This window comes from Hemiscyllium ocellatum, chromosome 12 (genome assembly GCF_020745735.1).
Source record: "Hemiscyllium ocellatum isolate sHemOce1 chromosome 12, sHemOce1.pat.X.cur, whole genome shotgun sequence".
Lineage (NCBI taxonomy): Eukaryota > Metazoa > Chordata > Chondrichthyes > Orectolobiformes > Hemiscylliidae > Hemiscyllium > Hemiscyllium ocellatum.
This window is the reverse complement of record NC_083412.1, coordinates 51,580,818-51,639,216: the sequence shown is the minus strand read 5'-3', so window position 1 is coordinate 51,639,216 and position 58,399 is coordinate 51,580,818. Positions and strand designations below refer to the sequence as shown.

The window sequence follows — 58,399 nt, the reverse complement described above, 5'->3', positions numbered from 1 at the left end:
GAAGCATGCCTGCTCAATACACTTTGAGTTTTGTGTCAGGTCTGATGTACGATTTCAAAAACTCAAGTATGTAATTTACCACAAGCTGAGCTGGAACATTCAATTCAGTAGTGTGCCTCATCAGCAATGCCAACTTTTGGAGATAGATTGCTGCAAGGTGTGATAAGTGAAGGAACATTTCCAATGCTCTAGCATTAATCTCAATTAATCAATATAGCTTTGATATATCTGGTGTAGACTGGTAGTGGATTTTGGTTTGTTTTGTGTTCAGGGCACATCCCATGCTCTCATAGATGTCAATGAACATATCAATGGCCTGATTTTGTTCTACTTCAGTGTAAGCACTAGCTTATACAAAGTTAAAGAAGTGCTTGTTAACTTGATTTTAGCCATTGACTAGTTGAGGTTTAAGAGCTTACTAACAGTACGATAAGTTATAATCACATCTGGAGGGAAGCTGTCAGTAATAAATTGCAGTGTTGTTCCAAGAAACAATAAGAATACTTTTGGTGCAATGATACATAGTGATTGTACACCTATGTTTTAAAGGGAATGGGTCTCTGTTGGAGCCATTGTGTAATACCTTTATTTACATGTTGTCATTTAAGAGATGGATGACATTTGTGAACTTAGCTGGCCATCCATATCGCTGTAGAACCTTCAAAGGGCACCTCATTTTACCAAGTCAAAGGCTTTTTAATGATTGAAGAAAGCCATCTACATAGGGATATTCTGCTTCTCCTAAATTTCTGCACCTTCGCATGGTGTGAAGGTGTTGGTTAACTCTCTGGCAGTAGGGCTTATGCTCGAAACGTCGAATTCTCTATTCCTGAGATGCTGCCTGGCCTGCTGTGCTTTGACCAGCAACACATTTTCAGCTAACTCTCTGGCAGACCAGAGGCTAAACTGGACTCCACAAATTGACAAAAAATGTTTAAGAAGTTACATAACTAAGACTTTACCAAAAGTGAAGAACAATTTTATGTCCCAATAGTTGTTACAATTAGATTTAATCCCCTTCTTGAAGATTATCACATAGCATTTTAAATTTCTTCAGTCCACCATAGCTTAACAAAAACAGCAATGTCAATGCAATCAGTATATCCATTTCAAACATCAAGACTTCCACAATGATAGTGTCAAGACTAGAAACTTTATTGTTTTTTATCTTGTTGGCAGCAGTTAGTACATCATCAAGCAGTGGATCATTGAGTAGCAAATGTCTAAGAAATGTGTAGCAACTGAAAAGTACTTACCAAGAGCCCGTGACAGTTCATCTCAGATGAGGCTCCCTAGCAGACAAGACTTCAGTCATTGCCTGAACCTGAAAAATGCTCCAACTAGGTTACCATTTCCAATTTTGTTGAGCATTGTTAACATCTAGCTCACTTATAATTGTATATTGTGGGAGATTCTTGAGTGTTGCTTGTCTATCATTGAGTCCTAACTGATGGTTCTGTGGGGAGGTTTTCCAGCAGGCATCATTACTGTCCATTTCTTGCCATCTTTGGATCTTACTGATGCTGTCCCATGATTTTAGGACTCTTTGTTTGCATTGAAAAAGTTACATGTGCCATCCATGTTGGACTATTTTCTATGCTCTCGATTTGTTTTTCAAATCATGTGTTTTTCTTTGAACTTCAAATTTGGTTTTCTGGTAGTGACATTTTTTGTGGCAATTGGATCATTTGGTCAAGTTTAGAACACCTTCTGTTTATAGGATCTTGGAGGTTTACAGAAAGGAAACACAACCTTTGGCCCAACTGTCCATGCTGCCCAGTTTTTACGATTAAATCTTGCCCTATTTGCCTGCATATGATCCATGTCCCTCCATACCTATCCCATGCATGTACTTGTCCAAATATTTCTTAGGTGACAAAATTGTACTCGCCTCCACCACTGCTTCCAGTAGCCCGTTCCAGACACACACCACTGACTATGTAAAAAATGTGCTCCTCTGGACCCTTTTGTATTTCTCCCTTCTCAGCTTAAACATATGCCCTCTAGTTTTAGATTCCCCTATCATGGGGAAAAGTTGTTAGCTGTCTATCATGCCTACACCTCTCATGATTTTGTAGACGTCTATAAGGTATCCTTCAGTCTCCTCCCCTCCAAGGAAAAAAAAGTCCTACCCTATAATTTATGAGTGTTTGCATTTCTGTATTGGTTTGTCAAGCCACTGGTATTTATTAGTAGTGTGCTGAGGACATGTACTGGTGATGTGATAATCAGGAGTGAAAATTGCATATGTTACAGGGACAGACAGAATTATTTGATGGCATTAGTATTTGAAACCTGCCAAAAAAAAAATACACCAACACTGCAACAAGTATGTAATCCTATTTTAGGAGCTCTTGTGGTGCAGTGGTGCTACTATAATCTCTGGATTAAGAGGTTTAGGTTCTAGTCCCACCTGCTCCAGCAATGTATAATGCTAATATCTGAACAGGTATAAGCCCTTCTTCATTTCCTGAAGAAGGGCTTATGCCCAAAACGTTGAATCTCCTGTTCCTTGGATGCTGCCTGACCTGCTGCGCTTTTCCAGCAACACATTTTCAGCTCTAATATCTGAACAGGTTGTTCAGAAAATATCTATAAGCCTCTTTTAGGATATTATTCAATGCATGACTTTTTTTTCATATTTCTGAAGCAGCAGATGTTTACTAACTACAAGTCTTCACATGTGCACATCATGTTGAAAACCAACTAGCCAATAAAACTAAATAAAAAATAAAATATCATCTGTACCTTTAAGATAGTTTAATTTAGAAATTGTATTTAGCAAGAAGCCTGAACAAAAATTTCATGCATTTCAATTATTTGTTAGTTCACTGGTTCTGAAGGTGTTATTAATCCATTTAAAATAAATGGGTTTACATTTGGATACAAACGCATTAAACATTTATTTGCAAAAATCATCAACAACGATGATCTAACATGTAAAACAAATTGCTAACAGAAAAGTTCCCTTAGTTAACAGTGGGTACATTACACCAGGCTTCACCGTTATCTGTTTAGAAACCAAAAAAAATGTTATTCAGTATCCCTGCTTCCTAAAACTGCTCAATGCCTTTCCTGGAACAGAACACGATTGTGAATGGCAGTTGAGAACAGATTCCAGTTTGCCCCTTATTGGTAAATTAAAATTACTGACTTGAGTTGATGCGCAGAACTGCATCCCAAGGAAAATCACCATCTGTAGGAATAAAATGGAATAAGTGAAACAATATGAAAAAATTACTCTAAAAAGAAATGATTTTGTTTCTGTTTCTTGGATTGTTACTTTACTTTTTTCCTTAAGTATTTAGTAAAATATATAACACAAAGTTTTGAAGAAGCATACATTTATGCCTGGTTTATCCATGTTGGTCTCTAACACTGTCTTCCTCCTTAAGGAGGTCTTTCAGAGAGAGTGGTCTCATTAATGCTATATCTAGTCAGAATACAAGTTTGAATTGTTTATCTTCACTAATGATAGGATTAGATAAAGAGGACTTAGGATAAGGTTTGTTTATAGTATGAAGGCTGACATAGACCAAAAGTGCCAGTTTCTGTGTAGATGGAAATTTGGAAGTCAGACAAGTACTTCATTTGCAGATCTAAAGGCAAGATCTATTCCTCTGAACCTAAATAAACTATTTTCTTTCCACATTCAACTCTGTGATAGGTAACAAATCTATTGAGAATCTTCCAATGCAGTGAAATTAAGGAAAGGTAAAGTCACCATATCACTACCAGATCATAGGGCTTCTCTGTCATTAGCGAGAGAGGGAAAGATATGACTAGTGGTGGTATTAACCTGAGATTTACTACGCCAAGGGTGAGGGGAGTGATTGAGGAGAAAAGTCATTCATTGTAGTTTAGGAAATGAACCGATGCTGTTGGCATCATTCTGCATCACAAACTGACCATCCAGCCAACTAAACTAACCAACCCCAAGTGAGCTTGCTGAAGACTGAGTGTTAAATTGAAATTTCAGTGCTGAGAGATTTATTCTAGGATCCTTTGGAAAGCTAGGGAGCTTTTGGCTTTGATCTTTCTGTTGCCATTGTCTACAGGAATAATGCCAGGTAGCAAATGCTGTCCCCTTTAATCAGCTTTGTATTGTTTTTGTCTCCAAGTTAGGAGACTTTTACTTGCTGTTACTAGCAGCACTGCATGTAAATTAATAACTAATTGACCAATTAAAGAAATATGGTTAGCCAGATATAATTGTATACCATGGCTGCGACATGTAGGAATCCGTGGAATGTAGAAACTATTTTGAACTATCGTTCAGACATGCAAAGTTGATTACCTCACACTTCTAGTGAATTTGATCTACCACAGTTTTGTATGCAATTAATCTATCCGGAATCCTTTTGCAATTTTCTGTTCTCATTTAGTTTTTTAAAGCATCAAACTATTCTGAGATCTTAGTATACACCTCCATAGCAGGTAGGATTTTAGCTGGGGTTTTTACTAGCTCAGAAATAGGAACATAACCACTGTGCCACAAGAGCCCTTCCAGTCCTGCATAGCCATATCTGCAGTAGTTGGCTTCAGATTGAGCAATTTTGGTTCAGATTTGTAAAAATAGATAAATCCCCTGGGCCAGATAGGATTTATCCTACAATCATCTGGGAAGGTAGGGAGGAGATTGCAGAGCCTTTGACTTTGATCTTGAATTCATCATTGTCTTCAGGAATAGTGCCAGAAGACTGGAGGATAGCAAATGTTGTCCCCTTGTTCAAGATGGGGAGTAGAGACAACCCTGGCAATAATCGACTAGTGAGTCTTGCTTTTGTTGTGGGCAAAGTTTTGGAAAGAGATAGGATTTATAATCATCTAGAAAGGAATAATTTGATTAGGGAAAGTCAACACAGTTATGTGAAGGGTAGGTCATGCCTCACAAACTTTATTGAGTTCTTTGAGAAGGTGACCAAACAGGTGGATGCGGGTAAAGCAGTTGATGTGTGGTGTAAATGGATTTCAATAAAGTGTTTGGTAAGGTTCCCCATGGTAGGCTATTGCAGAAAATAAGGAGGCATGGGATTGAGGATGGTTTAGCGGTTTGGATCACAAATTGGCTAGCTGTACGAAGATGTTGATGGGAAGTGTCATTTTTGGAGTTCAGTTACTAGTGGTATACTACAAGGATCTGTTTTGGGGCCATTGCTGTTTGTCATTTTTATAAATGACCTGGATGAGTGTGTAGAAGAGTGTTAGTTAATTTGCGGATGGCACTAAATTCAGGGGAGTTGTGGACAGTGCAGAAGGATGTTGAAGGTTACAGACGGACATAGATAAGCTGCAGAGCTGGGCTGAGAGGTGGAAATACAAGTTTAATGAGCAAAAGTGTGAGGTGATTCACTTTGGAAGGAGTAACAGGAATAGAGAGTACTGTGCTTATGGTAAGGTTCTTGGTAGTGTGGATGAGTAGAGAGATCTCAGTGTCCATGTGCATAGATCCCTGAAAGTTGCCACCCAAGTTGACAGGGTTTTTAAGAAGGCCTACAGTGTGTTAGCTTTTATTGGTAGAAAGATTGAGTTTTGGAGCCATGAGATCATATTGCATCTGTACAAAACTCTGGCGCGGCCCACTTGGGGTATTGCATACAGTTCTGGTCATTATATGAAGGATGTGGAAACATTGGAAAGGGTGCAGAGGAGATTTACCAGGATGTTGACTGGTACAGAGAGAAGGTCTTATGAGGAAAGGCTGAGGGACTTGAGGCTGTTTTCAGTAGAGAGAAGAAGGTTAAGAGGTGACTTAATAGAGGTGTATAAGATGATCAGAGGATTAGATAGGGTGGATAGTGAGAGACATTTTCCTCAGGTGATGATGGTTAGCACGAGCTTTCAATTGAGGGGTGATAGATACAAGACAGATGTCAGGTGTAGGTTCTTTACTCAGAGAGTAGTGAGGACATGGAATGCCTGCCTGCAACAGTAATGGACTTGCCAACATTAAGAGCCTTTACATGGTCATTGGATACACATATGGATAATAATGGAATAGTGTAGGTTAGATGGGCTTTAGTTTAGTTTCACAGGTCAGCGCAACATCGAGGTTCAAAGGGCCTGTAATGTTTTATGTTCTACATTCTAGATTTGCTGAGTTACAGACATTGTGGAACATCGGAGAGAGTTATATGCACACTTTGTTCCAGGAGAAGTCACATCCTTCATAAGACAGAACTTTAGAATTGGTCAAAAGTCAAAAGCAAGAGCTTGAGACTTATGAGTCAGGCAGGTATTGGAGTTCTTGATGTGCTAAAGAGACATAGCAGATTCAAAACATCAACACTGTGTTTCCCTCCAGAGATGCTGCCAGATCTGCTGTGTCTCTCGAGCAATATCTGTTTTTGTGACATAAGTAGAACTCGGAATGATGTTCAGCTGAGAGAATTTGAGGAGTTAGGGTTTAAATTAAAGTGCAGAACATCAAAGGTAATCATATCTGGATTGTTACCTGAAAAATGGACAATTAAATACATGGCTGAAAAAGTGGTGAGAGGGGTATGATTCATTGGGATGGACTCTGCTTAAAACTGGCTGTAAACAATGTCTTGGTGAGTTGTGCAACCAGGGCTGTGAACAGGGCTTTAAGTGAACAGTAATGGAGAGAGTTTCGGGCACAGGGAAGTTTACAAATCCAAAGAAAAAGGTTTTGGCAACAGAACAGTGTCATGTCAGGTAAAGAAAAAAGAGTTGGACAGAAGAGTGACCTAACATCAATGAGTAAGGTCAATGCAGGGAAAAATAGTAATTTAATGAAATTAAAGATTATTTATCTGAATATGTGAAGCATCCGCAATTGGATTCATGAACAGTGACTGTTTAGATCTAATCTTCATTACAGAAACTTGCTTACATGGCGAAGAAAGTTGGAAAATAAATTCTGCAATGTACACAATACTTTTAAAAGACAGAATGTCACAGGTAAAGAGTCCTTTGATAGTAAAGTATTTCATAAGGACATAAGTGAGGAAGGTTTTTGGCTCAAAGTGTAGAGGTAGCATTGGTGTAAATTGAGATTAGAAATATCATGAATCAGAAAATACTGGTGGGAATAGTTTATGGGTTTTGAACAGGCCATTAAACAAGAGATTATTGGAGCATGCAACAAAAGAAATATGACAATTATGAGAAACTGGAGAGATTCAGAGAAACTGAACCAATAAAATTGGCAAGAGTGAAGGAGATAAATTGGTGGAATGTTTTCGTAACAGTTTCTATACCATTTCATTGTGTAATGAATTGGGGCGTAAACCAGTATTTTATAATGAGATACTCCTAATTAATAATACTATAATGAACTGTTTGTTGGGAACATAATACAACTGAATTCTGTGTTAAGTTTAACAGTGACATAGTTCAATCATAAACAAGAATCTTAAACAAAGACAATGGCAAATGTGTGAGGGGAGCACTGGCTAAGATTGATAGGGAAAATAGATTAAGAAGTATGGCAGTCAATAAATAATAAGAATTAATTTAAAGAAACAATTAAAATTGTTAACAAAAACACATTCCATTGAAAAACAAAAGCCAAGGAAGAGAAATGCATCCGTGGCAAAATCAGTAAATTAAAGGCAGTACTAGATTAAAAAACAAGGTTTATAAATTTGCAAAGATTAGGAACAAGTCTGAGGATTGAAAATAAAAAAAATGCTGGAAATCACAGCAATCAGGTAGCATCTGTGGAGAGGATGCAAGCTAACTTTTTGAATCTTTGTGACTCTTCATCAGGGCCCAAGTTTTTTAGTCCCCAATAAAGGACCACCAAAAATTGATAAAAAGAGGGAAAAAAATGCATGTGCAATTACATCAACAGGAATGTAAAATCAGATTGGACCAGTTTTTCCAAATATATAAAAACAAAGACAAATTAAGATAAACAATGGATACTTAGAAGCAGAGATAGGATAAATTCTTTTACGAATAATCTAAATGATAGAAGCATTCAACAAATGCCATGTGTCTGTCTTAATAATAACAAACATAGGTTGCAAACACAAATATAGAAGGCAACTTAGATAAAGAAAGGAAATTAAGATATTTGTATCAGGAAAATGAAAGTACTCAGAATATAAGGTACTAACATCCAACAAATCTCTTGGACCCGTTAATGGATGTACTTACCATAAACGTAGTGCTGCTATTCAAGTAAGGACAGAGAAAAGAACAAAACAGCAGGATAGTCACCCTGACATCAGCTATCAGGTAAGTACTTGAATCTATATTTAAGTAAATCTTAATGAATTTAGAAGATCACAATATCATCTAACAAAGTTAACCTGGATACATAAAAGGGAATTTGTGTTTGACAAATTTATCCAGGTCTTTGAGGATGCAATTAGTGAGGTAGATAAAGGGAAACAAATTGATGGAGTGTACTTGGATTTCTAAAAGCTTTTTTGATGAGGTGTTGCACAGAAATAGAGGCTCGTGGATTGTGGATATGTGGTTACGTACTTGAAGTAAACAAAAGTAAGGTGGTGAGGACAAGCCAGGCAACTATAGACCAGTGAACCTGATGTCGGTGGTCCAAGGTGTTGGAGGGAATCCTGAGGGATAGGATTTACATGTATTTGGAAAGGCGAGGACTGACTAGGGATAGTCAGCATGGCTTTGTGTTTGGGAAATCATGTCTCACGAACTTGATTGAGTTTTTTTGAAGAAATAACAAAGACAATTGATGAGGGCAGAGCGGTAGATTTGATCTATCAGTAAGGCGTTTGACAAAGTTCCCCATGGGAGATTGCTTAGCAAGGTTAGATATCACGGAATACAGGGAGAAATAGCTATCTGGATACAGAACTGGCTCAAAGGTAGAAGACAGATAATGGTGGTGGAGTGTTGCTTTTCAGACTGGAGGCCTGTGACTGGTGGATCGGAGCTGGGTCCACTATTTTTCATCATTTATATAAATGATTTAGATGTGAACATAAGAGGTATAGTTAGTAAGTTTGGAGATGACACCAAAATTGAAGGTGTAGTGGACAGCGAAGAGGGTTACCTCAGATTACAATGGAATCTTGATCAGATGGGCCAATGGGCTGAGGAGTGACAGTTGGAATTTAATTAAGATAAATGTGAGGTACTGTATTTTGGAAAGGCAAAACAGACTTATACACTTATGGGAAGGTTCTAGGGAGTTGCTGGACAAAGAGACCTTGGAGTGCAGGTTCATAGGTCCTTGAAAGTAGAGCCGCAGCTAGATAGGATAGTGAAGAAGGTGTTTGGTATGCTTTCCTTTATTGGTTAGGGTATTGAGTATAGAAGTTGGGAGGTCATGTTGCAGCTGTACAGGACATTGATTAGGCCACTTTTGGAATATTGCGTATAATTCTGGACTCCTTCCTATCGGAAGGATGTTGTAAAACTTGCAAGGGTTGAGAAAAGATTTACAAGGATGTTGCCAGGGCTGGAGGAATTGAGCTATAGGGAGAGGCTGAATAGTCTGGGACTGTTTTTCCTGGAGCATTAGAGGCTGAGGGGTGACCTTATAAAGATTTATAAAATCATGAGGGACATGGTTAGGGTAAATAGACAAAAGTCTTTTCCTTGGGATGGGGTAGTCCAGATGTAGAGGGTATAGATTTAGGGTGAGAGGGAAAAGATAAAAAGGGACCTTAAGGACAACTTTTTCACACAGAGAGTGGTGCATGTATGGAATGAACTGTCAGAGGAAGTGATGGAGGCCAGTATAATTACAATATTTAAAAGGCATTTGGATGGGTATATGAATAGGAAATGTTTAGAGGAATATGGGCCAAGTTCTGGCAAATGGGACAAGATTAGGTTAGGTTATCTGGTCGACATGGAAGAGTTGGACCGAAGGGTCTGTTTCCGTGCTGCACAGCTCTATGACTCTAATAGGTATAAAGCAAGCATTTTCAGTTTATCAAGCTGTTACTAGTGAAGATCTGTGAGGATTGTTGTGGACACCATAAGAGACAGAGAGTAGTTTATCTAAGTGCATAAACAATAAAAAGCTAGTGGAAATGCAACCTGTGCAGAGAACATAGAGATTTCAAAAAATAAAAACAAGCTAGTGATTGAGCAAGGAAATAGAGTATAGTGTAGTGAAATGCACGGTTATTCACTTTGTTTGCAAAATATAAAAGCAGAATTATCAATTGATCGTCAATCTTGATGATCAATTGACTATCAATTGATTTTCAGACTTGCTGCTATTTGCATTTATATATTAATACAAGAACACAAAGTTAGTATGCAGGTTCAATAAGCAATTGTGAAGGTAAGTAGCTTTAGGTCTTTTTGCATGGGGTTTGAGAGTAAGAGTAAAGAAGTCTTGCAACAATTATACAGAACTTTGAGAATCACAACTGGAATACTGTGCACTGTTTTGGTCTCCATTTTTACAGAGAGAAAATACATCCACTGGAAGCAGTACAGCACAGGATAGCTAGACTGGTCCCTGGGATTAGAAGCCTCTCCCATGATGAAAAGCTGAATTGAGTCTTTGCTTTCTGGTTGGGTTAGGAGAATGAGAATCTCAATGTTCACCCCATCAAGGTCCACTCAGAATTGTTTATGCTGGCAGGGTAAGTTAAAACACAGAGGCACAGCTTCAGGATAACAGAATGATCATTTTGGACTGGGAGCAAAGAAAATCATTCACTTCAAGATTTGTGAATCTTTGGAATTCTCTATCACAGAGAGATGTGGATGTTCCAACATTGGCTAGATTTAAAGTTGGGACTGACAAATTGTTGGTTTCTCCAGAAACAAGGGTAATTAGGAAAAGGTGGGAAAGTGAAGTTGAAACTTAAGAACAGCCATGATCAAATTGAATAATGGAAAAATCTTGATGGGTTATTTGGTCTAGTCCTGCTTCTGTTTCTTGTGTCCTTGTGACTCTTGGATGTAACATGGCTAACAGATAGATGAGAGGCTATTTGCTAAAGGTTTTAAAGCACTATTATTGAAAACTCAGACAGCCTTGTTCCTTTTTTCATGATTTTAGCTTGTCTTCTATTGTTGGAAGCAACACACCAAAATTATGATCTTGACAGCAAATTCAATTTAAGTTTAGAAATTATTTTCTGTTAAAGCAAACTCATAATAGATAGTAGAGAAGTTACAAAAGGGCACTAATAAACTAAGTATGTGGGCAAAACCAGGAAAGATGGTATTTAATGTGTGAAAATGTAAGATTGGGATGTAAGATGGACCAAAGAATTGTTTAAAAATGTACAGAAATTAGGAATGTGGATAAATAGAAAGATGTCGGGGTCCAAGTACAGAAATCATCAATAATTACAAATCGCTCATTTCAAGGGTAATTGGTGATGGACAACAAATGCTGGTCTTGCCAGCAACGCTCGCATTCTATAAACTAATAAACACAATTTAAATGGTTTGTAAATTGTTAGTTTAAGATTTCTGGAAAGCAGTAGAAGTAATATCATAGTTATACAAAGCTCTGCCTTGATCCCAATTAAAGTACAAAGTTAATTTTGAACACCACGCCTCAAGGAGGATATTTTGGCATTTCAGAGATGCAGTTCAGATTAATCAGAATTAAGCAGGAGTTAAGAGCATTAATTTATAAGGACAGGCTGCATAGATAAGTTTTAGAAAGAGAGGATCTAACTTCTCTGGTGGCAGAGTGCAGATGAAGACGACATAACTGTTGATCAGGAATGATGTTAACAAACATTCCTTTAGACAGACAGCAATGCTCTACTACTGTTTCTATGAAGGGAAACTCTCAGGCATTGGTATGATGCATGTTGATGATTTTCTATGGTACATTGAGCAATTTGTTTACAAGATTGAAAAGGAATTTAAGATTGCTTTGGGGGCTATATATATTTATAAATATGTAGATTTCTAAATTAACCAGTTCAGATGCGCTACAATAAACTTGTGAAGGAGGTGGGACTTGACTCGAGGCTTCGTGGCTTAAATGCATGGATACTCCCACCTTGAATCAATCATCTTTAGTGTTACTTATATTCCGATAAATCATGTTAGATCTTCCAAAAAGCTAATGTTTAAATAATAAACAGCAGTTAAGAAGCTTGCTTTGACAGTTGGATGCACTGTGCACACTTATAAGATCAGATGCCAGTGATCACATGGATAATGCCACCACTGTCATTGTAGCCTTTCTGTTTCCACAGAGATAATGCAGAAAGAGACAGTGATTAGGACATTGTCAGCAAGAACACCACCACCCATCAGCAACTTCACAACTTCCAGAGAAGGAAACAGCAGGTCAAGATCCCTCAAAGAGGTGCATGAGAATGATGAGAACTTGGATCTACAGATCTCACTGTCATTCCCTTCAATTATCTGAAAGGCAGCACAGGACTGATTAAGGCTGTGCTAGGCCATCGTAACCAGACTGTGTTATCTGCGAGGGCAGGACTTGCTCTCAAAAAGACTGACTGCAATCCCATCCAAGCTATCAATGTCACAGCTGATCTGAACTTTATGTCAGATGCTTATTTCAAGGGGCACCTGGGATGCAGTGTGGCATCCCTTATGCTCAACTCATAAATAAATCTGGGATGTTTCTGATACCTTTCTGTCCAGAATGCAGCACTTCACATCCTTCCCTTGTGGCAATGAGTGTCAAGCAGACTGCACTGTGGGATTCTCCTCCATTGCTGGCACTCCTTTCTGGTTGTACCCTTATTGCTTTGAGAGTGCCCCATCAGTAACTGGCAGACTTTACCAACTGAAAAAGCCTTTTCTCCACAAATGTTCAAAGCATATATGAGCATTAGTGCCAAATTCATGTCACCTTTATGAGACAAAATGAAGATACCACTAAGGCCATAATAATGAAACAGACCATTTCTCGCCTGAGATTGAGGTTTTGATGCCTGGACCACTCCGTCAGGGCATGCGCCAGAAAAAGTGTGCTGCATCAATCTGACATGCTGTGCTCTTCACAATCAGAACCAGCACAGAGGCAATGTCCAGTATGCAGAGGGAATGGGGAATCAACAATGAGAATGAAGATGTTGTTGCTAAATAGAGCATTCACCAGAAAGTTAGTCTAAGGTAGTGTGTCAGAGCAATATATCACGAAGCCTAAGAGACCAGAAACAACATAATAGTTACTCACTTCCAGGATGAATGATCTGGATTTGATTTTGTTTAGATATTTGCAATTCTGTTACTAGTCTAACAAAAAGCGTCTGCTAAAAACAAAGGACATGGGGAAATTATTTATGTGGATGACTTAATTCTGCAGTCCTTCTTCTTTTGTGTTGCCAAATACAATGCACCTACGACAGAAGGTGCAAAACTTGACCTACGCTTGGGAAATAAGGCCAAAGTGATCAAGATGTCAGTGGAGGAGAGCTTTGGGGCCAGGACCATAATTATATTAATTTTTAAATAGTGATGGAAAAGGATAGACTGGATCTAAAAATTAAAACTCTAAATTGGAGGAAGGACAATTTTGACGGTATTAGGTGAGAACTTTCAAAATTGATTGGGGGTCGATGTTCGCAGGTAAAGAGATTGCTGGAAAATGTGAAGCCTTCAGAAGTGAGATAACGAAAGTCCACGGACATAATTTTCCTGTTAGGGTGAAAGCAAGGCTGGGTAGGTGTAGGGAATGCTGGATGACTAGAGAAATTGAGGTTTTTTTAGATTAGACTTACAGTGTGGAAACAGGCCCTTCGGCCCAACAAGTCCACACCGACCCGCCGAAGCGCAACCCACCCATACCCCTACATTTACCCCTTACCTAACACTATGGGCAATTTTAGCATGGCCAATTCACCTGACCCGCACATCTTTGTGACTGTGGGAGGAAACCGGAGCACCCGGAGGAAACCCACGCAGACACGGGGAGAACGTGCAAACTCCACACAGTCAGTCGCCTGAGTCGGGAATTGAACCCAGGTCTGACAGGCGCTGTGAGGCAGCAGTGCTAACCACTGTGCCACCGTGCCGCCCAAGGTTTTGGTTAAGAAAAAGGGAACATATGTCAGGTACAGACAGCGGAGATCACGTGAATCCTGAGAACAGTATAAAGGCAGTCGGAATATACAGTACTTAAGAGATAAATCAGGAGTGCAAAAAGGGAGATAGCTTTGACAAATAGCATAAAGGAGAATCTAAAGGGAGCTTATAAATACATTAAGGCCAAAAGGGTAACTAGGGAGAGAATAGGACCCCTCAAAGATCAGCAACACAGCCAATATGTGGAACTGCAGGAGATAGGGGAAATAGAAAACAAGTATTTTGCATCAGTGAGAAGGACAAGGAAGATATAGAATGTGGGGAAATAGTTGGTGATATCTTGAAAAATGTCCTTATTAAAGAAGAGGAGGTGCTGGATGTCTTAAAATGTACAAAAGTTGATAAATCCCCAGAATCTGATTAGGTGTACCCTAAGACTCTGTGGGAAGCTAGAGAAGTGATAGCTGGGCACCTTGCTGAGACACTTGCATCAGCAATAGTCACAGGTGAGGTGCCAGAAGACTGGACCAACAGCATGCCAGAATCATTAACTTGATTGAGTTTTTTGAAGAAGTGACAAAGAGGATTGATGAAGGCAGAGCAGTGGACGTGATCTATATGGACCTCAATAAGGCATGCGACAAGGTTCCCCATGGGACACTCATTAGCAAGCTTAGAATTTAGGAGAACTAGCCATGTGGATGCAGAACTGACTCGAAGGTAAAAGTTAGAGAGTGCCGGTGGAGGGTCGCTTTTCAGATTGGAGGCCTATGACCAGTGGTGTGCCACAAGGATCGGTGCTGGGTCCACTGCTTTTCATCATTTATGTAAATGATTTGGATGTGATCATAGGAGTTATAGTTAGTAGGTTTGCAGAAGACACCAAAATTGGAGATGTAGTGAACAGCAAAGAAAGTTACCTCAGAGTACAATGGGATATTGACCAGATGGGCCAATGGGGTTGGCAGATGGAGTATAATTTAGATAAATGTGAGGTGCTGCATTTTGGCAAGGCAAATTAGGGCAGGATTTATACACTTAATGGGAAGGTCCTGGGGAGTGTTGCTGAAGCAGGTTCATAATTTCCTAAAAGTGTAGTCGCAGGTAGATAGGAATAGTAAAGACGTTTGGTATGCTTTCTTTTATTGGTCAGAGCATTGAGTATAGGAGTTGGGAGGTCATATTGCAGCTATACAGGATATTGGTTAGGCCACTGTTGGAATATTATATGCAATTCTGGTGACCCTCGTATAGGAAGGACGTTGTGAAACTTGAAAGGATTCAGTAAAGATTTACAAAGATATTGCCGGGGTTGGAGGATTTGAGATATAGGGAGAGGCTGAATAGGCTAGGCTGTTTTCCCTGGAGTGTTGGAGGCTGAGTGGCGACCTTATAGAGGTTTATAAAATCATGAGGGGCATGAATAGTATAAATAGACAAAGTCCTTTCCCTGAAGTGGGGGAATCCAGAATTCAAGACCATAGGTTTAGGATGAGAGGGGAAAGATTTAAATGGAACCTAAGGGCAACGTTGCATGCAGAGAGTGGTACGTGTATGGAATGAGCTGCCAGAGGAAGAGGTTGAAGCCGGTAAAATTATAACATTTAAAGGCATCTGGATGGGTATATTAATAGGAAAGATTTAGAGGGATATGGGCCAACTGCTCCACCACCCTCAATCTGGCCCTCACCCACCCGGATAAAAAGGACACCTATGTCAGATTACTGTTCATTGATTTCAGTTCTGTATTTAACACTATCATTCCCCAGCATCTGATTGGAAAGCTGAGTCTGCTGGGCTTGAATACCTCCTCCTGTAACTGGATCCTAGACATTTTGACTGGGAGATCTCAGTCAGTCTGGACTGAGAACAGCATCTCCAACACCATCTCACCGAACACGCGCCCCCCAAACCCCCAAGGGCTGTGTGTTCAGCCCATTGCTGTTCACCCTGCTAACACACGACTGTGCAGCGATATACAGCTCAAATAATATTATTAAGTTCTCTAATGACACATAGTAGTAGGTTTCATTAGCAGGAACAATGAGTCAGCGTATAGAGAGGAGGTGCAGCAACTAACGTACTGGTGCAGGGCAAACAACCTGTCTCTGAACATGGACAAAATGAAAGAGATGGTTGTTGACTTCAGGAGGCCACGGAGCGATAATTTTCGCTGGACGTTGGCTCCCCAGTGGAGATCATGAATAGCACTAAATTACTTGGCATTCACCTGGTGGAGAATCCTCTCCTGGTCCCTCAACACCATTTCCATAACCAAGAAAGCCCAGTAGAATCTCTACGTTCTGCGTCGGTTGAGGAAAGTCCACTCCCCCGCCCCCCCCCCATCCTCACCACATTCTGCAGAGGGCTCATTGAGAGTACCCTGAGCAGTTGCATCACTGCTTCGCTCAGAAATTGCACTGTCTCAGATTGTAAGACCCTACAACGGATAGTGAGGACAGCTGAGAAGATCATCAGGGTCTCTCTTCCCTCCATTACAGACATTTACTCCACAACGCTAATAGCATTGTGGATGACCCCATACATCCTTCATGTGAATTCTTCTTGCTCCTGCCATCTAGCAGAAGATACCGGAGCATTAAGTCTTTTATGGCCAGACTGTGCAATAGAATCGCACTCTATTCCATTCGCAATTTTCGGATGACTTTTTGAATTGCTGCTAAAACAATGTTTTATTAATGGTCATTCATTGTTACATTGTAATTTGTCCACCACCGTGCCTATTGTCTTGTCTTGTCAGGAATTTCTCTTCTGCCTTGCATGGTTTGCACTTTTCTATGCACTTCATGCTGCCCTGTGTGTGACTGTACTCTTGTGTAGTCTCTGTGTTCATATAGCACCTAGGTCCTGGAGGAACGCTGCCTTGTTTTTATTGTACCAGCTGTATATGGTAGACATGACAAACAAAGCTACCCTACTCTAAGTGCTGGCAAATGGGACTAGATTAATTTAGGATATCTGGTCAGCATGGACAAGTTGGACCGAAGGGTCTGTTTCTGTGCTATATATCTCTATGACTCTAAATGTTTCATTACCTACATGATTGCACCCATGATGATATCTTCAAGTAACTCTAATTTAAAATACCCACACATAAAAGCTGGGTCTACGGAAAAGCAGTAGTAAGACTGTGTCAGCACTGCAAGGTGCTAATGTTAAACAGCTTTTAAGGCATCAATCAGGAAATGTCATCCATGTGTTGTGTAGAGAAATGTCCCATAATAGCAACCAAGTTGAGAAGAATTCTGAGGAAACTACCTTTGACTCTTCCATTTTTGGTAACCTTCAATACTTCACTAGATTACCCTGAAATGCTTGAGCATTCTCTAGCAAAGCTTAAAACCCAGGAGAAGAAGTACATGGTGTAGCTTTTCACCCTATGGGGAGAGTAGCTACCTGAACTACCCATTTTATATCATCCATCTTTAAATGGCAGTATGCTCCATTGAAAAGCTGATAAATAGAATAAACCTTTGCCTCCATAGATGTGTGAAGTTATCACTGATTCCAGACACTCTCTCATAAGGTGGGCCTAAGTGTGGAAATATTTGCCTCAGTGTTGTCCATATGAAGAAATAATGCAGATCATGCTCCTGCATCTAGATAATCTTTGAGTTGGCAGAGGGTATTAGTAAAAGCATTGCTTATTCATCCTGTGAGGATTCAGTAGCTTCCTCCTCAAAGGTGGATGTGGAGCTAAGGGGCTCTGGTCTTGTCTCTTTGCAGAGTTTTGCTTGGTGCTGCTAATGTCTGTGTAAGCGAAGACAGAGAGTTTGTTGTAGCAAATGTATGAAACCTTATGCATATTAAGAATGAGTTAGCACTGATCGTAATGGAAAAGCAGCATGGCACAGCACAATGAAGCTACTGGGTTGATTACCCACAGGGTATCTCGCTGTCTCTACGAGTGGTCCTATTCTCCTCTGGCTAAATGCAGAAATTTCTCCTTGGAGGGATTAAACACCCTGATGTCCATTACCACCCCCACCCACCCACCAGTTCTGAAACTCTCAACCTGGTTAATGAACTGTCTTTACTTGTGGTGAGACAAAGAGAGGGATTGACTGTGATGGAAATGACTGGAATAGCAGTTAGTGGTCATGAGCAGGAGAGGTGGTGAAGTGCCCCAGTCAGCAAGTAGGGCAGGAATTGTTAGTAGTTTGGAAGGATGAAGGAAGTGAAAGCCATTGAGTGGAAATGATGTATGCAATAATGAATATTATAGACTATGATCTTTGATGAGGTATGTGTACAGTGGCAGAGTTGGTGTGAGGTCTGGCCCTGTGAGTGTGAGCTTGCAGAGAGAAGATGATTGTAGTTACCCTTACTTAGCACAGTAGATCATTCAGCTTCTTCCTGCACTTTTGATCATCCCTTCCGATTTTAAACACAGCAGTGGCCTGTGCAGCTCTTTGTGTCAAAATAGTCTGGACTAGTTGGTGTTGTCTCCTTTGGAACAAAAAGTGTAGAAAAAGGACTAGCCTCTTCTCAACCAGCCCATCCACCAGCACCTCCAGCTTTCTCAACTGGAACCAGGGAGCGGGCATGGTTTTCCTCTGTGACAACTTTAAACATTAGGATTGAGCACAGTACTTTGTGAGAAGTTCCTGGCTTTGCAGCAGCTGAACTGAGTGCAGTTGGGCTTTAAATATGGTGTCACAGGTATGTAATCCAGAAAGTCTCACCAGCGGCAAGTACTTCTGCCATGTAATCTTCTGAGAATTGCACCTAACAGCTCAGTGCACAATTAATGAGGTGAAAACCATGAGAAAATTCGCCCTAGGCTGCGGTGAACGAGTCACTGCTAACTCAATTACAACTGGTAAAATTCAGCCCAATTATAATGTATCCATCAACATAAAACTTGTAAACAAAGTACAAACTGAGAATCATTATTAAGCACGATGAATTGGCAGCATGGGATAATGCAGTGTACACAATTTCCCATTTCAGTGACTGGAACACAGCAATGTCATATGTGCAATACTTGAAAAGTGGAATACCTACATTCATTATTTTTTCCCATTTAATTGCACATTTCAAACAGAGCTAGAAAGGGAATTATGGAGTTGAATGCTGACATTTTATTTTGGTCAGCTTGCGAAAAATGACCTGCAGCATTTTGTTTGGGAATGGGAATTTGCAAACTTACTCAGCATAGAAACATAGAGATGTACAGCACGGAAACAGACCCTTTGGTCCAACTTGTCCATGTAGACCAGAAATCCCAATCCAACCTAGTCCCACCTGACAGTGCCCGGCCCATACCCCTCCAAACCCTTCCTATTCATGTACCTATCCAGATGCCTTTTAAACGTTGCAATTGTACTAGCCTCCACCACTTTCTCTGGCAGCTCATTCTATACGCATACCACCCCCTGCGTGAAAATGTTGTATGAAAAAGTATCTTTCCCCTCTCACCCTAAACCCGTGCCTTCTAGTTTTAGACTCACCCACTTCAGGGAAAAGACTTTGTCTATTTATCCTATCCATGCCCCTCATGATTTTATAAACCTCTATAAGGTCACCCCTCAACATCCAACGCTCCAGAGAAAACAGCCCTAGCCTATTTGACCTCTCCCTATAGCTAAAATCTTCCAACCCTGGCAACATCCTTGTAAATCTTTTCTGAATCCTTTCAAGTTTCACAACATCTTTCCGATAGGAAGGAGACCAGAACTGCACACAATATTCCAACAAGGGCCTAACCAATGTCCTGTACAGGTGCAACATGACCTCCCAACTCCTATACTCAATACTCTGACCAATAAAGGAAAGCATACTAAACGTTTTCTTCACTATCCTATCTACCTACAGTTCCACTTTCAAGGAGCTATGAATCTGCACTCCAAGGTCTCTTTGTTCAACAACACTCCCTAGGTCCTTACCATTAAGTCCTGTTAAGATTTGCTTTCCCAAAATGCAGCACATCGCATTTATCTAAATTAAACTCCATCTGCCACTTCTCAGCCCATTGGCCCATCCGATTAAGATGGTCAAGCAGTCAAGTGGATAAAAGGCATTTCTATGATTGTAAGTTGCTTGTAGAAATACAGGAAATATGTCAATCTCTGGTAAATTTGGACGTAATGAAAAACATTTCATGGAATATTTTAAAGTTTGTTCAAAATAGTATTTGTTGCCCTCTTGTGGTTTCAGATAGAAATCATCATTGTATTACATTTTCACAATCTGCTTTTATATGTACTTTTACTCACACAACTTGAATAACTCAAAGGTGCTATAAGATGCCATTCAATAAATGTAATCTAGTCCACAGGATCCAATACTTCTTTTGCTTCCCAAGATGTTTTGTTCTTCAATCCTTTTCTCCAGTTTATTTCACTCCACAGGAGGTGAAGTGTGATTGGTACCCAAACTGATATTCGCTTAATTATTTGTTAAAGGCAACAGCTTCCAGCAAGTGGTGGGAGAAAATTAGCAGCTTTCTTCAGGTTTCAGGTACTTTGACAACATACAGAGACTGAGAACCTCACCTTCAGCAGTTTGAGAGCTTCTGTAAATCCTCAAGCTGTTTAACTGCCCAGGAGTCAGCCAGAGAGCTGTTGTCAGGCTGATAACTTCCAGCATTCACAACTGGGCACATTTGCAGAAACCAATCAGCTACCCATTGCTAGACGAATCTTTCTCTGCACATTTACTGCGGTGCCTTACTTTCTGATCTCAGCTCCCCCACTGCTTGTAAAGCAACAGTGTAAAAAGTTTAGTAATATGTTTTCAAAAGTGCACTAATTCTTTCCCTAGTCCTTGGTTTTAAAAATAGCCCTTTTCTATTTAATTCATTTTCTTCATTTTTTGTTTGTGAAAGGATGCAGTTTTTACATTATGTTACCTCACACAGCATAAGAAATAGATGTGGGTGATGTAGCACTGAAAGAAATAAGAGCAATTTATTCTAGCATGTGGTATTTAGATCAAAGCTCCCTGTCTCATTCCTAATGAAGGGCTTTTGCCCGAAATGTCAATTTTTCCTGCTTCTCAGATGCTGCCTGACCTGCTGTGCTTTTCCAGCACCACTTTAATCTAGACTTTCATTGAATGATACTTACCCTCCAAACATAAGGCATGCTTGGGATGGTAATTCCTTCCCCATTATTTGCATGAAAATGCATCCATAAAGTGCAAAAATCTTGTTTTGTTGCATGTCACTCATCATTACTTTGGTAGTATGCCCTATACAGTGGACTCAACAGTTTTGAGTGAGGACAGTGAGCTGATGGTGATCTGATATTGTCAAACCATTTCAAGAACTGCAGTCTGTTGTCAGAAATTATCATTTCTAGTTCATTGAATGAAATGAAAACAGTACAATGAATGCTAAGGTGTTGAATAATAGGAAGTTTGGAGAAGTGATCCATCAGCAGGATGTAATCATCCTCATGCACTGTGAACATTGTCTGTCGCTCTTTTGTCTCAGGAGTGTGAGGCGCATTGTGTAGAAATAGAGATTCCCTCTGCTGCTAGTTTGTTCACTTTTGTCATGATTCATATGCCTTCAGGTTCTATACCTTGATTCATCCCTGGCCAGTACACAGATTCGCATTCACAGTGAAAAAAATCACTGTCCCAAGCCTGTTACCTCTGTAGCACCGATTATTGAGTGTTGACATTGCTCCCCCTTGTGCCAGGTCCCATGTTCAGTACCTATGTGTCCCTAGTGTAATCTGGTCATGATATCTTAGTTTTAGGTCTTTCTTGCCCATGAAAATTAGTTTCCTTGGTATATGAAGTTCATCTATGTATGGCCAAAATTGATGAATATTCTCTGGAACGTATTTAATATTGTCAGGCCATCCCTGGATAATGGTCTTTCACAACACTTGTAGTTGCTCATCTTCAGCTGTTGGCAATTACACTGTTCACATTGGCTCTAGTCAAAGTGTAATCCATCATTTCAAGAATGTAATCAACCTCAGCTTATCCAATTGAGTAACATGTTGTCTGTTCCATCACAGTTGGAGTAATTTGAATCTCGTGAACTATGAAGGTACTGAAATCTGTACACACGGGTAGTTGGGCCATGGTTTGATTGATGGTTTCTATTAGGTGGAAGATTTCAGTAAACTAAAATGAGCATGCAGTATGATTCTACCAACTCAGAGAATTGGGGATCTGTTATAAACTGTCACTTGTAGGCTGTCCCAGGCAGTATCACATGCAGAGGTAGATATCTTTCAGGATGTATGTTGGTAATATGTTGATAATAGGTCCTGTGTTGATTTTAGTTTTTAAAGTCAATCTGCCTTTTCAGGACTGTGATGTGAATGGTCTTAAGAATTTATGTTTGCCATATAGCATCAACATGATATGTAAGATTCAAAACCTATAAAATGTAAAAGATACGGCAAGCTTGATCATCTTTCGAAATGTATCTTTCTTTCGGTTCATTATGTTTGCATTTGTGCACGTTTTTAATAGGTCCCTTGCTCCCAGTGTTGTGGTGACTTACTGTCTTTTCAGTCATAGAATCATTCCTGATGAAGGGCTTTTGTCCGAAACATCGATTTCCTGCTCCTCGGATGCTGCCTAACCTGCTGTGCTTTTCCAGCACCACTCTAATCTTGAATGGAATCACAGAATCCCTATAGTGTAAAGTCAGTCCATTCAGCCCATCGAGTCTGCACCAACCCTGTGAAGAGTATCCCACTCAGGACCATCCCCATAATCTTATTCCCGTAATCCTGCATTTCGCATGACTGATATACCTATACATCCGTGGGCACTAGGGGCAATTTGGCACAGCTAATCCACCTAACCTTGCACATCTTTGGAAGAGGTTGGAAACTGAAGTACCTGAAGGAAACCCAAGCAGACATGGGGAAAATGTACAAACTCCACACAGATAGTTGCACAAGAGGGGAATCAAATCCAGATCCCTGGCATTGTGAGGTAATAGTGCTAACCACTGAGCCACCATGACGCACTGTCCAATTACCTGTGTTCTGTTCTGGGGTCTGGCTTGTCCTCTGGAAGCACATTCTGTGCACAACTCAAAAGGAGTAAATATTACCAATGATCTATGCTGGTCCATCCACCTTGATGTTATAAAAGGCTACAGACATTTTGCATGTCCACAATGACTCTTACTGATTTTATAGCCACACCACAGAAAGCATACTATTCAGATCACAGCTTGGTATGGCAACTGGTCTGCCCAAGATGGCAAGAAATTACAGTGTTTGTGAATGCAGCCCAGTCCATCATAAAGACTAGCTTTCCCTCTATTGCCTCAGGAAAGCAGCCAATATAATCAATGACACTCCACACCCAAGTTATATTCTCTTCCACCCTCTTCCATTGGGCAGAAGATACAAGATTTTGAAAACATGTACCAACAGATTTAAGAACAGCCTCTTCCCCACTGTTATCAGACTTATGAATGGACCTCTCATACATTAGAGTTGACCTTTCTCTTCACCTTTTCTACAGCTGTAACACTGTACACTGCATTTTGTTCTATTACTTTTGTAAGGTATGATTTCTGGTAAGCATACAATATAATACTTTTCACGGTATCTTGGTATATGTGACAATAATAAATCAAATCAAAATCAATGTTCTTCAGTGCCACATGATTAGCAGATGTGCAGCAAACCTGGACTGCTACTGAATGGTGTGATAAACTACATTGGTTACAAATCTTGTTGGTAAATGAACTTCACTAACAGTAGTAATAGTGTTGGTTGTGCTAAAGCATTTAATTGTTGGCCTGTCACTATGGCTTCACACTTCTCTCCGTCCTCAAGCAATGTAACAATGGCGTAGTACTTTTCATCATCCAGAAAATCTTTCATGAAGACTTTAATCAGTGTAGCGACAACCAACAATTTAGTGAGTCTCTTTGAGAGTCTTTCTTTGGAGAAATCACATTCATGACCTTTGTCACAGGATGCTGCAGCAAAGTCACCATCAAAGCCTAGGGTAGAACTTTTAGGAGCCTGAGAAACATGACTATGGTGTAGTCTATGATAGAATCACGCAAGAAGTCCAGCAAGGCCTAGCTTGACATCTGAAGCAATTCATTGCAAATTTTGGGCTTTGCAAGTATTTTGCTGAGCAGCAACGAGTCACCAATCAAGGGGATTATAGCTTGTTAGAGGCCATATTGATGCTGCGTATTGTCTCATTTAGTATTCAGCTGCCTATCTTATCGAACAAGACAAATAAGATTTACGTCGGAAATTATTGACCTGGAAATCAGAGCAGGTAACTTTCAGCTTACTACAGACACAATGGTCCAAGGCAATTGGCATTCAGCACTTCCTAATCCTTTGCAATCATTTTGCACTCGTTTTATGCTTCTGAATACTTATATTGATGGATTTCCAATTGGGAAATCAACTGATGTGACAAATGGTCCCAAGGGTAAAAATCAGAACAACTAATGTTTACACTTATGGAAACATAACTCCTGGAAAAAAAAAGACAGAAAATAATAGCGAATTGAGTGAAATATGCCTATCTCAACATTACTATGTCTGCTGACTTACCATCTTTTATAGTCACCATTATCCAGCAATCCCAGATATTTGGTTTACATGAACAAATACTGGAAATTTGTTTTTAAAAATCTTCAGCTTATAAATAATAAAGAAGTTACAATATGACACACAGTTTTAATTGGCAGAATGACCTACTCCACCTCCTTTATTTCATGTCGCTGCTCCCTGTCTTATATTTTGCTTAAAAACACTAACCCAGGGCAACTTTTGAGATCAACATAACCACGTTTGTGTTTTAAGAGGTCATTTTCCATTCTAGAGAGCAAATTCCTAGTTGGCTGGGGATTGTGAGGAGCTCTGGGCTCCCAGTACACTCTGGAAATTATTTTAAGGAATCAGAGATGATTACAGTACATTATCTGCCTGAAATAGACATGATATCAAGTACACAGAGATTCAGTGGTATGTTTCTGCCCAGTTGAATAAAAAGAGATCACAAATTTAAATGTATTTGCTTATGTAGGCGAAACCCATGCTAGTCTATTATTATAGCCTATGCTGCAATCTTACAGACCTACCTATGATATAAAGATAGCTTCAGTTTTGTTTGTATACCATGATTAAATATAAGACCAGTATTTTCAGAAAATGCTGGTTAAAAGGTATTGGTTCTCATTGAAACTAAGGAGAAGATCCTGACATTTAGAAAATAAATTAAGATAGATGATTTGTAATGTTGTAGAACAGAGGGTTCAGGTACATAATTCTTTGACGTTTGCATCACATATAGGTGGGGTGGTTAAAAAGGCACTTGGCATACTTGTCTTCATTGCTCAATCCTTTGAGTATAGGAGTTGGGAAGTCATGTTAAGATTGTACAGGACATTAGTGAGACTCCTTCTGGAATACTGTGTCCAGTTTTGGTCGCCCAGTTATAGGAAAGATATTAAGCCAGAGGAGATTCAAAAGAGATTTACCAAGGTGTCGCTGGGTATGAAAGGCCTGAATTATAAAGAAAGGCTGGGACTTTTTTCACTGGAGCATAGGAGGTTGAGGAGCGATCTTAAGAAGTTTATAAAATAATGAGGGATGTAGATAAAGTTAATGGTAGTTGTCTTTTCCTTAGGATGGGGGATTTCAAGACTAGGGGATACATTTTTAAAGTGAGAGGAGAGAGTTAAAAAAGACATGAGAGGCAAATGTACACTGAGGGTGGTTCGAATGTGGAATGATCTTCCTGAGGAAGTGGTGGATGTGTTTAAAATTGCAATGTTTAAAAGGCATTTAGAAAAGTACATGAATAGGAAAGATTAGGAGGGATATGGGCCAGGATCAGGGATGTGGGACTAGTTTAGTTTGGGATTATGTTCAGCATGGACTGGTTGGACTGAAGCTCTATGACTCTTCAACACATTATAATCATGCAGTCAATTGTCATTTGGCACCCTTTAAGAAATGACATAATGTTACATTTTTAAATACAGTAATCAATTTTAGAATCACCAGTCCAGAATACACAGTACGATAGTGTATGATTTGATTTGAACTAATGGATGTTAACAGGAGACTTAAATCTGTTAGAAAGATGAATATAAGCAAGCTATGCCACATCTACCCATGTATACAAGAATAAATGACAAACAGTTTATAGTATAGAACTGGCCTGAAACCATGAATTGATAGGCTGTGAGACAAATTTGATTCACCTGGGAACACTTGGAGTTTGTGGTAGATAATGTTTTGCAAAACATAAATCTTTTCATTTCCATTTCAGTTGACTCTCTAATTTGAAGACCAGTTTAGTTTGGATCTGCAGAAAAAAAGTGGTACATTTTTACCCTGGAAATGCGCACCAGTCCAGTTCATTTCTTCGAAATGTGATAAACAGTCAATTAATGATGGAAAACATCAAAATGCAAAGTGTAAATATTAAGTTCTCCAACAGTATAGGTGTGGCTTTAAAGGAATGAGTCAATTTGCATTTCCTTTTTACACTTGCTTTTTTATAGAATCATTGTATCCCTACAGTGTGGCAGTAGGCCATTTGGCCCATCGAGTCCACACTGACCCTTCAAAGAGCAACCCACCCAGACCCATGCCTGTACCCCATAACCCTGCATTTCCCGTGGCTAATCCATCAAGCCTGCACATCTTTGGACTGTGGGAGGAAACCAAAGTACCTGGAAGAAAGTAGACTCGCTGACGTTAAGGGCATTTAAATGGGTATTGGACATACACATGGATAATGATGGAATAGTGTAGGTTAGATGGGCATCAGATTATTTTCAGAGGTCGGCACAACATCGAGAATCGAAGGGCCTGTACTGCGTTGTAACATTCTATGTTCTATGTCTTTTCTCTAGGTTAGGAGAGTCTAGCACTAGACAGCATAGGTTTAGGGTGAGAAGGGGGAAAACTTAAAAGGGACCTGAGGGGCAACTTTTTCACCCAAAGGGTCGTGCATGTATGGAATGAGCTGCCAGAGGAAGTGGTGGAGGCTGGTGCAATTAAAACATTTAAAAGGCACCTGGATGGGTACATGAATAAGAATGATTTAAATGGATATGGGATTTAAAGTGCTGGCAAATGAGACCAGATTAATTTAGGTTTTCTGGCCAGCATGGACAAGTTGGACCGAAGGTTCTGCTTCTGTGCTGTGTATCTCTACGACTCTATGACAATTGCCAGGCACTCACTATTTCTAGAGAGAATCTAATCATCATCCTTTAACATTCAATAAAATTACCATCACTGAAACCTCACTGTCACCATCCTGTTATTACCGTTGACAAGAAACTGAGCTAGACAAGCCACATAAATACAATAACTACAAGAACAGGCCAGAGGCTAGGTATCCTGTAGCCAGTAACTCGCCTCTAGACTTCCCAATGCTTGTCCTCCACCGACGAGATATAAATCAGGAGTCTGACGAAATACTCCACACTTGCTTGGATAAGTGCAGTTCCAACCACACTTAAGAAGTATCAAGGATAAAGCAGTCCACTGGATTGGTGCTTCGTCCACAAACACCCATTCCCCCCACCACCGATGGCTCAGAGGCAGCAGTGTGACTGCCTACACAACATCCTGCAGAAATTTATCAAAAATCCTTAAGACAGTACCCTCCAAGTCCTCAACCACTACATCTCAAAGGACAACAGCAGGAGATACTTAGCTACTGCACAACTTGTAAGCTTCCCTTCAAGCCACTCGCTATCCTGATTTGGAAATATATCTCTGTTCCTTCACTGTCCTTTGGTCTAAATCTTGGAATTCCTATTGTGGGTCTACCCTACCGCACATGTCCTGCAAAGGTTCAAGAAGGCAGCTCACCACCACTTTCCCGAGGGCAACAGATTGATAAATGCTGGCAAATGGGGCAGCACGGTAGCTCGGTGGTTAGCACTGCTCTCTCACAGTGCCAGGGATCCAGGTTCAATTGCAGCCTCGGCCGACTATCTGTCTGAAGTTTGCACATTCTTCACATGTCTGTGTCGGTTTCCTCCCATAGTCCAGAGACGTGCAGGTTAGGTGAATTGGCAATGTTAAATTGCCATAGTGTTCAGGGATGTGTTAGTTGGGGTGATAGAGTAGGGGAATGGATTTGGGTGGGATACCCCTTGGAGGGTCAGTGTGGACTTGTTGGACCGAAGGGCCTGCTTCGACACTGTCGGAATTCTATGAAAGCAAATGGTGTACACATCCTGTGAACAAATGAAAAACATATCGTGCCTGAGATTTGCTGCTTTGTTTCAGAATCATTTTTCACTTCTAGGTTTCTGCAGTTGAAAAGTGTGGCACTGGAAAATCACAGCAGGAGTTGACATTTCGGGCATAAGCCCATCATCAGGAATGTGGGTGCAGGGAAGGGGGCTGAGAGATAAATAGGAGGCAGGGGTGGAGCTGGAGGAAAGGTGGCTTGGAAGGCAATAGGTAGACGCAGGTGGGGGTAATGGTGATAGGTCAGAGAAGAGGGTGGATCGAATAGGTGGGAAGGAAGATGGAGAGTGTGTTGGTGGGGGTCATGAGCCTAAAAAAGGAGTCACGGAGGGAATGGTCTCTGTGGAATGCAGATAGGCGTGGGGAGAGAAATATATCTCTATTGGTGGGGTCTGGCTGTAGGTGGTGGAAATGGCAGAAGGTGAGGACTTGGGGGGGAAGTGGGAGCGATTTCCAATCTTGTTGTGGTTGGAGGGGTGGGGTTCAAGGGCAGAGGTGCAGGAAGTGGAGGAGATGCACTGGAGGGTATTGTTGACCAAATTGAAGGGGAAATTGCGGTCCTTGAAATAGGAGGGCATCTGTGATGTTCCTTTGGGTGCAGAGAGTGTGTTCCTCCACCATATCTGATCTGGTCCACTAGAACAGATACGGTGGAGGCAGAGGAACACACTCTCTGCTCCCAGTACGTTCCCTTGCTGCCACAAAAGGTGTAAAAACCTGTGCCCACACCTCCCTCCCCCTCACCTCAATCCAAGGCCCCAAAGGATCTTTTTACATCGGCAGAGATTTTCCTGCACATCCCAGCACCTCAGATATTGCTCTCGATGTGGTCTCCTCTACATTGGGAAGACAGGACGCCAACTTGCAGAACGCTTCAGGGATCATCCCTTGGACACAGACACCAACCAACCGGACTGCCCTGTGGCTGACCACTTCGACTCCTCCTCCCACACCACCATGGACATGCAGGTCCGAGGCCTCAGCCACCGCCAAACCCTAGCCACCCGACAACTGGAGGAAGAATGGCTCAGCTTCTGCCTTGGGACCCTCCAACTGCATGGGATCAATGTGGATTTCACCAGTTTCCCCATCTCCCCCCACTTTATCTCACATCCAACCCTCCAACTCGGTACCGCTGTCCATCTTCCTTCGCACCTATCCGCTCCACCCTCCACTCCGACCTGTCACCATCATCCCCACACACTCATCTGTATATCCATACCCAGACAACTTCCCAACCCATTTATCTCTCAACATCCCCCCCCCACTGGCCCACAAGCCTCATTCCTGATGAAGGGTTTTTGCTGGCAACGTCGATTCTCCTGCTCCTCGGATGCTGCCTGTGCTTTTCTAGCACCGCACTCTCAGTTCTGAACTCCACCATCCACAGGCCTCACTTTCTCAAATTTCCTGTCGTCGATTTTTAAATTTTGAGCTGCCACTCCCTGCGACCGCCAGGGGGCGGGAGTGAGCGGTCCGCTCAGTCTCCGGGGGCGCTGTGAGCAGTCCTCCCAACCTCCAGGGGGCGCAGTCAGCGGTCCTCCCATTCTCCAGGGAACGGGAGTGAGAGATCCTCCCAGTCTCCAGTGGACAAGAGCGAGAGATCCTCCCGGGCTCCAGGGGGCGCAGTGATCGGTCATCCCGGGCTCCATGGGCGGGAGTGAGAGATCCTCCCGGGCTCCAGGGGGCGGGAGTGAGAGAGCCTCCCGGGCTCCAGGGGGCGCAGTGAGCGGCCAATCCGGGCTCCAGGGGGCGGGAGTGAGAGATCCTCCCGGGCTCCAGGGGGCGCAGTGAGCGGTCCTCCCGGGCACCAGGGGGCGGGAGTGAGCGGTCCGCTCAGTCTCCGGGGGCGCTGTGAGCAGTCCTCCCAACCTCCAGGGGGCGCAGTCAGCGGTCCTCCCATTCTCCAGGGAACGGGAGTGAGAGATCCTCCCAGTCTCCAGTGGACAAGAGCGAGAGATCCTCCCGGGCTCCAGGGGGCGCAGTGATCGGTCATCCCGGGCTCCATGGGCGGGAGTGAGAGATCCTCCCGGGCTCCAGGGGGCGGGAGTGAGAGAGCCTCCCGGGCTCCAGGGGGCGCAGTGAGCGGCCAATCCGGGCTCCAGGGGGCGGGAGTGAGAGATCCTCCCGGGCTCCAGGGGGCGCAGTGAGCGGTCCTCCCGGGCACCAGGGGGCGGGAGTGAGAGATCCTCCCGGGCTCCAGGGGGCGCAGTGAGCGGTCCTCCAGATAGGCCTTACGTCACCAATCTATGTTGCAGGCCGACGTCAGGTGGCGGTGACAGGGAGAGGCAGCGGCTCCGGGGGCACATAGTGATCCTGAGGATGGAGGAGTATCCGGCCGGGGAGGAGGTGAGCTGCAATCGCGTTGATGGCCGGCTCGGTGATGTCTCAGTGAAGCCGGAGTAGCTGAGAGTCACTTGAAGCCGAGGTCGACGTCGCTTAGGGCGGTGGCTGTCATCACCATTCTCATTATCACCACGAAAATGTCGGCGCCTGACAATCTCTTGTCTCACCTCCTCACGTACAAACCCCCCCCCCAACACTCCCCCACCCCCACACTAACATCCCCACCCCCCCAACACTCCCCCACCCCCACACTAACACACCCCCACCCCCCCAACACTCCCCCACCCCCACACTAACACACCCCCACACTAACACACCCCCACGCCCCCAACACTCCCCCACTCCCCCACCCCCACACTAACACTCCCCCACCCCCACACTAACACACCCCCACCCCCCCAACACTCCCCCACCCCCACACTAACACACCCCCACCCCCCCAACACTCCCCCACCCCCACACTAACACTCCCCCACCCCCACACTAACACTCCCCCACCCCCACACTAACACTCCCCCACCCTTACACTAACACTACCCCATCCCCACACTAACACTCCCCCACCCCCACACTTGCACTCCCCCACACTAACACTCCCCCACCCCCACACTAACACACCCCCACCCCCCCAACACTCCCCCATCCCCACACTAACACTCCCCCACCCCCACACTAACACTCCCCCACCCCCACACTAACACTCCCCCACACTAACACTCCCCCACCCCCACACTAACACTCCCCCACACTAACACTCCCCCACCCCCACACTTGCACTCCCCCACACTAACACTCCCCCACCCCCACACTAGCACTCCCCCACCCCCACACTTGCACTCCCCCACACTAACACTCCCCCACCCCCACACTAACACTCCCCCACACTAACACTCCCCCACCCCCACACTTGCACTCCCCCACACTAACACTCCCCCACCCCCACCCCACACTAACAGTCCCCCATCCCACTCCCACACCCCCCCAACACTCCCCCACCCCAACACCCTCTTTCCACACCACACGAACACCCCCCCCACCGACGCTCTCCCACCCTCACCCTGATGCTCCCCCACCCCCCACCTCGACGCTCCTCCGCCCCCACCCCCACCTCGATGCTCCCCCACCCCAACACCAACACTCCCCAACCAACACCCACATCCCACACCACACTGACACTCCCCCACCCCACACCAACATTCCCCCATCCCCGTCCCACACCAACACCTTCCCGTCCCACACCAACACCTTCCCATCCCACACCAATACTTCCCCCACCCCTCCACCAACACACCCCATCCTGCACCAACACTCCCTCACCCTGCACCAACACCCCCATCCCCCGCCAACACCCCCTGATCCCCCGCCAACACCCCCATTCCCCGTCAACACCCCCAGATCCCCCGCCAACACCCCCCGATCCCCCGCCAACACCCCCCCGATCCCCCGCCAACACCCCCCCGATCCCCCGCCAACACCCCCCCGATCCCCCGCCAACACCCCCCGATCCCCCGCCAACACCCGCCCGATCCCCCGCCAACACCCGCCCGATCCCCCGCCAACACCCGCCCGATCCCCCGCCAACACCCGCCCGATCCCCCGCCAACACCCCCCCCGATCCCCCGCCAACACCCCCCGATCCCCCGCCAACACCCCCCCGATCCCCCGCCAACACCCCCCCGATCCCCCGCCAACACCCCCCCCGATCCCCCGCCAACACCCCCCCCGATCCCCCGCCAACACCCCCCCGATCCCCCGCCAACACCCCCCCGATCCCCCGCCAACACCCCCCCGATCCCCCGCCAACACCCCCCCGATCCCCCGCCAACACCCCCCCGATCCCCCGCCAACACCCCACCCCCCCCATCCCCTGCCATCGCCCCACGCCCCCACTCTTCCACCAACTCTCCCTGCCCTGTGCCAAGGCCTCCCCGCGCCAGACACAGTCCCCATCCTACCAGCCACAAGCTTTCTCACCCCACACAAACACATCCCACCCCAGCCAGAACCTTCCCCACTCCCCAGCCCGCCAGACACAACCTTCCCCACTCCTCAGAAACACTCTCGTCCTCACCGCCTCAAATCTTTCCCCATCTCGACCCAACCCCAAAACCCTTTCCTTCCAACCAACCAACCCTCCCAACTGGTGGCTCAGTGGTTAGCACTGCTGCCTCACAGCATCAGGGTCCTAGGTTCGATTCCACCTGTGTGGCATTTGCACATTCTCTCTGTGTCTGTGTGAATTTCCTCCCAATGTCCAAAGATGTGCAGGTTAGGTGAATTGGCCATGCTAAATTACCCATAGTGTTAGATGCGTTCGTCAGTGGGAAATGGGTCTGGGTGGGTTACTCTTCAGACTGGTTGGGCCAAAGGGCCTGTTTCCACACTGTAAGGAATCTAAAAGTTAACTCCCTTTAATTCTACATTCAACCACAAGCAGATAAAGCCAAAAAGAACTTCAGTAATATTAGGGTGGTGCAGTGGCACAGTGGTTAGCATGCTGAGGCAGCTCCAGGGACCTGGGTTCAGTTCCCACCTCAGGCAGCTGTATGTGTGAAGTTTGCTCATTCTCCTCATGGGTTTCCTCAGGGTGCTACGGTTTCCTTTCACAGTCCAAAAATGTGCAGGTTAGGTGATTGGCCATGCTAAATTTCCCGTAGTGTTAGGTAAAGGGGTAAATGCGTGGGTATGGGTACGTTGCTCTTTGGAAGGTCAGTGTTGACTTGTTGGGCTGAAGGGCCTGTTTCCACACAGTAAGTAATCTTAAAAAAAACTCCAATCCTCAACAGTCTCTTCCCCCACCCTCCCTGTGGCACAATCTCATTACCCCTTCATGTCCCTCTCCTCCCCAGCATGTCCTGGTTGTTCCCCCGTGCCCCAAATTATCTTTGATCGCTTTTAGGTAATTGAGATTGCTAGTAATGTGTAACTTTTCTGATGTCACATTTACCAGTGAAATGTTTGTTCGCAGATTTCCTTCAATGCAGATGAAACCAGCAATATTGTCAAAGAGGTAAGGTTATATTCATTGCAAGTGGCTGTATTAAAATACAGTAGGTGAATTTAGAAATAAAATAATATTGGGTGTCTGTGATGCTGTCCTGAGATGTAGCTACCCTTCTGAAAATGAAAACTGTCTGTAAATAATGCTCTGTTTGATAAGGCAATCTGTACTTGGCTTAGCATTCTAGATTTTTCTAATCTGCCTTTTCAGGGATGTTGTTACACGCTGTTGGAGTAGGTGGAACTTGAACTCCAGTCTCCTGGATCAACAATGGGACATTGGTTGAATAAGATGTAACTGGTTCTTCAAGGGTTTTTTTTAGATTAGATTAGATTACTTACAGTGTGGAAACAGGCCCTTTGGCCCAATAAGTCCACACCAACCCCCTGAAGCGCAACCCACCCATACCCCTACATTTACCCCTTACCTAACACTATGGGCAATTTAGCATGGCCAATTCACCTGACCCGCACATCTTTGTGACTGTGGGAGGAAACCGGAGCACCCGGAGGAAACCCACACAGACACGGGGAGAACGTGCAAACTCCACACAGTCAGTCGCCTGAGTCGGGAATTGAACCCGGGTGTCAGGCGCTGTGATGCAGCAATGCTAACCACTGTGCCACCGTGAGTATTCCTAATTTCATTGTGTACCTGAGGGATTTTGAGTTCGCATATTTAAAAGTCTTCAAATTCTGTTGAAGAAAATGTGATTTTTGGAGACCTCAGTGTCCTTTTAAATGACATTTATAATTAGGAAATTACTGCAAATTAAAACATGCCAACCAGATGGAATGGGCTTGAATCAGTGACTGATAAATCTGGTATTTGGTTAGCATGTTTTGTTCATTGTCTCTCGAGAACAGGTCGATGTATTTCTTGATGTGTTAGTGAAGATTTGAAAAACTGGAATAATTGTAAGGAACATTGGTGTGTTTGGGGTGATGCAATGTATACAATGCTGCCTTCCTCAGTATCTGATGTAGAACTTCCTTGGTAGCCTTTCTTATTGTGGCTATTTAATAATACTGTGTAGTTCTGTCAGTCAACTTAATTTTCCCCTTTGTCCTTGAAATGGAATCTTAATCTGAACAGACTGTCACTATTCTGTATTGAATTAAAACCTGCAAAAAACATAAAGCATATTAGCAGAAATGTTTAAGCCATAAATATGCAGTTAATTTCAGTGATTTATTTTCAGTGCGTTGACAATATTATTGGAGGGGTTGATTATAATCACAGCAAGATCAATCAGTGGACTGCAGCTGTAGTTGAACAATCCCTGATGCATTTGGTTAAAATGGGAAAACCGTTTAAATACATTGGTGAGTATTCTGTAATAAAGTAAAAAATAATTTCAGAGGTACAAATTGTTGTTAAGCTGATAAGGTTTGTTTACTTTGCTACATCACCTTGAAGTAGAGGGAAGGATTCAGGATAAGAATGTCTTAGTACTGTGTGAGGCTCAAACTCTGAAAAGAAGTTTACTCGTATTTTCTTTCCTGCTACTGTTCCTGGTTTGACATTCATGATTTTTTAATGGCTGTCTGTTGAAGAAAGATGAGACCGAATTGAGATGAGCATTAAATAAATTTTGTAATATTTGTACATAGAGTAGTTGGTTTGATAGTTCACCTTTGATTTGGTAGCTAATTTTCAGTTACACTTCTGTACAGTACTAGGGTGTAATCATTCAGGGTGTACAAAGTTAAAAATCGCACAACACCAGATTATAGTCCAACAGGTTTAATTGGAAGCACTAGCTTTCTGAGCACTGCTCCTTCAAGTGGTTGTGGAGGACATAATTGTAAGACACAGAATTTATAGCAAAAGTTTACAGTATAATGTAACTGAAATTATATATTTGAAAAATACCTTGCTAGAATGGCCATGTTGGTTTCACTTCTTTCATATGTAAATCACAAAACCTTTTTTAAAAGTTACGTTCTCAGGTTAGCTTTAACTTTTTTAAAAAACAGTTTTGTGATTTACATATGAAAGAAGTGAAGCTATCATGGTATTCTAACAGGTGAGAGACTTAACAAAAGATCAAGGTATTTTTCAATGTATAACTTCAGTTACATCACACTGTAAACTTTTGCTATGAATTCTGACTTATAATTGTGTCCTCCACAACTTGCTCCTGATGAAGGAGCAGCGCTCCGAAAGCTAGTGCTTCCAGTTGAACTTCTTGGACTATAACCTGGTGTTGTATGATTTTTAACTTTGTACATCCCGGTCCAACACCGGCATCTCCAAATCATCATTCAGTGTACTTTGGTCATGTTGGTATGGAATAAATGTGAGTAAAAAGTGAGGTCTGCAGATGCTGGAGATCAGAGCTGAAAATGTGCTGCTGGTTAAAGCACAGCAGGTTAGGCAGCATCCAAGGAACAGGAAATTTGATGTTTCGGGCCAGAGCCCTTCATCAGGAATGAAATCAGCATGGAATAAATGTGAATTTACCTTGGTGCTTTATTGAATTTCTGACCTGAATGAGATAAATAAAGTAAAACTGGTGTTTGTTTAGTAACTGCTTGAAGTTATATTTTAAAGGATTGTTTCATGAAAGACTGAAATTGGAGAGCTTTCCCCAGTCTCTAATGATTCAATAAACTTCCAGTTGTTTTACTTTTAAGACCCATTGCTTATCCTGTATGGAAAGATAATTCTGTGACTTGCAGTACTGTTTTTTGAGAGATTCAATTTGATGTAAGATCTGGGTGTTGGATTTCAGTACTTGGTTATGTCTCGCAACAAATAGTGGTCGAGGTTTTCTAATCCTCATGTCAGCTGTTACCTTCATTGGTTACTCTCAACATTACAACTGCAAATGTCTTGTTAAAATAAACTGAACTTCTATAAATTCCCTGCACATTGTTGAACACTTTGAGATGTTTTCCCATTTTTGAGTTGTTTTGAAAGAAATAGGTTTTGTAATTATGTTTCTAAATAATAATCCAAAGGCTGCTTGTTGCAATCCCACTATGGTAGTTTGAGAATTTTGAATTCTGATCAACAGAACTCTGGGAAAAAAATTGGTAAAAGTGACTGGTTTTCATTAATATCCTATAATTTCACAATCAGGAAGGACATCTATACTGTGACCTTATCCAGTCTGACCTCCATATTTTATAATAGCTCTTTTGCCAAGATGATTGACTCTTGTGATCTAACAAACCACTCAGTTATATCAAATCACTGCCAGTTGTTCAGGAATAAAATCCACAAAAAAATTTACAAGGCCACCAAGGACGGCAATAAATACACAGCTTGTCAGGGCGCCAACTTTCCAAATTAGGGCAGAAACCTAGCGTTTAGATAAAAGCAGCATTCTCTAATTTATATGTTTGTTACTCTGAAAAAGCATTCTCACTGAATTATATTTTGATAATTCTAGTGACTTGTGCGATAATGCAGAAAAGTGGAGCTGGTCTCCACACAGCAAGTTCATGTTACTGGGATAGCAACACTGATGGTAAGTCTTTCCTTCTTAATATTTAGAATTTTTTACAAACATATCTAAAAGTAGAGTATCTATTTAAAAATTGGTGCCTTAATTGAAAGTAATATATTTCATAGCAAAGTCTAATGATTCCATTAAATAATAGAATGTCTGATGTGTTGGTTTGAATACCACATTATAACATTGTGCATGAAAGTAGAAGAGAGTTAATTCAGGCCACTGATTGTTCTGACATTCATCAGTTTCAATCTGGTGACATTTTGCTTCAGTGTGAAATTCAGTTTTTCTGTTTCTTGAGAGTTGAATATGTTGCTAAAACAAGAAAAAAATTGTCATATGTAAGTTGTAATTGATTAGACACAATAAGTCAAGGATCGACCTTTGGTATGTGTCCCTAGCAGATCATCTCTTTAAAAATATACAGCCCTTTCACCCTATCCAACTGAATTGTCTACTGTATTTTGAAAGCAAGAGTTTACCATATATCTTTTCCATTCATGAACTCAAAGTATAAAGTGGTGTAATTGGCTTATAAAGTTTATGGTATCATAAGCTGTGATATTTTAGAACCCTGCATAAATTTATATAGATTAATATGTGTTTTGCATTTGCAGGAAGCTGTACCGTGAGATGGGAAAACAGGACCATGTATTGTGTCATCAGTGTTTTTGCCGTCAGCATTATGCTGTGATGTGCAAGATGTGCTTGTGTGCATTGCTATCTCTAAACACCAACTCTTAAAATATGTACATAAGAGAGACCATTTATTTGTGAGTTAGGGTTAGCATACATTGTTTGTGGATGAGGCATAATAGTGTACATTTGATCAAGAGTTACAAAGCAAAAATCCATTCCATAAAAGGCTACATCTTGTTTATTCCTGACCAATTTAAACATCCACTGAACTATTTCACCACTCTATACCCAAGCTGTGGACTAAGTATCCACTACAGATATTTTATCAGCAGAAATAACAGCTAATTTTCACCAGTCTTTGCCATTTTGAAGATTGGATTTAATTGTTACATTATTGTGTTGTAGTAGACAACTGATGTAGGTTAGTTCGAATAACTTGTCGTACATGCTGTTTAGTCAGCGAACTGTCAACTCTTTGCTGCAGTGTACATTTGACTGAATCAAACAAGCCGTTTCCTAAATCATAAAAAAACTACAGTGAAATTAGTAATGCAAAATTCACATTTCCTTATTTTATTCAATTTTTAATTTTCAAATCATGTATTTTTGATTTGAAAGAAATTCCAGAAAAAAGAACTTAATTGGATAAAATAATCCATTTCTTTTTTGAAGTTTGAGAGATTATCTTGTGCATAATGTAAATTTAAAAATTAATGATTAATATATGTTTGCTTAACAATGTTTGCAGTATAGTAGATCAAAGTTCTGAATATTGAGTATGTTGACAATATGAAACATGGTAGCTAGAATTGATTAGCTATTTAAAGATGTGCTTTTGGAGTTAAATGCAGAGTCTGAATCCTATTTAAACGTCAATTGAATTATCCCCAGAAATGAATTGGACCCTTATAACTGCTTCATGATGTGATAGTTGCATCTTTGATGTTGTAACTTCTTTCTTAATTAGTAACTGACTAACTTGGATTTTGAGACCTGCGCACCCTCCACTGAAGGCAGGATATTGCATTTTTAAAAAACATTTTCAGTTTACACACTTTTTGCAGTTCCGTAATGAATTGAAAATGCTTCGCACTACATATACGTCACAAATTATCAAGTAAAGTTGTCATTTTCACTTAAGCAATGTGAAATACAATATAGACATCAAAACATTGCTTTTATGTTCAGTAATTTCCTGCATTAAAATTGTAAATGAAATTATCCTCTGATGTAAAAGTATGAAGTCTTTTTAAAGGAAGCTATTGCATTTGAGCTATAGTTCTCTTTTAAAACTGGGTGCAGAAATTCTTTTGCCATTTGAAAAAGACTGATGGGGTTTTTCCTTTATTCAGTATTGATAGTGGCATTGAATAAATGTATGTTTACTGTAAACAGGAACATAACTACAACCAAGTCAATCAGATTAAATCTGGGTGGTGGGAGAAGTAATATTTTATATTCCAAATGAAAATATTTTGCTGTGACTAATTTTGTAAACATTTGAATTGTGTGAAAGATGATGTGTACATAGGAAGATATTTCAGTGGTGAAAAAACTAATCCAAAAGTTATTGTATTTTGATTTACTTGTTGATACATGTAAACAATTTTAAGCGAAGAATTGTGTGTGGAAAACAAAATGTGGCTAATGATTGGATCTTGAATTTGTTTATTTTAATTAAACTGATCAAATGCTGATAACTACAAAAACATAAATAGTAGTTTTCATGGTCGAATAGAAAGGCAAAACTTGCATTTAACTATCACCTTTCATGGTTTCTGGAATTGCCAAATCCTTATCCTGTTAATGAAGTACTTTCTGAAGTGTTACACTGTTGTAATGTAGGAAATGCAACAGCAACTTGCTCACAACAGGGTCCCAGAAACAACACTTTAATAGTGACCAGCTAATGTCTTTTTGGTAATGTTGATTGAGAATAAATATTGCACATAACACCAGAAATAGTAGCATGGGATCTTTTACTACCACTTTAAAGGGAAGATGGTGCTTGCTTTAATTTCTCATTCAAAAGACTGCACCTCAAACATTGCAGCAGAACCTCAATGTGGAAATGTCTACTCAGAATTTTATGGGCAGTCTTTGAAATGATCCTCGAACTCTCAAGCAACTGACTCAACTGAGTTGTACCAATTGTGTCATAGTTGACTGGGTTTGATGTCGTTTGGTTATTTTTATTTAGAACTCAACCACTGTTGCAGGCTAAAGCCTAAAACTTACTTTAAACATTTGTGTCCACTATTAGCAAGGCAGACATACGAATTCTGAAAGAACAATAATTTTGATTCTTACAGGATAAGTGAAGTGATCTGTTGAGGAAATAATAAAATTATACTTGTTTACTTTTGCAGTTTTTAATGTCCTTGATTCCATTAGTCTTTCTTAGCCGACCTGTGCTTTTACTTAGGTATTTTTTTCTCCCACCAGAAACCTTTAGAACCTTTTACTCTCAATTACTGGTAGAAACTTGTGGTAGTGCCTGGAACTCAGGCAATACTAAAATGAGTATCAAGGCCTATAGTACACGTGAAGCACTAAAATGTAAAGTCTGTTTCAATTTCAGGTATATTAAGTTGTTGATAAGATCTGGAAAATTACTTCTCAATGCAGATCAGTAAAGAATAATATTTCCTTGATTATCCAGATCATTTTAATAACTGGTTATCTCCAATCACTGACATCAGTTGACTATTTTCCTTTTCCTTCTTTACATGTTTTCTGATTAAACTACAATGTTCTGTATAAACTTAGGATTGTGCCCATGTGTTGTTATTTATTTTATTTTGTGCAGATAATTGAACATCATATATTTCTCTTCTAACTACATGAAATGGTACAGACTTCAATGTCTCAATGTTTATTTTGGCATGTTGTTTAAATGTACCACTTGTTTCCTTCAGGCAGCAAAGAATCCCTGCACCCTATTTCGAACAAAATACTTGTCAGGGATCTTAGGAATGTACCATAGACTATAAGCTGCGAACATTTTGAAATATTTCTGAGAACTAAAAAATGGACACTAAGGCTCATTCTTGTTCCATTCATATGAATTTTATGTAAGGCTGCTGAGGATAGTCATGCTGCATGATACAGGTACTGAATGATAATGATGTTGAAGAGTAGATGTTAGGAATAGGTTAAAAGTTATGACTTGCTTTCAGGTTTCATGATATTCTTTGAAACCTAAGTTTCATGGTACCCCTCGCTAGAAGTTGTTTCTGTTATTTATATAAAAGACCATAATTGTCCTACAACTCATTTCTTAAGTAGGAAACTTTGGCGACAGGATTTGTTGTGTTCCTAAACAAAAATGGTCTTTACTAAAGCAAGCCCTTTAATTAGATGTTAAAATGGTAGCCTTATTCTGAACAGTTAAATGATTAGGGGGCAACACCTTACTCTTATTTAGATTGATAACAAAGAAGCATTTCTTGTTGCTATTACACTCTTCCTAGTTTTGCTTCTGTTAAACTACTTTTAGGAATATGCACCTCTGGAACGTGGCTAACAGTCTGCAGTTCCTTGCTAATACGACATCTCAGCTAAGCTAAACATGCAAGAGCAGTTCAACAACTATACCTCCAATTTTTCACTTCTTCCCCTAACAGGTGTCATCAATGGATGTCTGATGCTTTGTGAGAGCAGAAATGGATTTTGGTTAAACAAAAGTACAGAAGTTAATTCAGCATCTTTCCACTTTTGGATTCTGCCCATTTGTGTGCTAACTAATTGTGCCACCAATGGCAAAAGAATTGGGTCTCGATATCATTTTTTGCTGTTTTGACAGCAAACTTGTATTTGAGCTTTCCATAATATTGCCTGCTTGTGAAGACATTTGAATTGTTATAGAGACTTGATGGCCCAAAGGGTCTCTTCTGTGCTCAAGGAGGATTTGTATTCTTGTATAATTATGCCCACAAATCTGAATGGAAATTTATTTATTAGCAGCCCAGTTTAACTTGCAACTTCAAAAATAATTTTGACCCCTCAATGTTTGGAATATTTGTTCAAAACTACAATAAGCGTTGTCTGATTTTCCTACTTAATGATTACAGGAGTAAATATGTGTCACTACCATATCGAGTGAGACAGTGCATAAGGTGAGTGTGGGGAATCTTTGTCCTCTGAACTAAAGGGGAATATATTTTCCTTTGAGGCAGTGCTGTAAAAGTTCAGGAATGTCCTTAGAGGAGAGATTGAGGAAACTGGACCTGTATGCTCAAGAGTTTAGATGCATGAAGGTGATCTTATTGAAATGCTAAAAATTTGTAAGGGGCTAGATGTAGTTGCAGTTTTCCCTTGCCTTGGATATTTGGAATCAAGGGACAGAAAATAAAGGCAATCCATTTCGCAATGAGATGACGAATTTCATTAGGGTAATGAATCTTTAGGCTTCTGAATGCCAGAGGCAGATAGAAATGTTGAATGGCATGCTACTCCCATGTTTCTAATGTAGACATTCTTTTTTTCCAAAAAAAGGTGGACTATGTTGGCTAGGTTAATTATTTTTAATAAATGTTGGTGTTTTTCCCCAAAACATTGTTCTGTATTGATGATGATACAGTTGAGAAGAGGAGCAAGTCAACTAGTCCAGGAAGGCAAGAGTAAGGTAGAGGACGATGTAAGACTCATAAATTAAACTGCACTTATTTCAATGCAAGAGCCTGATAGGTAAGGCAGATGAACTCAAGGGATGTTGGGAGCATGGGATTGGGATATAGTTATTACAGAAATTGGGTCAGGGAAAGGCAGTTTAATGTTCCAGGTTATAGATGCTATAGGAAGGATAGAAACGGAGGTGAGAGAGGAGAAGGAGTGGCATTTTTGGTGAGGGATACGGCTGCACTTAGGAAGCATATTCCTGTTAGTGCGCCCAGTGATGTTATTTGGGTGGAACTGAAAAATAAGAAGGGAATGGTCACCTTATTGGAATTATAGGCCTCCCACCACCACCCCGATAGTCAATGGGAAATTGAGAAACAAAATTGTAAGGAAATCTGATGTCTTTAAGAACGAGAAGTTTGTAATGGTAGAGGGTTTGAACTTTCCAAACATAGACTAGGGCTGCCATAGTGTTAAGGACTTGGTTAGGGAGGAATATATTAAGTGTATACAAGAAAATTTTCTTTTTCAGTTTGTGGATGTACCTACTAGAAAACTTGACCTTTTAGGAAATAAGGCAAGTGACTGAGGTAACAGTGGGGAAGCACTTTGGGGCCAGTGATCATAATTCAATTAGTTTTAAAATAGTTATGGAAAAGAATAGGCTTAATCTGAAAGTTAAACTTTGAACTTGGACTAAGCCCAGTTTTGGTGGTATTAGGCACGGACTTTTCAAAGTTGATTGGAATGAGGTAAAGGAACAGTTAGAAAGTGGGAGGCCTTCAAAAATCAGATAATGACAGTCCAGAGACAGTATATTGCTGTTAGTCTGAAGGACAAGGACAGTAAATATAGGGAATGCTGGATGACTAGAGACATTGAGACTCTGGTCAAGAAAAAGAAGGCATATGCCAAGTATAGACAGGTGGGATCGAGTGAATCCCTCAACAAATGTAAGGACTTTGGGAGTCTACTCGAGGGAAAGCGGGAGGTCCAAAGGGGGACAAGAAATAGCTTTGACAAATAGGGTTAAAGAGAATCTTTAAAGAGATTCTATGAATACATTAAAGGTAAAAGAGTAACTAGGGAGAGAACAGAGCCTCCTTGAAGATCAACAAGGCCATCTATGTATGAAACCACAGGAGAAGGGTGAGATACTAAATTAGTATTTTGCATCAGTATTTACTGTGGAGAAAGACATGAAAACCAGATGACTTGGAGAAATAAGTAGTGATACCTTGAAAAATGTCTGTACTACAGAAGAGGATGTTCATTAAAACATGTAAAGTGGATAAATCCTTGACCTAATCAGGAGTAAAAAGTGAGGTCTGCATTTCCTGATGAAGGGCTCTGGCCCGAAACGTCGAATTTCCTGTTCCTTGGATGCTGCCTAACCTGCTGTGCTTTAACCAGCAACACATTTTCAGCCCTAATCAGGAGTACCCTAGAATTGTGGAAACCTAGGGAAGTGATTGCTGGGCCCCTTTAAGAGATATTTGTATCATTGATACCCATGGGTGAGGTGCCAGAAAACTGAAGGGTGGCTAATGTCACTTAATATCCGTTATTTGAGAAGGGTGATAAGGAAAAGCAAGGGAGTTAAAGACTGGTGAGCCTGATGTCAGTGGTGGGAAAGTTGTTGGAGGGGGTTCTGAGGGACAGGATTTACATGTATTTTGAAAAACAAGGATAATTGGAGATAGTCAACATGGTTTTGTGTGTGGGAAATTGTGTCTCAGTAACTTGACTAAGTTTTGTGAAGAAGTAACAACGAACATTGATGAAGGCAGAGTGGTAGATATTGTCTATATGGACTTCAGCAAGGCTTTTGACAAGGTTCTACATGGTAGACTGGTTAGCAAGGTTAGATCACATGGAATACAGAGACAGCTAGCCATTTGGATTCAAATTGGCTTGAAGGTAGGAGACAGAGGGTGGTAGTGGAGGGTTGGATTTAGACTGGAGGCCTGTGCGCAGTGATGTGCTGCAAGGATTGGTGCTGCGTCCACTGCTTTTTGCCATTCATGTAAATGATTTGGATGTGAATATAGGAGGAATGGTTGGTTAGTTTGCAAATGACACCAAAATTGGTGGTGTAGTAGACAGTGAAGAAGTTGGTCTCAGTACAATGGGACCTTGAATAGATGGGCAGATGGGTTGATTGGCAGATGGAGTTTAATTTAGATAATTGGGAGGTGTTGTATTTTGGAAAGGCAAATCAGGGCAGGACTTATACACTTAATGGTAGAGTCCTAGGCAATGTTGCTAAACAAAGAGACCTTGGGGTCCAGTTTTTTGAGGATTGAGTCACAGGTAGACAGCGTAATGATGGTGCCATTGGTCAATGCATTGAGTACAGGAGTTAGGATGTTGTGTTGTAACTGTATAGGACATTGGTCAGGCCACTTTTGGAATACTGCATTCAATTCTGCTCTCCTTGCTATAGGTAAGATATTGTTAAACCTGAAAGGGTTCAGAAAAGATTTAAAAGAATGTTGGGGTTGCAGGGTTTATGCTATGGGGACAAGATGAATATGCTGGGGCTATGTTTCCTGGAGTGTCAGAGGCTGAGGGGTGACCCTCTTGAGGTTTATAAAATCATGAGGGGAATGGATAAGGTGACTGGCCAAGGTCGAAGGATAGAGGGAGTCCCAAACTAGAGGGCATAGATTTAAGGTGGGAGGGAAAAGATTTAAAAAGGATCTAAGAGGCAACTTGCACGCAGAGGGTGGTGCATGTATCAAATGAGCTGCAAGGGGAAGTGATGGAGGCTGGTAGAATTACAACATTTAAAAGGCATCTTGATGGGTATATGAATAGGAAGTGTTTGGAGGGATATGGGCCAATGCTGGCAAATGCGATCAGATTAACTTCTGATCCCTGCCAGCATGGACAAGTGGACTGAAGGGTCTATTTCTATACTGTATAGCTCTATGTCTTTGTACATTACCATCAAAGAATACAAGAAACAGCTAGAAAATGCTATAATGTGGTGACTTGCACTTTTTTTGAGAACGGATTGTTGGGTACCTAGTATTCAGATAACAATGCACAATACTAACGTACATACCTCCAGTCCCACTGAATGACAGCTGCTTAATACCACAAAATAATAATGTCTGTCTCAAATTGTAATTAGTCAATGAAGGCCAACCTGAAACTTACCTTGGATGTAAAGAAGTGATTGTTTGCAATTGAGTGCTTTGAAATAACAGATATGAGGGCAATGTTTCTAAATATAAGTTGTAGTCTGAAAGTGCCCTGTGCTGAAACAGAGATATGCAGAGATATTATAAAATTTATTCTATTGTGAGTGAGTGAGTGATACATGAAACTTTGAACCATCCACCTGGTGTGCAGAATTTTTGAGAAGTCTTCGTTAGCAGATTCCTTATGTTTTGGTAACCTTGAATTTGAGCGCTTGGGTCCTACAGGTACTGGTGTTCACTGTGATATCCATTCAAATTTCCTGAGCTTCATGAGATACTATCTGAGAGAAATTGTGTCCTCTTGTTCATAAGCTAATTTCAAAGTTTGAATTTGGATTGATCATAATACTGTTAATGATTTAATGTTTCCCTTCCAGTACATTGTAAGGTTGTTTGTGTTTCAAACGTTAGGAGACTATTTAATAACTGCATAAACAGCATATTCATTACTCCGTATGCAAGATTTGAGAAAACATTAGGAACAAAAAAAAAGGCAGTCCCACCAGGGGGCAGTTTTGTAGTGATAACTTTTAGAATTGGAGCCTGCATCATTAATAACATTGTTATAATCTCCTTTAGGGAATCTGTGAACCAAGATTTCCAAATAACCCTCAAAGATAAATTGCTAGCAAGATTTCATTGGTGTGACTTTGATTCAGATTTATATCAAAATAAGTGCAAATTAAGCATGGGTTAACTGGCAAAGGATACTTCAAGTAACATATTAAAGTTCACTTTAGGAAGTTGATACAGACAGATCCATCTTCTGTAATCACAAAGAAAGCTTCCTCTCAGCTTGACTCTGTCAAGTCCCCATAGAAATATTTTGATATGATCTCCCCCCAGTGTCAGCATGCATAACTCGCTCAACCCTTCCTCATAAGTCGACCCTTTCATTCAAAATTGATTGAGTGCAATTTCTCTGAACTGCCTCTTTATATAACGAGACCGGAACTGGATAGAGTTCTCTTGCTGTGGTCTTAAGGTTACTCTGTATAATTGTAATGAAACCTAAATTACATTTGCCTTCCCAATGAACTTGCTCCCCCTACATGCTCACCTTTATGATTCATGTATGAAACATCAACATCCTTTCCTACCATAGAATTCTGCAGTCTTTCTTTATTAAAATAATATTATGCTTTTCTGTTCTCCTCCCACCCCCCTCGCCCCCCAACAAATTGGGCATCACATTTTCCCATATATTCTATCTGTCAACATTTTGTCCCTTTGTTTAACTGAATGGTATCCCTTTGCAAACGTTTTATATCCTCCTTACAGCTTGTGTTTGACTTGAATATACTGGATAATTTATTTTAATCATTAATATGATTGAGGCAGTAGAGACCACAGCACTTATCCCCATGGCATCTCAATGATTCCAGTTTGGAATATCCTTCTCTCTTTCCTGTTAGTTGTCCAATCTCTTATCTATGGTAGTATATCACCCCCAACATAACAAGCTCTCACATAACCTTTTATGTGCTACCTTTTTCTAGAAAATCAAATACTCATCTATTGCTTCCTTCTTATCTGCCTGATGCAACATGATTTATCTGAACTCGAATATGCGGCTACCTTGATCCTATTTCCTTCTCGATGCCCAGTCTTGAATGGCTAGATCTGTTTGAATTTATCTCCTTTAGCTGGATAGTGTCCTCAATGTAAGCTGGATAGGGCCGAGTTTACTGTTATTGTTTCAAGGGCCTGGGTCAGTGCCAGGTCGTCCTCTGTTTAATTTCTTTGAGAATATTTAGAGTTTGATATAACTGAGTAGCCAGCTAGGCTGTTTCACAAGACAGTTAGGAGTCAACTATATTCCTGTGGTCTTGGAGTCACTTGTATACCAGACCAGATAAGGATAACAGATTTGCCTCCCTAAAGGACACAAGTGAACAGATTGGTTTTTACAGCAACAATAGTTTCTTGGTCTCCATTAGATCTTTAATTCCGCGAACTACTGTAGTGGATTATGAATCTGGTTCATTATCTGGGTTATGAGTTCAGCAATAATACCACTTAGCAACATTATTGTCATACTGAACCCAAAGTAAGCTCACAATCGCACATCCACGCCATTACAATATCTGCTTGTTTTCATTTTCATAAAATTGTTTTCCTCCAGCCCGACGCTAGCTCATTTATTGCTAAAAACCTCATCCATGCTTAGTTAACTTTGAACTTGATTATCATAGACTCTCTACAATGTGGAAACAGACGATTAGGACCAACAAGTCCACACTGACCCTCCGAAGAGTAACCCACCATTACCCTATTATCCTACATTTACCCCTGATTAATGCACCTAACCTACACATCCCCGAACACTGGGCAATTTAGCATAGCCAATTCACCTAACCTGCATACTTTTGGATTGTGGGAGGAAACCCACGCAGACTCTGGGAGAATGTGCAAACTCCACACAGACAGTCGCCTGCGGTTGGAATCGAACGCTGTCGCTATGAGGCAGCAGTGCTAACCACTGAGCCACCATGCTGTCCTATTATTCCAGCACATTTTTGACTGGCCTCCCTTCTTCACTTTCCAAATCTTAAGGCAGTCAAGCCCCATTCACCCATTATCCCGTTGAACAATATTGGTTCTCTGTTAAGAAATAATTAGATTTTTAAAATTCTCATCTTTGTTTTTCAAATTCTTTCCGCAGCTGCTTCTCACCTTATAACTTCTGGTCATACAAACTCTACAAAATATCTGCACTTATAGAGTCATAGAGTCCTAGAGATGTACAGCATAGAAACAGACCCTTCGGTCCAACCTGTCCATGCCAAACAGATATCCCAACCCAATGTATGTAATGCTTTAAAAGCTAATTTCTTCCCATCCATTCTTAATGATATCTATTTCTTTTAAGGACCTTTCACAAAAATAATGAAACAGTAAATTGCCTTCTTCTCCACTGAAGTCATAGAGATTTTATTTTAGGGCAATTCATTGGCATTGTAGTGTCCTTGTGATAAAGCTGGAAGTTTGCCCCTAATTTTGATTAACATATTTGCATTGTCGTACATTTTATGGTTTCTTTTTGGAGTATGTATTAATTGAAATAAAGAAACCATTTGTTTAGTGGGAGTAGACCAGATACTTTTTTTAGCTACATTAAACTTGACATATAGTATTTATAGGTGTTTTGCAAATATATCACAACTTCCTAACTGTACAAACTATTTCAGATTAAATTCATTGCAGCTTGATAACATAATTAATTGTTTCTTTGGCTAATTGTGGAGCGTGTCTTTAAAGCTGATGATAATGTTTACAGAATGATTACACCCAAGTTAACAAAGCTTTGTTCAAAATTGCAGCTTGAGAGTCATTCAAAGGCACACACTAATAATTTGAGATAATTAAATCCAGGGAGAGATTTCATTAAGTTCATGGGTGATGTATTCCAATTTAATGCTACTAAATAATAGCAAATGGCTAAATGAATTCTTTTGAAAAAAACAATACATTCTGGTAAAGTAAGTTTTCATTTTTTTCAATATGCTCTTTCACGGTGATACTCCTGTGGTTTGCAATTTCTCCCCATGTTCTGATTTGGCTGCTTACCGACATTTGATACCCAGTTGAAGTGTACCACAGCGATGCAGGTAAGCATATTTTGCATACTTTCAAGTAAAACAAAAAATAGTGAAAATGCACAATAAATGGACGTATAATAGTCATGATTTGGAGATACCGGTGTTGGACTGGGGTGTACACAGTTAAAAATCACACAACACCAGGTTATAGTCCAACAGGTTTAATTGGAAGTACACTAGCTTTCAGAGCGACGCACCTTCATCAGGTGATAGTGGAGGGCTCGATTGTAACACAGAATTTATAGCAAAAATTTGCAATGTGATGTAACTGAAATTATACATTGAAAAATTGATTGTCTGTTAAGCCTTTCAGCCAGGGGCTGAAAAATTACACCATGTTCTTCGTGACCTGCAACACATTATCAATGAGGATGAGCACCTCACCAAGACCTTCCCCACACCTCCACTACTTGCCTTTAAACAACTGCCAAACCTCAAACAGGTCATTGTTCGTAGCAATGCCCGGCTCTCAGGACAACTCCATACAACCCTGTCACGGTGGATGCTGCAAGACGTGTCAGATTGTGGACATAGATACCACTATTACGCGTGGGAACACCTCCCACCTTGTACATGGCAGTTACTCATGTGACTCAGCCAACGTTGCCTATCTTATACGTTGTGGGCAAGGATGCCCGGAGGCATGGTACATTGGGGAAACCGAACAAAGGCTACGACAACGGATGAATGGGCACCACAGAACAATCAACAGACAGGAGGGTTCCCTCCCAGTTGGGGAACACTTCAGTGGTCCAGGACATTCAGCCTCGGACCTTTGGGTGACCATCCTCCAAGGTGGACTTCAGGACAGGCAGCAGAGAAAAGTGGCCGAGCAGAGGCTGATAGTTAAGTTCGGTTCCCATAGGGAGGGCCTCAACCAGGACCTTGGGTTCTTGTCACATTACAGGTGATCACCATTGCACTACACACACACACACACACACACACACACACACACACACACACACTTTCACATACACACGGACACCCACACATGCCGTTATAGACACACACTCACACGCTCACACATGCACCCCCTCACAGACTTAAGACACTCTGCACCCACTACACACACACACACTTTCTCACACTCACAACCCCCACCCCAGACAGACAGACACATACACAGACAAAGACCCACATGCACACATATATTTTGTGGGGTGAATTTATATTGCAGAGTTACATTGCACTTTGCTCAAAAACTGCATACATTCATGTAGAACTCTGAGCTCAAAAACTGCAGGAATTTATGTAAAACACTGTGATCTCACTTATTAGATTAGAATCAATCTAAACATCAGGTCATATACAGAGAATACAGGGGGCTAACACCTTCAACATATTGTCTAGCTATCACCATTGTTAGCAGCTAACCCGAGAATGCAACTTTAAAAAGAAGGGTTTTGTAATTTACACCTGAAAGAAGTGAAACTATCACTGTATTCTAACAGATGAAAGGCTTAACAGACAATCAATTTTTCAATGTATAATTTCAGTTACATCACAATGCAAATGTTTGCTATAAATTCTGTGTTACGATCGAGCCCTCCCCTATCACCTGATGAAGGAACGTCGTTCCGAAAGCTAGTGTGCTTCCAATTAAACCTGTTGGACTATAATCTGGTGTTGTGTGATTTTTAACTGTGGACATATAATATTAAGTGATCAAGGAAAAGATAGATTCATGTTTGAGCGTCTGGAATGTCTCAGATTTAGAAGGCTTTTCATACAAATAACCAAAACAAAGGGTGGGATCTTGATTTTTCAGCCTAATCGTTGAGGCAGTCCGAAAGCAGGAGGAACTTCATCTTGGGATTAGGGTGAGGTTCCTTGTGTGTTGAAGTTTTTCTCAGTTCATTCTGTGCCTTATGTGGGCTAAAGGCCAAATGTTACGAGCAGTTGGCAGGATGTTATGCTTCTGGGTGTCACGTTCTTGGTACATGCTTACCTGGACTGCACTTCACTCTCTTTAGCCCAGGACTGTCAATTTGCTTATCACCTCCACACACCCCAGAGATATTATAGACTAGGCAGAGTAGCACCAAGCTTTAGTGATGCCTCGAAAGGGTCACTTGAAAGTTGTCTACTCAATGCTTCATGGCCCTATGAATGCCATTTAGCATTGTAACATTGCCATTTCAGAGGACTGAGACTCAAGAGATTGAGCATCTTCATCAAATACCACTTGCAATCAAAGTTTGTCACTTCAATTCCAATTCCCACTGAGACATTTACACTGAAAACTTAAAAGGAGCTACAATGACTGTTCTTCACTACCTGAAGAACATACAGATCTGACAGCTTTTCACCAAGGAGTTGCATGGCTCAAGAACACTGTGGCTTTGGACTGAGTATTTCACGAGTAGAGCAGGGCATGCACATCATAAAATACTTTATTTTTTAGTATCACTGTAGCTTTTTGACATTGAGCCACCTTCCATTCAGAACCCTCTTAATACCAAATCTCTGCCATTCAACATTTAAGTCTCTGATGTCATGACTCCAGTGTGAATGCGTATGGTTGCCTTCACAGAAGGAAAAAGGGGAGATAAGGGAGTTTGAATTTTCTCGCCACAATGGGTGAGGTAGGTGCCATTGTACATTGATAAGGAGGAGGGGAGACCACCAAGCCCCCAGGGATTGTCAGCTCAAGATATTTCAAAGTTCCTGGCACGCTACCTCCTTTATGCCAGGGGCACAAACACCTCCATCAGATCAAGGTGGTGCACCCTGCAGCTATGCAGGAAATCCCAGCAGGCCAGAGAACACCCTCCAATACTCTCTGAGGCAAGCTGTCAAAATGAGCTAACTCATGCTGAGGTGGCACCAAGATGTAGCAAGAGGAAAAGAATGATTAAACTATTTTAAAGTCACTTTAAGATCCACATACATATTTAAGATACATCGCTGTCAACCTTCGGTACAACCTGACACATTGTCACCATGTAGCAGTTTGGAGGCAATTTGCGTTGTCTCTGTCAATCTGTTAAAACTTTGACTACTTATGCTTTTTCATGTAGACTCCCCTGAATTACTTACTTTACATCCTGTTATGTGCAATATGTAGAGCAGAATAAAGAGCATTGAGGCTGTCATTCTCTGCTCCCCTCTAGGAGGAATATAATTTCTGGAAAGCAGGAACTTGATCAAGATGTTTGGATTTTAGGAGTCAATCTGCATAGTGTAACCCCTCTCTGGAAGAGCTGGATGCTCCTTGCAAAATGAGGTTTGAGTCCGCAAAGCTCCATGAAATCCTGCATAACTTTATGCTGGTGTTCTGGCCAGAAAACCGATTATTGGTACTTAGGTTGAATGGCTGGTTTGTGATGCAGAATGACACTAGGAGTGGAGTATCAATTCCTGTACTGGTTGAAATCACCATCTGGTATCTCAACATCACCCCTTGATTGAAGTTTGGTGACCCTCAGATTAAACTCACCAGCGGTCATCTCTTTCTTTGAGACAGTAGCTCTGTGGCTGTGGCAACTTAGCTGACCAAAGTTTGGAGGAAGAAGTCAACTCCATCACCTACACACCTCATATAGAGGTAGATTCATGAACACAGGTAATTCCTGTTCTTGCCTAATAATTCCTGTTCTGTGCCTGTGAATGTAGAATCATAGAAATCCGATAGAGTGGAAGCAGGCCATTCAGCCTATTGAATCCACATTGACCCTGCAAAGAGCATCCCATCCAGACCCATACCCCTAACCCTATCCCTGTAACCCTACATTTTCTGTGGCTAATCCACCTAACCTGCACATTTTTGGTCTGTGAGGAAACCCGTAGGGGAGAATGTGCAAACTCCACGCAGCCAGTCCAGTTGAACCAGTGTCCCTGGCACTGTGGCAGCAGTGCAAATCACTGAGCCATTGTGCGGCAAAATGTAATTCCAGAAAGCTGGGCTATTAGTAAGCATTGATGGTAAAGAATGAAAAGCCAATCTCCCTGAAATATTCTGAGGACTGAACACCAACGCCACTGAACTTTTGTGTCTTACCCAATTAATTTCTTCCACACTATGTCCCTTCCCGCTCAAACTCTCTTTCACACAATGAGGAATCTAGAAGAGAGGGAAATTGTTGGAAAATGACACGCACTGTTAAAATTGTGAGAGGTACAATCACATGTAACAAAGAAAAAAATATAGTGGCTGGATGAGCATGATACGAAATGAAGGAAAATATAACAAAAAAAAACTTATTTTAGCTGCAAAATAACTGGAAGGGAAGCAGCAATTCATGAATAAAAACTTGTTTTTATATGGCACCTTTAAACCAATATAGCATCTCGTGACACTTTACAGAAATCTTATCAAACAAAGATCATATAAGACAACAATATGTCAGATCCAAGAACTTGATCACCAAGATAGGTTTCCAAGGAGAGTATTATAGGAGCTAACAATTATCTTGAAATCTCTTTCCATTCTCCACTGATTTGTTAGCAATATGTTGCTGTCACCTCTTCTGAGATTTAAAACTGAAATAACAAATTGAATTGAATGGTGCAGATTTCCAGCAACGTTGGAAATTCATGTTAATTTGGTCAACGTGCCAAAACAGACCAACTGATTAGTTAATATTTCTGATAATAAGAGTCCATCCAAAATAAGGGCCTTCCTTAATTAGATTAGATTCCCTACAGTATGGAAACAGGCCATTCAGCCCAACAAGTCCACACTGACCCTCCAAAGAGCAACCCCACCCAGACCCATTCCCCTACATTTACCCCTAACTAATGCACCTAAAACCATGGGCATTTTAGCACAGCCAATTCACATGACCTGCACATCTTTGGATTGTGGGAGGAAACCAGACAAACCCCACACAAAAACAGGGAGAATGTGCAAACAGTCGCCCGAGGAAGGAATTGAACCTGGGTCCCTGGTGCTGTGAGGCAGCAGTACTAACCACTGAGCCACTGTGTTGCCCTAAAAGTGCTTTAAAATATTAAAAAAACAAAGAGAAGAAAATTTTTAAAAATCAAGAAACTCAAGAACAGGCACTAGAAAACTGGCATTTGGCTGATCTGTATCATAGAAATGCTGAGTATAAAAGAAACAGTTTAGGCGCTTATAGGGAATAAATATATATCAGAATAAAATCCCATCATGCAAGTATTAAGCCTCTAAGGTCTTGGCATAATCTATTTCTACGATTTGTGCTTGGGTTGCTATAGCTTCCAATTGCTTCTCTTTGATGTAGTTATTTGTTATTAATTAAATTACTTATTGTTGGATTCACCCAAGCATTATTAGATTAAGCAATTGTTTCACATGTTGTATTCCTCACACAACTGAAATCTAGTCTGGAAAAAACTAGCCAAAAGTGGTCAAGTATGTGGCAACATCTGTAGCATGAAAAAAGGAAATTGGCTTTACTGAACTCCAAAAAAGTTTCATTTCCTAAAATGAGTTCTGTTTTAATGATAATTGAAGGAAACATTGTATTTGTCAATCTCTTTGCTAGTCAGAGTACATCAAATCTTACTGATGGTAATTGCATACAGCATTTTGTTTTGTTCTTGGTTTCAACACTATTATATCAGGATGAAATTACACTAAACCAGTATCACATAAAAGGCTCATCACAATTGTTAAGCTGCTTTACTACACATTTAATTTTCTGTTGCATTTTGTAAAATTTTGCTCTTGCAGGCCTTTTTCCATATCCAGGATAAAAGCTCAGCTATTCGTAAATACAGAAGACAGAGTGGGCTTTTAGAACATAGAAAATAGAACATTACAATGCGGTACAGGCCCTTTGGCCCTTGATGTTGTGCCACCTAAGCAACAAATCTAAAGCCCATCTATCCTACACTATCCCATTATCATCCATTGTTTATCCAATGACCATTTAAATGCCCTTCATGTTCGCAAGTCCACTACTGCTGCTGGCAAGACATTCCATGTCCTTGATACTCTCAGTAAAGAATCTACGTCTGACATCTGTCTTATATTTATTACTTCTCAATTTGAAGCTATGTTCCCTCATGCTAGCCATCACCATCACCAAAAGGCTCTCACTGTCCACACTATCTAATCCTCAGATCATCTTGTTTGCCTCTATTAAGTCACTTCTTAACCTTCTTCTCTCTAACAAAAGCAGCCTCAAGTCCCTCAGCTTTCCCTCATAAGACCTTCCTTCCATGCAGGTCAACATCCTGGTAAATCCCCTCTGCACCCTTTCCAATGTTTCCACATCCTTTCATATAATGCGGTGACAAGAACTATATGCAATACTCCAAGTGTTGCTGCGCCAGACCTCATTGCTCCAAAACTCAATCTCTCTACCAATAAAAGCTAACACGTTGTTGGCCTTCTTAACAACCCTATTAACTTGGGTGGCAACTTTCAGGGATTAATGTACCTGAACACTGAGATCTCTGCTCATCTACGCTACAAAGAATCTTACCATTAGCTCAGTATTCCTGTTACTCCTTCCAAAGTGAATCACCTCACACATTTCCGCATTAAACTTAATTTGCCACATCTCAACCCAGCTCTGCAGCTTATCTTTGCCCCTCTGTAACCTGCAACATCCTTCTACACTGTCCACAACTCCACCGAATTTAGTGTCATACGCTAATTCACTAACCCATCCTTCTACGCCCTCATCAAAAATGACAAATAGCAGTGACCCCAAAACAGATCCTTGCGGTACACCACTATTAACTGAACCACAGGGTGAAAATTTCCCAACAACCACCACCCTCTGTCTCCTTACAGCTGGCCAATTTCTGATCCAAACAGCTAAGTCATCCTCAATCCCATACCTCTTTATTTTCTGCAATAGCCTACAGTGGGGAACCTTATCAAATGCTTTACTGAAATCCATATACACCACATCGACTGCTTTACCCTCATCCACCTGTTTGGTCACCTTCTGAAAGAACTCAATGAGGTTTGTGAGGCATGACCTCCCTGCACAAAACCATGTTAACTATCCCTAATCAAATTATTCCTATCTAGATGAACATTATAGTGAACTCTTATAATCCTTTCCAAAACTTCACCCATAACAGAACTAAGACTCATTGGTCTATAATTACCAGAGTTGTCTCTATTCCCCTTCTTGAGCAAGGGGACAATATTTACTATCCTCTTGTCTTCTGGCACAATTTCTATGATGACATAAAGGTCAAAGCCAAAGGGTCTGCAATCTCTTCTATAGCTTCCCAAAGAATCCCAGGATAAATCCCATTTGGGCCAGGGGACTTAGGTATTTTCACATTTTCCAGAATTGCTAACACCTCCTCCTTATGAACCTTAATCTTGTCTAGTCTAATAGCCTGTATGTCAATATTCTCCTCAACAACACTGTCTTTTTCCTGCATGAATACTGACAAAAAATATTCATTTAGTGCCTCTCCTATCTCTTCAGACTCTACGCACAACTTCCCACTACTGTCCTTGACTGGCCCTAATCTTATTCTAGTCATTCATTTATTCCTGATATATACCTATAAAAAGCTTTAGAGTTTTCCTTGATCCTACCTGCCAATGACTTTTCATGTTCCCTCCTGGCTCTTCTAGGCTCTCTCTTTAGTCTTTCCAGGCTCACCCCGTGCTGGCCTCTTACCCGCCCTCGACCTCTTTATAGACAACTGCCGCCGTGACATTAACCGACTCAACCTGTCCACCCCTCTCACCCACTCCAACCTCCCACCCTCAGAACGTGCAGCCCTCCACTCCCTCCGCTCCAATCCTAACCTCACCATCAAACCCGCAGACAAGGGAGGCGCGGTGGTAGTTTGGCGCACTGACCTTTATACCGCTGAGGCCAAACGCCAGCTCGCGGACACCTCCTCTTATCGCCCCCTTGGCCACGACCCCACCTCCCATCACCAAACCATCATCTCCCAGACCATCCAGGACCTCATCACCTCAGGGGATCTCCCATCCACCGCCTCCAACCTCATAGTCCCACAACCCCGCACCGCCCGTTTCTACCTCCTGCCTAAAATCCACAAACCTGCCTGCCCCGGCCGACCCATTGTCTCAGCCTGCTCCTGCCCCACCGAACTCATCTCCCAATACCTCGACACGGCCCTGTCCCCTTTAGTCCAAGAACTCCCCACCTACGTTCGGGACACCACCCACGCCCTCCACCTCCTCCAGGATTTTCGCTTCCCCGGTCCCCAACGCCTTATTTTCACTATGGACATCCAGTCCCTGTACACCTCCATCCCCCATCACGAAGGACTCAAAGCCTTCCACTTCTTCCTTTCCCGCCGCACCAACCAGTACCCTTCCACTGACACCCTCCTTCGACTGACTGAACTGGTCCTCACCCTGAATAACTTCTCTTTTCAATCCTCCCACTTCCTCCAAACTAAAGGAGTTGCCATGGGCACCTGCATGGGCCCCAGCTATGCCTGCCTCTTCGTAGGATATGTGGAACAGTCCATCTTCCGCAACTACACTGGCACCACCCCCCACCTTTTCCTCTGCTACATCGATGACTGTATCGGCGCTGCCTCGTGCTCCCACGAGGAAGTTGAACAGTTCATCAACTTTACTAACACCTTCCATCCCGACCTTAAATTCACCTGGACTGTCTCAGACTCCTCCCTCCCCTTCCTAGACCTTTCCATCTCTATCTCGGGCGACCGACTCAACACAGACATCTACTATAAACCGACTGACTCCCACAGCTACCTGGACTACACCTCCTCCCACCCTGCCCCCTGCAAAAACTCCATCCCATATTCCCAATTCCTTCGTCTCCGCCGCATCTGCTCCCAGGAGGACCAGTTCCAACACCGCACAGCCCAGATGGCCTCCTTCTTCAAGGACCGCAGATTCCCCCCAGACGTGACCGACGATGCCCTCCACCGCATCTCCTCCACTTCCCGCTCCTCCGCCCTTGAGCCCCGCTCCTCCAACCGCCACCAAGACAGAACCCCACTGGTTCTCACATACCACCCCACCAACCTCCACATACAACGTATCATCCGCCGTCATTTCCGCCACCTCCAAACGGACCCCACCACCAAGGATATATTTCCCTCGCCTCCCCTATCAGCGTTCCGCAAGGACCACTCCCTTCGTGACTCCCTCGTCAGATCCACACCCCCCACCAACCCAACCTCCACCCCCGGCACTTTCCCCTGCAACCGCAGGAAATGTAAAACTTGCGCCCACACCTCCACACTCACTTCCCTCCAAGGCCCCAAGGGATCCTTCCATATCCGCCACAAGTTCACCTGTACCTCCACACACATCATCTATTGCATCCGCTGCACCCGACGTGGCCTCCTCTATATTGGTGAGACAGGCCGCTTACTTGCGGAACGCTTCAGAGAACACCTCCGGGCCGCCCGGACCAACCAACCCAATCACCCCGTGGCTCAACACTTTAACTCTC

At 41.7% G+C, this 58,399-nt stretch overlaps 1 protein-coding gene across 1 annotated transcript; it reads left to right on the top strand.

Moving 5' to 3' along the window:
• Positions 1-30,367: 30,367 nt before the first annotated feature.
• dynlt3 (dynein light chain Tctex-type 3) lies at positions 30,368-40,309 on the top strand. Its single transcript, XM_060833041.1, has 5 exons — positions 30,368-30,494; positions 33,460-33,501; positions 34,694-34,817; positions 36,893-36,970; positions 37,573-40,309. Exons 1-5 carry the CDS (start codon positions 30,468-30,470, stop codon positions 37,647-37,649), a joined length of 348 nt encoding a protein of 115 aa, XP_060689024.1. The 5' UTR covers positions 30,368-30,467; the 3' UTR covers positions 37,650-40,309.
• The last annotated feature ends 18,090 nt before the right edge of the window (positions 40,310-58,399 follow it).

What these genes read in the sequence shown, in the direction of transcription:
- dynlt3 (XM_060833041.1), top strand. Translation starts at nt 30,468, where the DNA reads ATGGAGGAGTATCCGGCCGGGGAGGAG. An exon ending in AGTATCCGGCCGGGGAGGAG is followed by an intron (nt 30,495 to 33,459) that starts GTGAGCTGCAAT and finishes GTTTGTTCGCAG; the next exon opens with ATTTCCTTCAATGCAGATGA. An exon ending in CTGGGATAGCAACACTGATG is followed by an intron (nt 36,971 to 37,572) that starts GTAAGTCTTTCC and finishes TTGCATTTGCAG; the next exon opens with GAAGCTGTACCGTGAGATGG.